The following is a 69293-nucleotide window of genomic DNA, read 5'->3' as shown; positions in this document are numbered from 1 at the left end:
CCCCCCCCCCCCCCCCCCCCCCTCCCCAAACTTCCTTCCTTCTGAGGTCTTTTGAAGTTTTTACGACGGGTTAGGTGTTCACACATCTGAAGGGATGAGTAGGAGCTAGACAGACGGTTAGAGGGGGGGTGAATTTATATTGTACTTAGAGATGGCGGAGAAACGTGTCATGAAGAGGTTATATTACAAGCCGAGTCATCATGGTAGTTTCGGTGGGGTAGAGCGGCTTCATAAAGCAGTTCAAGATGAGACGGGAAAGAAAGTTAGGGTGGAAGATGTGAAAGACTTTTTATCATCTCAAGACGCCTATACTCTGCATAAACCGGCTAGGGTACATTTTCCAAGGAACAGAGTTTTTGTTACAAGACCTCTCAAACAATTTCAGGCAGACCTTTGCGATATGCGAGCGTTAGCGGATGAAAATGATGGGTATAGTTATTTACTCACGGTCATCGATGTGTTTTCCAAATTAGCGTACGTGCGAGCTTTGAGAAAGAAGACCGCGGCGGAGGTGGTGTCTGCCTTTGAATCCGTCTTTCGCGAGAGCCAGACGCCTGAAAAACTACAGACTGATGCAGGAAGAGAATTTTTCAACAAAAGTTTCAAGATTCTGATGAGGGAACACAACATCATACATTTTGCCACAGCCAGTGATCTAAAAGCCTGCATGGTTGAAAGATTTAACCGAACGTTAAAGACCAGAATGTGGAGATATTTCACTGCTAAGAACACGAGACGGTACGTGGAGGTCCTACCAGACTTAGTAAAAAGCTATAATAACACTCACCACAGCAGTGTAAAAATGCGTCCGGCTGATGTGACTAAGGAAAATCACAATCTGTACGGTACGCCTACACCACGAGACAAGAGAAAAAAAATAATAAAGACAGGATTTAAGGTGGGCGATGTTGTCAGAATATCCAAGTTGTGAGGGGCCTTCGATAAAAAAATTACGAACAGAGATTCATGAACAAAGTATTTACGGTGTCCGAAAGCAAATACCGTAATCAAAAGTGTTTCTATTTGTGACCTGAAGATAACCAAATCTGCTCCTAACTTGAAATTTTAAGTTACTGCTCTCAAAACTTTGAAACATGTAGCGTCCTTTGTGATAAGCATCGTGAAATTCTCTCAAAAGAAGGGAAGGTTTTTAACAAGTGTATAAAATACAAAAAGTATAAATGAATAGTAAAATCATTCAAAGACAGAGTCTCATTCTAAAATATTCAAAATAAAGCCACACAAACTTAATCAGGAAGCGTAGACACAGCCTTCAATAAAATCAGAATATCAGGTTAACAATTTTCATAAACTCAAATTCAATTTTCTGTATAAGAGACAATAATGATGATGTTGTCGATGTACGCCAAACAAAACCGAGTCAGCAGGTAATGTCAGCTTTGAAAGCTGCTGTCTCACAGCTGCAGCGTAGACGGTTGGACTGCCCAAACAAACAACGTTGATCTTGTAAAGCGATATTGTTGGTCACAGAAGGTGAAACTAAACAAATCCAATGTATTCCTGTGTACAGCAGAACACAAATAAACAACTGTGTACCATTTCGCTCTGGCTGGTATTGATACTAAGATAGCATTAACATCTGGTACAACCGGAGTTAAAGGACTGACGCTGACATTTATTTCCCCCTCGGATCCTGTGCAAATCTGTACTTCTTTGTTCCTGGTTTCAAAACGGGATTTCTTGGTGTGGTGTTTGGAGACAGACATGACACTCCTCGTTTCAGCATTGATTGAACCACTGGCCTGATCCCTCGTTCTTTTTCCATTGATAAGAGATACTGTTTAACACAAACAGGATATTTCACATAGTTAATCGTTGCTTGATAAGGTTCCACATCCAGCAATCCTACATGATTTGCAAATACAGATTTTCTTCTCCTTTCTAACAAATCCACAGAAACATTACCAAAGGGTTGCAACAACACATCCAACTGAACTTCTGCTTTCGTTGCATTTTGCAGGATTTTAATGAAAAAAAAAAAAGCAAAGTGTCCTCATCATACGACCAAACAATAAATTTTTAGTTGCTATCTTCATCATCTGGTTGTCTATCAAGAAACTGGTAACAAATGTCAAGCATTTTAGTCTCTGTCCCAGGGATCGTTTGTAACTGCACTTTGAAGTTTTTACGATGGGTTAGGTGTTGAGGAGATGAGTAGGAGCAAGACAGACGGATAGAGGGGGTGAATCTATATTGTACTTAGAGATGGCAGAAAAGCGTGCCATGAAGAAAGTTAGGGTGGAAGATGTGAAAGATTTTTTATCATCTCAAGACACCTATACTCTGCATAAACCGGCTAGGGTACATTTTCCAAGGAACAGAGTTTTTGTTACAAGACCTCTAAAACAGTTTCAGGCAGACCTTTGCGATAGGAAGACGGGCTCACCTTTCCTCCTCTCCTCTCTTTCATCCTCTGGTTGTCTATGAAGAAACTGGTATCAAATGTCAAGCATTTTAGTCACTGACCCAGTGATCATTTGTAACTGCACCGATGAATGGTTCAATGTTTCCGTGCACATCTTTTAATAACAACATCAGTCCCTCTGGAGAGACACAAACAATATTTGTGGACTTTCTACTAATTCATCCTTCTTCGCTACTCTGTCCGAGAATGGTTTATCTACTGGTCTGCTTGACGGAATGCTAATGTTCTGATTCCCTCTATTGTGAACAGTCAAGTCACCACATCAACATTTAGCAAAACAGAGGCTGCTTTCTGCCAAACAGTGAAATATTGTCCTACCGTCTGATGTATGTTTGGAATGTTTTACTGTTACTCACTCTGGAGCACAAATTCTATAGAATCTTAATTTTGACAGCATATCTTTTCCTAATATTGAAAACATTTCTAAATCACAAACACATGTTGAAATTTCCAGCCATCTCTCTCGACCGGTAACAGTTTTGACAGCGGTTCTCTTGGTGGGACACCAGAAATGCTGACAGTTTGAACAGTGTCATTACTTCATGGACAGTATATCTCCTGTTGATGAATACAAGAGAGAAATGCACCTACATTTATGAGAAACGTTATTGGTTTCCCTTTAATGTTTAAACAAATCTTTGGTATTTTCTACCGGTGTATCTGAAACTTGTGTCTGAATAACCATCATTATTATTATTTGATCACTGTCAGCATCCCAGTTCTGTCGGCCTCTTCATTGTGTAGAAGTTTTTCTCCACAGAAAGGAAACTGCTCTCTGTTCTGGTGTAATGTTTGTCTTTGGTACTTGTTGAGTTTTGGCCTTGATTCAACACTTGTGGCACTCCGGAGGGTCTAGCTACTTTAGCTTCATCTCTTTTTTTTTTTCCTTTGCTCACAGTCTCTGGTAATGGCATGCATCATTGAGGTTTCTTCCCCCTTGCCAGTTTTTGATCATTAGTATTATTATAATAACGTTGGCCCCTAAATCGTTGTTGATTTGGTCTCATCCTGTCTCGTCCTCATCCTCTGAAGCCTGGTTGTGTTGATACAAACGGTCTATACTCTCCCAGAGTTGTGTACAGCATGAATGTTAGATTTTTTTTTTGCAAACAATCCAGTTGCATATATTCTCGAGTCCTTTTTTAGTAATTCCACAGGACTCAATGAAAACACGTCTGGGGCTGCTAATTCTTTAAAGTATCAGCATCCTGTGTTCCCAGTCCATTAATGATCATTGACACAAAGAAGGGTTCAGCTTTATGCGACACTTTTAATTTTGCCATTTCTTTCCAGCATTTAAGAAATCTTTCTGCATATTCAGACACCTGTTCATCAGTCCGTTTCTTACAGTGAAGTACCCGTGTTATCACATCTGCTAAAGTAAGAAGCTTTTCCTTAACTTTGTCATGTATCGTTCACCATAAAGTCCACTCATTTGAGAACAGGAATTCCAGAGTAGTTTTTCAGCATGATCTATTTGCACAGGGGGGTTACTGACTCCATCGTAAGAATAAAGATTGCTTCACTAAGGAGCAGGAAATGGCTGTAGTACAGGCCTGCAAGAACGCCCCGGAATACAACTGGCCCCCAAAAACAGCAACACGGGTCGATACTCAGATGCTTTAAAGAACATTCTGTGAGAAGACACGGAACGAGGGAATCTAATCTAACTTATCTCTTCCATCCGTTTGTCAACTTCTCTGATTGACCTGACCATACTAAATACACATTGGGAAAAAACTCTGTGGGAAACCACAAAAGCGTCAATTGACGCAAACAAATGGCTTCAGCACCTCTGCATGGTGAGGCTGTAAGGCCTTATTTGTACTCACTTCCAGAATCAGCACCTGTAGCGAGCTTCAAACACTCACAGCCAGACCGAGCGTCTCTACATGCCTGATGTGCTTCTCACCTCCAGAGAATCATCGTCAGCATCCAAGTTCCTTCAGCTTCCTTAAATCAGACACAAAATACGTGTCTCTCTGCTTTTCTTCACCTGGACAGGATGCCAGACTGTCAAATGACTTCCTCAGATCAGAACACACACACACACACACACACACACACACACACACACACACACACACACACACACACACACACCCACACACACACACACACACACACACACACACACACACACACACACACACACACACACACACACACGCACGCACGCACGCACCCTCCCCCATGCTGACTCAGTGGAGGTGGGGGAAAGGAGGAAAAAATAAAAACGCTGAAGTCCTGTGGGCCCTCCTCTCGCCCTCCCTATAGAAGGGGCTCTATTTATACGAGTCGTTAAATACATAAAGCCCATGTTGGATCACTCCAATTAACAAATACAGATTTTGGAAGAAAAAAAAATGGCTCAGGAAAGAATTCACATACCGATCATCCGGGACACACCGATCACGGTGTACGAAGAGACGCCGATCATCCCGAATGCGCCCAAGAAGCATGTGATGCATCTGCTTCGGACCCAGCTCCGTCCATTGGAATCGTTGAAGGAAGAATGGCCGCTGAAACCTTACGGGCGGCGTGGTGCATGGGGCTACATGTTCAAATATACGACGGGGGAGCTTTGCCTCTGTCAGCGAGGTGAGGGTGAAAAGCAGGGAGCTGTACCTTCTATAGTGATGCTGAACTCCAACGACTGGGGTGTACTGTATCACATGATTGTTCGACATTTTCGGGCAAACCCTGATGAAGGTGGCGCGAGGCCCGTCGATCCAACGCTGACAGCAGGTCGACCTCTGAAGCGTGAGTCCGTGGAGGGTGATGCACAATCAGGGTCTCCTTCTTGGAAAAAAAAAGTGCTTTACAGCATTGCGTGGCCATCCAGAGCGGGTGTTTCAGGCACTATGTGCTTTCGCGCCTGCATTTGTTGCTACGAAGGGAAAAAAGGCTCGGAGGAGTTTTTTTTGGAGACCTTTAATACCAGCTGCGGAGTATTCCATACATTGCTAAATGTCCCGCTGGTCGCATGGAAGGAAAGGTTTGGAGGACCGGACGATAAAATCGGCTCACTTTTTCGCAGCTGCTGCTACTGGAAAGATCTTCTAGCGGTTAAAAAACCCTGCTTCCTTCCGCCTCCATTCAATCCTCCAGCTTTTAGTTCGCCACGTCCACGATCCTACCAGTTTTTCTGCTTAACCCCGCCCCCCGGACCTTCCTGCCACCCGTACACATTATAAAGACTGCGATCGATCATTCCACATCAAGAAGATATGGAGAACATCAGGAGTATCCGTAGAACCAGCTCTCGCGTCCTCATCGATCCGCTGTGGAGCAGAACTCCGTTGGTGGAGTACCCGATCAACGTGTTCGCGGATGAATCGTCGAATTTGATCTCACCCGTTTCCCCGGACCCTGACTCTCAGCCGGGTCCCTCTCGATCGCTGTACACCATTCCCGAGACCTGCGACCCGGATCCAGGGTCCCTGGGAGATGATGAGGATCGAGGCAGGGAGGTGAGCGGTGACGGCGGAGACCTTCAAGTGGATGAATCCCAAATCCCAGACTCTGAGGATTATGTGGAGCCGGAACCAGCATCTTCGCCTCCTGACACTCCAGAGGTTGAGGAATCAGAGGATGAGCTGGACGGGTGGATGCCCTCGGCCATCATCAAAACCGTCAAAACAGCGGTCATCCATCTGCTGGACATTGTGACTCACAAGTACCGGGAAGAGCTTTGCTACGGATGTCAGATCAGACATCCGAATGAGAAACAGCATCCTTATTTACAGCAGGTGGACGAATATTTCTATCAAACTCACTTTTGCCGTCTGATGGAAAAACTGTGTACTGACCATTTCATTCCTGCTATTCAATGTTTGTTATTCATGCGCAACATTAAAATCGACGATATGCGAGTCAAAACTGTGGCAGAGACGTTGCTGAGAGAGATGAGATCCAAAGAAAAGTTTGTGGAGACTTTTGCAGATGTGTACGACGATCTGATCGGGCTGGATGTTGTGAAAATTGGTGAGCTTGGAATTGTGAAAGAATGCTGGAATGAGAACTGAGGCAGGCCTGGAGCTGTCCTGATGTGTTCATTGTTTTTTTTGTCCATCTAATGTTATTTTTAGTTTTGCATGTCATCATTTCTTTGTAGCTGGGCATACTATTCTTAATTTGAAAGAAACTTTAAGTTGTGTGTTCTTGTACCTTTTCAGTTTCATGTCCGTCATGAGACAGGTTAGTTTTACCCTACTGATGATGTGTTGTTGCAATAGTAATCCTTCTTCCCTACTGCTTGGTAGAAAAATTGCTTTATGTGTGTGTTTTTTTAAATAAAACAACAACAACAACAAAAAAAAAAATCTGGTTTTCTCAGTGTTTCTGTAAAAACATGACTGACAAACGGTGGTTGAAAAAAGCATTCTACCCCCCTTCATCGACCTGCCCTCATCTGCCGAACCGTTTACGACCCAACCCTAAAGGCCTCAGTATACTCCCCCGTCGCCGCCACGGCGTTCCTACGCCGACAACCCTACGCCGCTACTGAACATGTCTTGCTCCTGCGTCAAGGGAACGCCCTCCTCTGCCAAGCCGCTAGTGTAGAGGATGGGAAAAAGCCTTAAATAAAAAGTTAATAGAAAAACTGACACCCCCCCACATTTAAAACAAGAAACCCAAAAAACAAAACACAATAATAAGTTGTTAGGTTGATGGTTTCTAGTATTATATCATGTTCCAAATGTCATTGTCATTACCCTTTTGTGACAGTAGGTGTCACTCAACTACCATGGATCAGTAAGGAAAACCGCTTCTGAAGCCACCATCCAGGAAGTGGCAGAATTAAAATGGCGCTTTCAGCGGTCACACACGTATAACCGTGTCCTGTTTTACTGCTCCACAGGTACGTTGAACATGATGTTTTATCATTTAACCTTAAGCTCACAAGTTTGTTGTAGTCTTGTGTTGCTGTTGATGTTGCGGGTGTGCAGAATAATTGTTGAATTGCAGAGTTTGAGCATGATTCGTGTCTCGTGTTTTTCCCATATTAGCTGTTAGCTTCAAGTGACCACGATGTGGAAACATGTGGGAATCTTTGAATGTTTAATGAGTGCTGTGAACTAAACTGTATACAAATTAACTGTAAAAGAACTTTGGGGAATGCATAAGCACCTGTTTCATTTGTTTTGAGTTGGATGTAAAATGTAAAGTACTGTTATTTTTGTGTTACTGTAGTGTATGAAGGCAGCCGCCTCATGATATTACGCTGATGAGATGTTCCTATTTCTGTTTGATTTCTGGTAAGAAGATGAGTTTTGATGTTAACCTGTTAATTGCAAATGGAGTGTCTATGTTATGTTGAATGTGTTGATGTGCTTTGATGGATTTGAATTTGAATTTGTTGAAATGTGTTTTTATAAAAGAAGTGCAGAATTAAAATGGCGCTTTCAGCGGTCACACACGTATAACCGTGTCCTGTTTTACTGCTCCACAGTTCTTCAATGATTGTGAGGCAAAAACGCTACCGGCCCAGGCACCCCTAGGCTGGAGGCCGGTAACATTTGGGGGCTCGTCCGGGATCCAGCGCTGGCAGCCTGAAGACGTCAGAACTGCATTGGTGACATCCTGTTGTCAGAACTTCAGGGAAGACTGCTCCCTATAGCGTCATCCAGAGAGCAAAAGCTTCAGGGAACCAAGCCAACATGACTCCTTCACAGCGTCAGCTGCTGACATGGAACCTGCAGAAGAAATTACCAGGCCTAAATTTCAGGCAATTACAGACTGTGGCACGTGAAATCAATGCATATGAAGAAGGACAGATAGCTGACACATCCAACATAACTGAAGCTGAACTGTTTGATGCGATTGTGGATTTTGTGAGAAGTCAGAAGCTGAAGGACCAAGAAGATGAAGGCATGTCTTGTTTGCTGGCTCTCCTGGACATTGTTGAGGACTTTCTGAAAACTGCTGACCCTGTTCACACCGTGTCAGAAGATGGAGATGCCAATACCCATGCTGATCTACCCTTCCCAACACCTACGGAGACGCAAATGGACAGCAGCGACAGTGAGGCGCAGCCAACTCCAGAAGCCATCATCACGGCAGGATCTTCTACTTCAGCCAAAGACTCTGTGAAAGGTGTTAGACTCAGCACATCCTCATGCATGTCTGATCATCAGGTGGTAAGGCTTACGGATGTTGCTGGTCTGTTACCTCGTAGAGAGTTCAAGATTTATGGAGGTCAACTGTCTGATTGTGGGTCTGAAATCTCTTACAAAAGTGTCTGTAGACAGATGGATGAGGGTCTCAAAGAAGGTTTCAGTGAGTCGGAAGTGATAAGAACAGTGATAAAGGTAACAAAACCAGGTTACTTCAGAGAAATGCTAACAAACAAAGATGATCTCACTGTAGATGAGTTGAAAAGGTTCCTCAGGTCCCACATCAGAGAAAAGAGTAGCACAGAACTCTTTCATGACTTGAGTAACACTAAACAGCAGGATAAGGAGACCCCACAACAATTCATGTATAGGATCATGGGTCTCAAAGAACGTGTTCTGGCAGCCTCACAACAAAGTGATGCTGAGTTCAGTTATGATAAAAAGCTGGTCCAAGGTACATTCCTCCATACCCTTTACCAAGGTTTAACTGAAAAAAACAGTTACATCAGGAGTGAACTTAAACCTTACCTCAGAGACTTGGATGTGACTGATGACTACTTGTTGGACAAAATTACAAAGTCAGCCAATGAGGAGGCAGACAGACTCAAACGCCTCGGTTCTGCGACTAAAACCAAATCATTAACTGTTAGCTCAGCTCAGGAAGCCGACAGTCGACCAGTTGACCAAGTGAAACTGACTGATGTTAGCCGTAATATCCAGGCTAATCAGACTGCTATCATGGAACTGACAACACAGGTGTCTGCATTGACAAAGCATTTGACCAAACTGACGACAAAAGTAGACAGTGAAACCCCCAGAGATACTTCACAGCCCCACACCGGCTCCCAAACAGGGAGGATTGATACTAAAGGCCGATGTCCTGAGTGTGTTCAACAGGGAAAAATGTCATGCTCCCACTGCTTCCGCTGTGGCCAAGAGGGACATCGAGCGGTGGGCTGTCTGAAGAGACCACGGGCGGGAAACGGAGCGCAGTCGCTGGAGAGGGGCAGCCAGTGACTGAAGTCAGCACAACGCCCCCTGTGACAGCTGGATCTCTTCAAACAGGGAAGTGTGCGGCAACAAACACTCAGGAGAAAGCAGGAAAAAAACATGTTGCCCAACTCATTGGCAAAAGGTGCATGGTTTCCTGCACCATCAATGGGGTTCCAGTGCAGATGCTTTTTGACTCAGGGGCCCAGGTATCAATAGTGGGAAGGGATTTTGTTGAAAACAAGCTACCAAAGATTGCGATCCAACCTCTGACGAGTTTGCTCACTGACAGCCCCTTGGAAGTTACTGCTGCTAACGGTACTGATGTCCCATTTGATGGCTGGATAGATGTAACGGTCGAAGTAGTCAGCATGAACCATGGAGCTGTAGCGGTGCAGGTTCCCATGCTAGTTGGAAAAAGTTGCATCAATTGTCCATTGCTAGGATCAAATGTTATTGCTGAGATCATCAAGGGGAATGAGCAGACCAATGTTATGGATATCGGTTCACTGCTGAAGGAAGCTTTAAATGTGAGTGAAGATACAGCCAAAGCTATTGTGTCCACCCTCAATACAGCTGTTCCAGAGGAAGAATCTCCCATGTATGATGTTAAAGTTGGAAAGAAAGGGGTGACTATCCTGGCAGGCAAGATAGATGAGGTTCGGTGCAGAGTGAGAGCCTGGCCAAAGGGAGTGACAGTGTTGTATGAGCCAGCTATATGCAATCACTGCCCAGAAGGATTAGAGTTGTTCCCGGCTCTCGTCGACATTCCTCATGGGTCATCCAAAGTTGTTAAGATTCCTATCCAGAATGTGACCGAACATGACATTTTTCTCTCAGGAAGAACAGTACTCGGCACTCTTCAGGAGGTTGCAGACATGAAACCTGTCATCAGCCCGCGGGAAAATGAAACACCAGTCACACCGCCCTCAGAGACCGAAATCTGCTCTGCTCAGTTAGGCCCTGGAAGACAAGATCAACAGGTAAACCACAAACCAAACATCTCAGTCAGTGAAAAATGGCACCCACCTGTTGACTTGTCGCACTTAGAGGAAAGCGAGCAGGAAGCAGTAAGACAGATGTTGTACGAGGAATCGGACATCTTTGCCAAGGGAGATGATGACATTGGCTGCATCGAAAGTTTGAAACTCAAAATCAGTCTCAAGGACAAAACACCTGTGCAAAAGTGTTACAACGCCATCCCTAAACCATTGTACAGGGAAGTAAAGGAATATGTACAGAACTTGCTCATTCAAGGATGGATCAAGAAATCAAAATCACCATACTCATCTCCTGTCGTCTGCGTCCGAAAAAAAGATGGAAGCTTACGCTTGTGCGTGGATTTCAGAGAACTCAATCGGAAAACCATCCCTGACCGACACCCATTGCCACGCATCCAACACCTGCTGGATAACCTGGGAGGCTATGCTTGGTTTTCCATACTCGACCAAGGATGTGCTTACCATCAGGGCTTTGTGGATGAGGGATCACAACATGTCACTGCATTCAACACCCCTTGGGGCCTGTATGAGTGGGTGCGACTCCCTTTCGGCTTAACAAACGCCCCTGCAGCATTCCAAAGATGTATGGAGGAGGTGTTGGAAGGGCTGAGAGATGAGTGTTGTTCCCCATACCTGGATGATGTGCTGTGTTATTCCACAACCTTTGATGGTCACCTACAAGTGCTACGGGAGGTGTTCAGTCGAATGAGAAAACATGGGATCAAATTGCGACCAAAGAAATGCGAACTTTTCAAACAAGAAGTCAGGTACATAGGTCGTGTTGTTTCAAAGGAAGGAGTCCAGATAGACCCCAAAGACTTGGAGGCAGTAGTACAACTGAGAGAGAGAGAGCCCAAAACAGTTGGAGAAGTAAGAGCTTTATTAGGGTTCTTAAGTTACTACCGCTCCTATATTCAAGACTTTGCAAGACTAGCCAGACCGCTTTTTGAACTGGTGCAGTGTCAGAAAACTATGAAGACCAAGACAACAAAAGGCAAACCCCAAAACACCAATAGTGGTCAGTTGGCAGGGAAAACTCCCATACAGTGGACTACAGAGCACAGTGCCATTGTTTCCAGATTTGTGGACATGCTAACCAGTGCGCCTATCTTAGGTTACCCTGACTGTAACTCTCCATTTATCCTGCACACAGATGCCTCCAATGAGGGTCTCGGCGCTGTACTCTACCAACAGCAAGAGGGCAAACTGCGTGTTATAGGATATGGCTCCAGGGCACTGAGTGCAGCAGAAAAAAATTATCACTTACACTCTGGAAAGTTGGAGTTTCTTGCTCTGAAGTGGGCGATTTGCGATAAATTCAGAGACTATCTTTACTATGCCCCAACATTCACAGTGTACACCGATAATAATCCACTGACTTACGTGCTGAGCACAGCAAAACTCAATGCAGTGGGTCATCGGTGGGTGGGGGAATTGTCGGATTTTTGTTTTGACATCAAGTACAGGCCAGGGCGTGTGAATGCTGATGCTGATACCCTTTCACGTTATCCTCTCCAGTTACATGATCGTATTTTCGAGTACACAGAAACTGTGCCTACAGATGTGGTGGCAGCTGTCTGGCAAGGGAACAAGGTGGTGGAGGAGGATGATGTGCCATGGGTTGCTGCGCTGGTCCTCACTGCAACATCCGATGATTCAACAACGAATACCAGGCAAGTTTTCACTCCCCATGACATCCAAAGTGCACAACAAAATGACCCAGTGATCAGCGAGGTCATAAAACTGAAAAAAAGAGAATGGACACCAAATGACAAAGACAAAAGACAAATGTCACGTGAGACAAAGAGACTAGTCCACGAATGGAACAAACTAAAACTGGACAAAGGAATTCTGTACAGGCATGCTAGTCAGAGAAAACAGCTGGTTCTCCCTGCAGAACTAAAGCCAATGGTGCTCAAAAGTTTACATGATGAAATGGGACATGTGGGAGCAGATAAAGTGATCTGTCTGGCAAGGGAGAGGTTCTTTTGGCCTTTCATGCAGAAAGAAATAGAGGATTATGTCATCCGAAAATGTGCTTGCATCAAACAGAAGAGACCTGCTATTCCTGACAAAGCACCCATGGGTTCCATAACATCCAGTGCCCCGTTTGAGTTAGTCTCAGTTGACTATCTCCACCTTGAGCCAAGCAAGGGAGGTCATGAATATATTCTCGTTCTGATTGACCATTTTACCCGCTTCGCCCAAGCGTATCCCACAAGAAACAAGTCTGGAAAGACAGCGGCGGAGAAAATATTTCAGGATTTCATCCCCAGATTTGGATATCCTGAAAAATTACACCACGACCAGGGGCGGGAATTTGAAAACACACTGTTTCAGAGGCTCCAGCAATTAGCGGGCATATCTCACTCCCGAACCACCCCGTACCACCCACAGGGGAATCCTGTGGAGAGACTGAACAGAACCTTGTTGCAGATGCTTCGAACCTTGGGAGAAGAAAAAAAATCTGATTGGAAAGAACAGCTACCTCACATGGTTCATGCATACAATTGCACCATTCATCAAGCTACGGGATACTCACCATTTTTTCTCCTATATGGAAGAGCCCCACGCTTACCAGTCGACCTACTATTTGACCTGAAACCAGAGCAAGATGTCCCAGACAGGCAGATGTTTGCACAAAAATGGGCAACCAGGATGCGAGAGGCTTACAAAATTGCTTCAGAGAACAGCAAGAAATCATCGGCGAAAGGAAAAAAACAATATGACAGAGGTGTAAAAGGTGCTACACTCCAACCAGGTGACAGAGTGCTTGTGCGCAACCTCTCTGAAAGAGGCGGGCCAGGCAAACTACGAGCTTACTGGGAGGAGAGAGTCCACCGTGTCATAGAGAGAATCAGTGAAGGACCAGTGTATAAAGTACAAGCTGAGTTTGGAAACAAGACCATCCGTGTACTTCATCGAAACCTTTTGATGCCTGTGAATGCTTTACCCTTGGAAGAGACAACGAACACATCGAAACAACAGAAAAAAACTAAACATGTGACTAACCGCAGTGACGTGTCATGGCAGAACCCTGAGTCAGAGGAGGAGGAAGAGGAGTTATGCAGCCTCCGTCGCATTCCAGTCTACAGAATGACTCCAATCAAACCTCCTGCTACTCATTCAGAACCACTGCAACCACTGAATCCCTCTGCTTGTGAGTTTCAACCAGTGAGAAATGTGTGCACTGAGAAAGCACCAGCTACTGAACAACAGTCTGCTCACTCATCGAAACAACAACAGATACCACCTGAAGAAAACAGCATGGATGGTGCAGAGGTTGACCTGGCAGTAAATGATGTTGTTCACCTGGAACCTGGTGAAATGGAGATGGGTACCGAATCAGAGTCACTGGAAGAACAAAATTTGAGAAGGTCTTCCCGGGTGCCACGTCCCAAGGAAATGTTCACCTACAACAGTTTTGGACAACCCTCATACCAACCTTGGAGGCCTGGGGTTAACTCTGTGTTCCAGTGTGTACCTTACTTCATGTCCAGTCCAGCGATGCCAAGTCTAGCCATTCCAAACGCGCACTACATTCCAGGGCCAGTGATGTGGACTTGCTAGACTGAGAACAAGAACTCTTTATGCAGTCGTTTTTTTTATATACAACTTCCTGACTGTGACTTGACATGTTATATTTCTAGATGTCAGGAGACATCTTTAAAAGTGAGGGAGAGTGTAGAGGATGGGAAAAAGCCTTAAATAAAAAGTTAATAGAAAAACTGACACCCCCCCACATTTAAAACAAGAAACCCAAAAAACAAAACACAATAATAAGTTGTTAGGTTGATGGTTTCTAGTATTATATCATGTTCCAAATGTCATTGTCATTACCCTTTTGTGACAGTAGGTGTCACTCAACTACCATGGATCAGTAAGGAAAACCGCTTCTGAAGCCACCATCCAGGAAGTGGCAGAATTAAAATGGCGCTTTCAGCGGTCACACACGTATAACCGTGTCCTGTTTTACTGCTCCACAGGTACGTTGAACATGATGTTTTATCATTTAACCTTAAGCTCACAAGTTTGTTGTAGTCTTGTGTTGCTGTTGATGTTGCGGGTGTGCAGAATAATTGTTGAATTGCAGAGTTTGAGCATGATTCGTGTCTCGTGTTTTTCCCATATTAGCTGTTAGCTTCAAGTGACCACGATGTGGAAACATGTGGGAATCTTTGAATGTTTAATGAGTGCTGTGAACTAAACTGTATACAAATTAACTGTAAAAGAACTTTGGGGAATGCATAAGCACCTGTTTCATTTGTTTTGAGTTGGATGTAAAATGTAAAGTACTGTTATTTTTGTGTTACTGTAGTGTATGAAGGCAGCCGCCTCATGATATTACGCTGATGAGATGTTCCTATTTCTGTTTGATTTCTGGTAAGAAGATGAGTTTTGATGTTAACCTGTTAATTGCAAATGGAGTGTCTATGTTATGTTGAATGTGTTGATGTGCTTTGATGGATTTGAATTTGAATTTGTTGAAATGTGTTTTTATAAAAGAAGTGCAGAATTAAAATGGCGCTCTCAGCGGTCACACACGTATAACCGTGTCCTGTTTTACTGCTCCACAGTTCTTCAATGATTGTGAGGCAAAAACGCTACCGGCCCAGGCACCCCTAGGCTGGAGGCCGGTAACACTAGCAATCACAATAACAATGCGGCTTCCGTAGCTCCGGCTTTACCTAGACATAGATCTATAGACATAGATTTCTAGACGTACGTATCTAGACACGCGTGCATTTACCGAACATATATCTGCATATATGACAAATCTGGCGACACCGAGCTGTCGTGGAGGAGAGGCATGAGCGGACTGTGTTGAAATATTGGTGAAATTAATGAGCTTTTGGACGATTAAAGCCGTTTGAAGAGCGGCTATATACATATAGCCCCGTCTGCTAACAGTGCTAACACTGCTAACAGTATAGGGATGTGCGCCGCTCAAATTTGGATCTGAATTTCTCCCGAAGCACTGTTCGGATCAGAAAAGCATTCCGGGTGAGTTCTACTTTATTCTATAAACAACGCGAAAGCGGACCAATCACAGCCCTCGACGTTCACGTCACCACGCGTCGAAACGACGCGAAGTCCCAATTTTCGGGAGGCGCACGTCAAGCCCCGACGTAGCCCGTCGTAGGGCTACGACGTCTACGTCGTAGGAACGACGTAGCGGCGACGGGGAGTATACTGAGGCCTTAAGGGTGTGTGTGTGTGTTCTGATCTGAGGAAGTCATTTGACAGTCTGGCATCCTGTCTAGGTGAAGAAAAGCAGAGAGACGCATATTTTGTGTCAGATTTGAGGAAGTTGAAGGAACTTGGACGCTGACGATGATTCCTGGAGGTGAGAAGCACATCAGGCCTGTAGAGACGCTCGGTCTGGCTGTGAGTGTTTGAAGCTCGCTACAGGTGCTGATTCTGGAAGTGAGTACAAATAAGGCCTTATAGCCTCACCATGCAGAGGTGCTGAAGCCATTTGTTTGCGTCAATTGACGCTTTTGTGGTTTTCCACAGAGTTTTTTCCCAATGTGTATTTAGTATGGTCAGGTCAATCAGAGAAGTTGACAAACGGATGCGGATGACCTGATGCGAGGTGAGACTGGCCGAGAGTAGGGCCGGGTCTACGCAGGGGCAAGAGGGGGCCTGGCCCCCTCGAATAAATGTTGTGCCCCCTCTAACTAAATCCCCCAAAATATATTATATTTAATATATTTTTATTATCTCATGCCTCTCTCCTCCGCTCCACTTCTTAATGTCTTAATGTCTTGCTTTCCCCCTCAAATATAAAATATATCAAGCTGTTTCTCGTGTCATGTTTCTCTCCTCCGCTCCATATCACCTTTTCGCTCAGCTCAGTGCATCGGCCTGCTGCTGGCTACCTGTGAGGGATAGCTGTCTGCTGTCCCTCGGTGTAGGCAGTTTCCTGGAGCCTCATCTGCTGGGGGGGCGCTGCTAGCGGGGCACAAGCAGCGGTTGTTTGAATACGAAGCAAAGGAGCTCTGTTAAACTCGTTCATAATGTTTTGTGTGGTGACGTACTTAATTGCTAATGACATAATGAAAACAAGTGTTAATATTTTGCTTGAAAATCTTTATTTCTTCAGTCAACAATAACAACAATCACAAACATATAACCCAATTCTTCTAGTAGTGAATCTGTAGCCTATTCTCCTGGATCCTGGTGTGTGGGCCCACTGGCCTGTCAGTGTCACAGCACAGGGAGAGAGCACTGTCCGCTTCCTGCCACAGACTGAGCACACATGATGTGTGCCTGCAGACCCCTAAAGAAAGCCCCGGCCCCGCCCAACTTCTGCAATCTGGCTGCCAACTTACAATCACCTCTTCACTTTTCCACTTCTGAAAAACTTTCAGCAGCTTGTTTTAAGACTTCTGTCAACCTCGTGTATCTCATTCTCCTCAAGTGACATGCGATAGAACACTAGTGTAGAGATTGCTTGCATTCTATTCTGCTGGTCATTCAGAGGTGACATACAGACAATGCATCCATTTTTCTGAACTTTTAAAAAACTTGCTCCTGCCCCTACCAGTGGAGATCATGGTAGCAATGCTGTAGCTAGCATCTGAGCAGCTAGCGCTGCACTTACCCCTACCAGTCATTTAGCCAGCAGCACATCAGCTAACATTAGCTCCTGCTGCTTGCATCACTCCAACAGTACTAGCTAGCATAACACCAGCGAGCACTACTTCTATCCTCCTTTCCAAGGTGTTGTTACAGTCAACCCCAAACTTCCATTTTACCCAGTGATTTAACCACCATTGCACCATCCCAGCTATTATTAAGTAGCTATCCAAAACGTGTATTTGCCAAAAAACTGCGGTCATTCAATCCTGCCTGTTACTGCATTGTCCATGACTTGAATACTCTGCTGAATGGGATGCATGGTTCTGCTTTCCCTGTCGCAAATGCAGCGCTGTGAATGAGAGGGATGTTGTCGCTTTGACTGGCTTCAACAACTGGGAAGTTATGTCATGTGTCGCCCCACAACCGTATGCATGCTGCTACTTACACCCTGATGTTCTGACAGTTATCTATATACTCTACTCATATGTGTGCATTTGTATATTTAGTCTCTATTCACTCTCATCCACGTAATATGTGCACTTGTTCTCTATTGAGTCACAACACCTTTATATGTGATGCGTCCATTTAAGTCATTGTCTTCTGCCAGGTTCATAACAGAACTCTGGCTCCTTTTTCTGGACACATACATGGATATATAATCATTTTTTTTGTTTTTTTTTTTGTATATATAGAGTCAAGATTCAAGAGTTTTATTGTCACATTACACAGTAAAAAACACAGGCTTAATGCCATGCAGTGACATTCTTTGGTTGCATGCTTCCTGGCAGCATAAAAGAGAAGTAACAATAACTCCGAGGCACGAAAGCCTTTTGGCGACGCATATTTCCGTTTCGTAACCCCAGGCAACACAGCTACTACTGTGAGAAGTGAAAGCTACAGTGGGGGGTTAGACCTCTGGTAGCTCTGTGTGTTCGACCCCCTACCCTGTTCTATATATGCTGAGCACCTGGCTAGAAGGCAGCAGGTACATTTTTAAGGTCTTTGGTATGACCAGGCCGGGACGCTAACCCACGACCTCCTGGTTGTGAGGCAGATGCTCTAGTGGTTTTTATATTTTAATAACAATAACTTAAGATATAAAAAAGGAAGAGCAAAAAGAAAAAATAGTGCAAGAATTTAAAAAAAAATATATAATCTGCATGTAATCCAAATAAAAAGGTTGTGTGCAGTTGTATACAAAACAATAAAATCTATACACAATACAATGCAAAAATGAAAAAAAAAAAACCTTTCAGGTTTAGCAGCATAATGTATAAAGTGTTCTAAAGTTTTAACACTTGTTCAGGAGACGAATAGCTTGAGGAAAAAAGCTTTGCGAATCGGGTGGTTCAAGTTCTCATACTCCTGAAGCGCCTTCCTGAGGGAAAGAGCTCAAAAAGTGAGTGCTGTGGGTGTGTGTGCAAATTTGCACCGGAAGTATAAAACGGAAGTAATCACGACCTGGCAGGTGTTGCTGCCCGACAGGAAACACGGCTTTGACCGCTGTCGCGGCTGCTGCCTCGTCATCGCTGTGTGATTTGTGTCCTGCTGTGGAGTTTGTGAAAACAAGGAAATAAATGGACATATTCCAAAGACACAAATGATCGCCTCAGCCACATTATTCACTCCATTCAAGAGCCAGCGTGTCAGCCGAAAACTCCGGGTAGAAGCTGTAGGGGCTTCAAGCGTAGGCTTAGCCCGTACAACATGTGCAGGACCAAGTTCCATGTGCTTGCACACAGCCTAATTCAGAGAAATCCCCCCCCCCACCCCCCCGCAGTGACGAGCAGAGGGAGGGAGAAGGGGAGGGGCAGAGTACTATAACAAGCCAGCAGGAATTGGCTGTTTTCATTTTAAGACCGACAGAGAGACGGTGCTGGACAAACTCTGCAAGGAGCAGAAAATAAAAGAATCGACCCAACACCAGTATTAACTTTTGTAACGATACTGTCGATATTTGAATGGATCCACCCATCCCTAATTTGTGGTGATGGTGATCGTGGTGTGTAAATACAGGTGTCGCCGACGGAAGTACCCAGCCTGCTCTGAGTCAACACAGCTCCGTGTCCTGCGGCATTTGTCAGGTAAAACTCAAACACACTGCTCAACTGTTCTAAACTCTTTTATTGAGGCTGTCTGTCGGCTTTTACGCACAGGATCTTTTAGTTTGCTCGTTCTTTTAAAATATATATGTCAAGGCCGGTTGTAAGCATGGAGGCGGTCAGAAATGTGAAGGGGCATCATATGTAGGGATGGGAATTGTTAAGAATTTAGCGATTTCGATTCCATTGTCGATACTGCTTAGCGATACGATTCCTTATCAATTCTCTTATCGATTCTCATTGAGTGAGAAATGAAACAACACAAATGGGGTGTTTGCATTAACTCTTTAATATCCTCATCCTGAACAGAAGAAAAAAATATCCATGTCATGAAAACTTTGCAAGCTGCAAGTAGCCCCAGTTTCATCTTTTCGTGTGAAATCCAGCCAAACTCTGGAGCTTCTTCCTGATGCCAGGCTGGAAAGCTCAAAACTAAATTACACTGGATGCCTGTGCATGTCTGGTCCAGCTCCACAGCTTTGTCACTCAAACAGTCTCGGTGTGTCTGCTGTTAGCAGATGGAGGTTGCCAGATCTGCCCTAAATATAATATTAAAACTGTCCAACAATAGAAAGCAATCCAAACCTCCATCTCTGTACAAAATGCATGTTAAAACGTAAAAAACGGATTTTCATTTATAAAAGCACGTCACAAACACATAACCATCGAAACCGAAAAATAAAATAAAATATCTTTCATCCAGATGTTATCAACCAACAACATGACATATATCTTAACTGGATGGCCTAATCCTCAAATACATTTTAATTTAAAGTCAGACTTCACACTCTATTATCAATATTTACAAAACTGAGAGGCAGTCTTATTAATAATTAAAAAATACTTCTCGGTCTAATTTATAAAACACAACAGATATAGAACAGAACATTTTATATTTTCTTTTTTTACTTTTTTGTGGGGGTTTTTTTCGGGGGTGGGGGGGGGGGGGGGCGTTAGCAACTGAAGAGTTCAAAAGTCTTTTCTCTGTGCTGCTCTGTCATTTCTCTCCACTCCTCAACACCAGTCTCCTATTTCCCTTTGCAAAAACTCTCACACATTCATGCATGTCCAAGTTGTTTGTTATGGACTTCTCATGGGCCAAGATCACCAGATTCCTCTTTCTCTTGTGTAACATAGTGCGACGATGGCAGCATCAATGCTGCTACTGTTGGCACAGGCAGCAGCAGCACGATACTTTTTAAACGTTCTGAAAAACAGATGCATTACACACTTTGTCTTTTTGTTAGCTGCAGGAAGCTCGACAGGAAGTGGGTTGGCTTTGGAAAAAAAAGTCTGTGGTTAAATGAAACAAAAGCAGTGCAGAAGTGCCCGGGACGGGGCTTAAAGGTGTAATACAGGGTTTTCACAAAGTCAAACGTCTTTCTCACTTTTGAACAACGCATATGCACCAGACCATCCGCCCGGCTCCCCTGCTTCGCCCAGGAAACGCGGAAGTGTACGAGCGCGATCTCCTCTTCTCCGGCGTGCACGGCTCTGTTTACAGTTTCTGCGATCCGCCTCGCTCATACATAAAGCTTGTTTTCCGAAACAGTTTCAGTTTTATTATGTCAGACTCGCCATCGGTAAGTACGAGCTCAGAAGCTCACCGGCTACATAAACACTCTGAATGCGCAAAAGGGAATTACACCTTTAACGTAGGGATCTGTCAAACACCGGCCATTTCTCTTCAGTCTGTCGTGTGCAGTGGACGTGGACTCATTTCTGTGCTTGGTGTGACAAAGAAAACAGCTGCTTCCTACAAGTTACCGCTCTGTGGCTGAAACTTGACACCACTCTGTCCGGCAGGGGCAAGAGGGGGCAGTGCCCCCTCAAATCAAAATTGTAGAAGTTGAGGAAGCATATTTTTAATATACTCACAAAATTAGTACATAACAAGTTGATAAAACTATCTGCAGTAGTGGAAAAATCCACCGAAAATGGGACACAGACACGACATAGTATCAGCGCACACACGCACACACACACACACACACACACACACACACACACACACACACACCTCACCTCCCTGCAGCCCTCAGCAAACATCCCATCACTGACATAATCCGGACAGTGTGAAGAGGAAGAGGAACTCGGTGATAAGCCTCCAAACCGGGCCTCACCCAGAGCTGGGCTTCCTAAACAAAGGAGCTTTGCTTTTAATGTTAGCAAGAAATTCCATACTGGTGAAGTGGGTTGGAGATGATCCCGCTTCTATTTCTTTGTGGAAATCTCTGATCTCAGAGGTTTTGACTCTGGACAAACTTGGACATTATATTCATGGAAGGACTCATCTTTTTCTGCAGAAATGGAGGAAGCCATTGAGACTCTTGGGACTTCATTACAACTTGGACTTAAATTTGTAATATGATGGTCAACGGTCATATTTTTGAATAGGGAGCATAAGGTACAGGCTTGATTTAGTGTTTTTTTAGCTTGTGTTTTTAGTGTGTTTTTTCTTTATCACACAATAGGCTACAACACTCTGCGACCAATGCCACAGATTCCCTCCTTATATGGACCAGTTTCACAGCAATGTTTCTGTAATGTTGATGTCTGTTTAATCTTTACTGTTTTGTTTGTTCATTTGTCTTGTTTTGTAAAACCAAAAAAATGTAATAAACATAAATCCCCCCTCAAAAAAAAACAATTCTTTTTGCTTCAGACCACAGAGCAAAGGCATTACAGGACTCAATACGACTGGTGATAAAAGCTGCATCAGCATCTCCGTGTTGGCCACAGAGAGAACAGGGCGGACTCTGGCTTTGTTCTTTGAATGATAAAAACCTATTGTTGTGATGTTCTTCGTATGTGGAGTAAAAGTCTAGGCAGGATCAAAGGTTACACCCTGGTTTTCTACTTGAGGGGAAGAATTCAGGGACACTTCCTACAGTCTGGGTAAAATCTTCTCTCAGGACCCATAACTAAAACTTCAGTTTTGTACTGATTAAGCTGCCATCCAGGATTTAAAATCTAAAATACCCTTAAAAGGTGCATCCATTGGCCTTGTATCATCATTTGTGAGGTAAAGATGGGAGCCACGCTGTATTACTCCCAACAGCACTGCCAGCCTGACATCTCCTGATGTTTCTGATACGTGTTTTTGTAGGATTTTAATGATTTGTGCAGACCCTTTATGTGAACATTGACTTGCTGACAACCCCAGCAGATTCCCACAAAAACATTTTGCTCATTTTTAATGACGACTTCCAAAAGAGTTTGGCTTTTTTTGTGTATATTTCCAGTTTTTGGATTGAAAACCCAAAAATTTAATTCCTCTTCACATCGTGATAGAAGAGAGTAAGTGTGGCCATCTGAACTTCATCTCCTGCTGAACTTTTCTACACACACGTACACACACACACGTGCACACACACACACACAGGTTTGTATTTCTATCCTTGTGAGGACACTCATTGACATAATGCATTTACTAGCCCCTTACCCTAACCCTAACCCACACCACAACAAAACCTAACCCTAAAGAAATATTTTTGCACTTTTACTTTTTTCAGTAACAACAACATGGTCAAGAAAACACTGTTTCTCTTACTTAGGACCGGAAAAAGGTCCCCACAAGGCACATCGTTCCACGTTTTGCTATCCTTGTGGGGACATTTGGCCCCAACAAGGATAGAAATACACGCGCGCACACACGTACACACACAAACACACACACGCACGCACGCACACACACACACGCACACACACACACACACACACACACACACACACACACACACACACACACACACACACACACACACACACACACACACAGCTCCAAAGTCACTTTTGCCAGTTTGTTCCCCCCATCTTTTCAAACAAACTGATGCCTTATTCTGCATTTCCATTGACGGTTACAGAAAAGAGGAACCGGATCTGTCTTGCCACACCCACACACACACACACACACACACACACACACACACACACACACACACACACACACACACACGCACACACACACAGATGTCCAGACAGTTGTCAATATACTCTATGGATGTGTGCACATTTGTATGAGCCATATTGACCGTAAGATAACACCATTATTTTTAATAACTTAACTGCAGTAAGTGTGACGAGAGGAACTATTGTTTGATGGATTGCTTGGTTGAAAGAGGAAAAGTGTGATGTTTTACTGGAAGTAAGGAGCAGAGTTCAACAGGTTGCTCATATTTCATGTCAGTCTTGGATAATCTGTTTTGCAGTTGCAGTGATCCAGTGACTGACAAGACAATCTGTGTTGACTGTTGTCTGACTGCACAGTTTTTTGTGGAGTCGGTTTTACTGCCTTTATTCACTGCAGCTGTGAGCTCATGATGCAGTTTGAACAGCAACTGAGATGGGGGCTGGTCTGTAGCCCTGTCTTGCTTCATTGGCGTGGGCGTGGGTTCTGGCGTGGTTACGGGAATCTCTGTTACTCAACTCTAACTGAACACAAACAGGCTGGCTCCAGCCATCGATCTAATGTTAGAATGCCTCCCCCCTCAGGAACAATGGTGCAACTTCAACATTTTACTCACTATTGTTGAACTCAAGAGTCATTATTATTTACTACTATTACAGGGTTGGGAAGGTTACGTTACATTTTTCACAAGTAACTTGTAATTGTACCGAATTATATTTTTAATCAGTACCTTTATTTCCTTCAATAATAAAGTAATGTACCAGATTACTTTTAGTTACCTTTAGATTACTTCACCAGCAAACATAAAAATAAAGACATATACAATGTGTCAACCTCACAGCGTATTGACGACTGTACACACAGTGAACACTCTTAGTGTTATGAATACGTGCTGAACACTGTGTGTTCAGCCTAAATTAACACCAACAAGATGACCTTAAACCTCTAAACCTACTGAGAATCTGACATTTTCTGACTCAAGATCAGCTCCATCAGTTCAGACTGTGTTCCTCTAGTTCTACAGTCCAGCAGCACCAGGAGCCGCCATTGACAGTGTTAACACACTTTTATTTCATAAACTCAATCTGCTGTGTAGCTGTACTGCTGCAGTGAGGAGCAGGGTTTGTATTCAGGTCGGCCATGCAAAGTATTTTTTCAAGAGTTCAGAGTTGATTCATTCCTCAGAGACAGAAGGAAACATGCAGTCTCCAATAAATCCTCCATCCAGGCTGAAGATATTACTGCCTCCATCAGATTCTTCTGAGTTCATCCTGGTGAGGCTGTGGTTCTCAGCAGCAGGTTACTGACAGGTTAGCAGGCTCATAAGACTTTAACTTCACTGTGAGTTCAGGTGTGTTTCATACCTGTAGATGTGTCTTCAGGTTTGATGAGTCCCTGGATGTTGAGAGCATTTTCACAGCTGGGACGCAGAATTTGCATTGTACAGAGAAGTTCTGGGCCTCTTATGACTGAAATACTCAATGATGTCTGAGTTTCCAGCCAAAGAGTGAGTTTCTCTCTCTGGAGCAGCCATGACTCCAGCAGCAGGTGGTAAAATCAATGGCAACACATCTATTGTTTATAGATCTATGGTGGTGTTGTGGTTTGAGCCATAAGTACTGCAAAGTGTCACAATATCTGTATATGGCGTGTATGTCTGTTGTAATTCTGTTATATACCGTCTGATTTTCAAAAATAATCCTTCTCAGTAATCCCTGTTTTTATCAGAGATACCTGTAATTTCGTTACAGGTATTTTTTATGTACTTTAACAGATTACAGTAACATTTTTTTATTCTAATTACGTAATGTCATTACATGTAATCCTGTAATCCTTTACTCCCCAAATATCTATCTATCTATCTATCTATATATATATATATATATATATATGTGTGTGTGTGTGTGTGTGTGTGTGTGTGTGTGTGTGTGTGTGTGTATGTATATATGTATATACTGTACATATACACACTCTTTGGTGGTAGATATTTTTGCAATAAAAAACACATTAAAAGGGATTTTTTTTTTTTGTCCAATATGCTATGTGGAAAGCGCTGGACATTTTTAGTTTTATCAAATAACATAATCTGAGGTGATGAAAAAGCCTTGCTTTAAGAAAGCTTATTTTTAAATGCGTGTCTCTTGTTCACAGATGACTTCAGGTCTCGACCAGATGTCGATGCAGAGTGACTGTTCTATTATGAATCCACCTGTGCTTGGCATGGAGGATTTTCAGGGGTAACTCCAAAACTTTTGTAATATATTTCAAAGGTCTGGTCATTGATGCTTGCTGTTTGCTTAATGTCCAGGTTCTCTGTTACTTGGATCTAATTTTAGAATTGTAAACGTTAGGTTATTATACTGAATTCACCTTCAGCTGACGTGAAGTTATTGAATTGTCTTGAACATTCTTAGAAGTTGTTTTATTTCCCCAGATGTTTAAATGAACTGCTTTTAAACACTAATAGATCCCATAACAAATAAAAATCTCTGTCAACTGCTCTGAATTTGTACTAGCGACCAGAAGAAAAAAGACATGTGGACCATTCTGTGTTTATTCTATTGAGATTTCTCTTGTTCTTAGTTCACAGACGAGTTCAATTCCTGACCAGGCATCGATGAAGAGTAACAGATCTAAGGGAGATCAGCCCACGTTTGACATCAAAGAGTTTGACAGGTAGTCCTCTGTTTTATTATTTTGTTATTTTAATGAAGGGAAAGTTCAATAAATATTGTTAATGAACTTCTGTGAGACGATCCAGACGGTAAAAATTGGTAGACTTTGTTTTTTTTGTTTTTCACTTTTTATTAGTTTTCTCATTTTTTCATCACAAACACAAGATGTGTAGTTCAAGATTGAAGAACAGACAAGAAAAAATAGAAATAATGCCCCCCCCTTCCCCCCCCACCCCCACCCCCACCCCCCTAGTGTCGATGACACTGTTCAGCTCCTCCAGCGCTATGCTAGCATTAGCATGAGGTCGTATACAGACCTTTCTGGGCTTACGTCACAATCGCGTCACAAATGAAAATGGTGGATCGGGTCGGTGAACACGTCGGACTCAGGGTGATTTTGGCTTTATTTGTGGGTTTTTTTGTTTTTTTTTGGTTTGTTTTTTTAACTTAAAATTGTTGTGGGATGACGTTTGACTACTACAGCAGTTTGTGTACAACACTCAGCAGTGGGACTTCTTTGTTTGGACAGAGCAGTTTTGTCTCCTGGTCCATGTGATGCTCATTTAACAAATGGTACAGAAAAAAAAAAAAAAAGCACATTATGCATGAGCGTCTGACCAGAGCACTGGAATACAAAAGCAATGAGCAAACAGAGAAAATATTCCTAGTCAGTGCCTCTGGGTGTGTCAGCAGCCAGAGGACAGCAGGCACTACATCCAGACTGTCAGCACAAGTGGCTACGCTCGAACTATTTCAAATTAAAAAAAACCCCAAAAGGTGAATGGTACTGTCCCTATGTCCAGAAAACTAAAGAAAGTGAAGTGTGCTGAAATTGTTATATGTGCACCTTACATATTGTAAAAATTACCTAATTCTTTCTACTCAAACTGCTCTTTGAACATGAAATTTTGGACTGTTTGCACTATATCAGAGATTTATATTGCACATTTATTTGATTGATTGACTGATTGATTGAAGGCTTTATTTCAGACATGATGGGAAACAAAACAAACAAAATACCCCAAATCAAAATAGTCAAAACAGCAAAACAATGTTCACGTTTCCAGAAAAGAGAAAGAAGAAGCAAATGCTTATTTAACCCTACCCTTTCTCCTATTCGCAATAATTAATAGTCATAAAAACACCTCATGATCAACAAAGCCCTTTTTTCTCCCTGTACCGTGAAAACCATATTTTTGTACCGTTTTTTGAACATACTCTTGCACATTCTAATTGCATACTGTATATCGTGTTCTCCTTATATACTTTCTCCTTATTTATATTATTTGGAGTGTTTTGGTGTTTATTTTTTGTGTTCAAATATGTGCACACAGCCTTGTCAGTATTTCAACTACATTTCACTGCCATCTGGCATGTGTACGTGACAGATAAAAACTTAAAACTTAAAGTCACTTTTGCTTATTCATGTTCATGTTGCCATATGTTGTCATGTTGCAGACCATCGACCGATTGTCTTGAACATTCTTAGAAGTTGTTTTATTTCAATAAAGAATGTTGATGAACTTCTCTGAGAAGATGGAGCTGGTAAAGATGTTCCATTGGAGAACATTTTTTTTTTGAAAGGTGAGCATAAGATGTTTCCAGCGAAAACAGATGAAGAACTCTGAAGTGAGACAGAGTAGATTTGACTGTACACTGCTCCCAAAGCTGTAATGTGGTCCTGAAAAATAAATGTATTCTTTGTGCCCTGACAGACCTGCAAATGATGAGTCATGTGGAAACGAGTTCAAAACAACAAACGAAGAGACAAATGCAGAAAAAGTTGAAGGTAAGATAAAAAGCTTAATCCCAACTAAAACAGAGCAGCACCTGTTCCACCAGTGTTGTGTATCTCATCGGAACTGCCAGCACAAGTTAACATGTTTCACCATCATGGTGCGACTTAAATGGTAAGGCTAACTTCATTAGCAGTACAGCAGCGAGCTTCCATCAGTGATCTTTGAGGTATGAGGGTAGCAACCATCTGTTGTTGAGTTGTGACGCCCACTGGACCAGTTGCCAATGACAGTTTTTGTTTCAAGAAATGTGGATTTTTACTTTCCAGAGCTGATTTTAGCCAACAGGTCACTTGGCACTGTTACATCAGATAAAACAGTTAAAACTAAACAACATCTTGATAACATTATGCTATAGTGTTTTAAATATTTGTGGAGATTGGACCAAATACAATAATGGAATACAAGTACAATAAGAAAGCAAGTGTTGTGTTTAAATGGACTCACTACAAACCAGTCACAAGATAACAGTTCCAGTTAATGCTATTAATTTTGTTTTGGTCGGGGTGTCAGTCACATGACCTGTGGTTATGAGAAGATTCAATATTGCTGTTGGACAACAATATACATTTGATATTAGCTGCAGATTTTCAACAAAAAAACTGTTGTTTCCCATCTGTCCACTGGGAGTTTCAGTTAGAACAGTCCTAATGCAACCCTGAGCCTTGGAACTGAGCAAAAGTCAGAAGCAGTAATGTCTGTTAGTGCAGTTAATCCAGCAACAAGCCTTGGTTACAGTGAAACTGAAAACAAGCAAGAAAAACGACTTGATCTAAATGTACTAGAGCTACGTTCCACTGAATAATCCTTCTGAAATCCAAAATGATCTTTCACTGCCATGTTTCACTGGCTGCATTATGGATCCACAGAGGATAATTATGTCATGCAGCAGGAGCTACAAGCATAGATATATGGTCATAGATATGTATATGCCAACCAGCATTAGTCCCCATTGTAATAAATGGCTGTATTTCTACTGGATGTATTTTACTTGTGGCTTGATGCACCTCACAGCTGCAACAGAGTGCATCTAGTGGGGATGGCATACCCCCGCTATGGAGCTATGGATCCATTGGAAATCCAGCTGTTAATTACAATGGGGGCTAATTCTTGTTGCCATATGTCTATGCTTGTGGCCCCTGCTGCATGATGTAATATTTTGCTTTGCATCCATTCCGGAGCCGTAATGCAACCAGTGTAAAATGGTCCTCAGTCGTTCCAGACTAGACTGTCAGTCGAGTAAACACACCCCCTGATTAGACAACTTCAACACTCTGTATTAAATTCAGTATTGAGATATTTTCAGATGGACCACCTGATTTCTTTTCTGAACCATGAAATATAACAATAAAATCATCCTGAGCTGTAGAAATGCAGCGATGCATTTATAATGGTGTCCCATTTTGGACTGGAGTCTATGAAGCCGAAGTCTTTCTGGAGCCAGCCCCTGGTGGATGCTGGGATATTGACAGTGTCTGATACTTCGGGGTTGGCTTCAGTTTTGGAGCCAGGTCTTTAAGACCGTCTTTATTTATGCTGTCTATGGTTTGGCACCAGTGAACTCTGAAGATAGGGTAGTTTGCAGGTACCTGTGGTAGCTTTGATGCTGGAATGGAAAGTCACAACATCAATCTTTCCTGATGTCACTTGCACTGTGGGCACATCAGCAACATTTTAAATCAATAATTTTATGACCTGTGTTTGACTGTTTCAGGTGAAAGCAATCTGTCAAAAGTAAAGCAACGTTTTAAAAGAACCATGCAAGAGAACAACATGATGGTCTTTGAAGGTGATGAAGACCAAAAGAGTTCCCTGAATCATATTTACACACAACTCCACATCACCACTGGAGGGAGTGAAGCACCACGTGCAGAACATGAGTCCAAACAGCTTCGAGCTCAGCTAAATGAAACTAAACTCCTCAACGATGAGTTTTCAGTCAACCTCAGCAACATCTTCAAATGTTTCCCTGATCAAGAAAAGTACAGAACTGTTCTGACGAAAGGTGTCGCCGGCATTGGAAAGTCCTTCAGTGTGAAGAAGTTCACTCTGGACTGGGCCACAGAGGAGGCCAACCAGGACGTTGACTTCATGTTCACTTTTGCTTTCCGAGAGCTGAATTTATGTTCTGGTGAGAAAAGCCTCCATGAGCTCCTCACCGAGTTCCACCCCGATCTTCTCCATCTGACTGCACCTGCTGATTACGTCAACACCAAGACGATAGTGATCCTGGACGGCCTGGACGAGAGCAGACTCCCCCTGGTCTTCAAGGACAATCAGGTGGTCACATCTGTCCATCAAAAGACATCTGTGGGAAACCTGATGGTGAATCTCATCAAGGGTCACCTTCTTCCCAATGCAAACATCTGGATAACATCCCGTCCAACAGCAGCCGATATGATCCCTGTGGAGCATGTTGGACTGATGACGGAGATCAGAGGATTCAATGACAGTCAAATCAAAGAGTACTTTCAGAGGCAGTTTGCTCAAGATCTTGATCTGGCAACAAGAATCACATCACATATTCAGTCTTCAGAGAGTCTCCACTTCATGTGTCAAATCCCCATCTTCTGCTGGATTTCCGCCCTGCTTTTTCAGGAGGTTTTTGGAGATGAAGAACCTGCAATTCCCCAAACTCTGACAGAGATGATGGCACATTTTCTGTCTACCCAAACAAGACGTAGAATGAAAAAGCCTGGTGGGATGCCTGTGAAGACTGAAGAAAACTTTCTGACCCGACACAGAGAATTTATTCTGAAACTTGGCAAACTTGCTTTCCAGCAGCTGCTGAAGAACAGCTTGATCTTCTATGAAAAAGACCTTGAAGACTGTGGCATCGATATGAAAGAAGCGTCTGTCTGCTCTGAATTTTTCAATACACTTCTTGTGGACGAAAAAATCATCCACCAGAACAAAGTCTTCCTCTTCGTTCATCTGACCGTACAGGAGTTCTTTGCAGCTCTCTACGTCTTCGACTCTTTCTTAAGTGACAATGTCACAGAGTTGGATGACTTCCTTCAAATGAAAGACAGTGAACACACTTTACTGGATCTTCTGAAGACGACTGTTGACAGAGTGTTGGGAAAGGCGTACGGCCACATGGACTTCTTCATGCGCTTCCTGCTTGGCCTCCTAGCAGAGGCCAATCGAAGAGTCCTTGGAGGTCTGCTGAAGCCACCAGATCCGAGTGAAGACACTGAGAAGAAAATCCTGGCTCACCTGAAATCCATCCAAAGAGAGAACATCTCTCCAGATGGCTGCATCAACCTTTTCCAGACCATGGTGGAGATGAGAGACCACAAAGTCAAAGATGAGATTGAGGAATACCTGAAAGTGCAGGATCATTCAGGGACGGAGCTGACTCCGCTGCACTGCTCTGCACTGGCCTACATGCTGCAGGTGTCAAAGAACGATCTGGAAGTATTCGACCTGAAGAGCTACAAGACCTCCGAGGAGGGCCGGAGGAGGCTGATCCCTGCAGTGAGGAGGAGCCGAAAGGCCTTGTGAGTTTCCTCTTTCTGCCACATGACACTTTTGAGCTCTTTCCTTTATCTTTGATCTTCAGAAAATTAAGATCAATCAGTTCCAACCCTCAGAACTATTTTCCATGTTGGTGGTAGGCATGTGTAGTAGCACCACTCCGCCGGGGTCAGATTGTTTCAGAAAAGTTCTGCCTTGGTAGTTGTTTTCTTGTCAACAACCAGCATCGTCACATTTGCTGAGGAATCTTCTTTCAATTTGATGGCTGTTTTTGAAGAAGTTTTGTAATATATTCTTCTTGGTAATATTCTTTCAATATTGCAAGAATCTGCAATGTAATACTTTCATTTAGTCGTCTTATTATCACCACATCAATCTGGGGTTTATTTGATCAAATTATTGGTTGTATTTTAGCAAGAAAACTGCTGTAGCAAAAATTAATGAAACATTTTGAATGAGTTGATCAGTAAAGTGACCCTCAGGGGAACACTTCTACAAAATATCTTTGCATTTTTTTATTTTTGTTATAATCCATAACATCTGTCATCCGTCTGTAGACTAGCAAACTGTGGAGTGACCACTCAGTGGGTGGAACATCTGGCCTTTGGACTCAGGTTTCCCCACTCTCCTCTGCAAGATCTGGACCTGAGCAACAACGACCTGAGAGACTCAGGAGTGCAGGAGTTGTGTAAAGGCCTGGAGAGTCAATACTGCAGACTGGAAAGGCTCAGGTAAACATTTGTTCATGCAACAACAGCAAACCAACCCAACATTTTGACACAGCGAGCCTCTTGGACAGATCCAGAACACAGTAAATTTTGCCGTGCTTCCTCAGCTTATCGGGCTGCATGGTGACTAAAGAAGGCTGTGGTCACCTGGTGTCGGCTCTGCGCGCCAACCCGACCTATCTGAAAGTTCTGGACCTGAGCTACAACAACCCAGAAGAGTCAGGAATAATTCAGCTTCAAGAAATCAAGAATGATCCGGAGTTCAAGCTGAGGTGAGCTCATAAAACCGAGTACCATCACACTGAAGAAAATACACTCCGGTCATATTGGCCAAACGTTACATCAGACTGTTTTCTATCCACAGGTATGACCATGGATCGATTGAACGGATCAAGCCAGGGCTCAAAAAATGTGAGTAGTGTAATTCAGTTGCTGGTGTTATACCAACTGTCTTTCTCCTCCTCTTGATATTTTGTCAGAACATGACTTACAGTCTGTCTTTTGTCATTCTCATCAATAATAAGGAATCTCCAAACCTCAGACATCACTCGTCCTCCCTTTTGTCTTTGCAAGCAACGTTGTTGATCCATGACATCACACCATAATCGGGTTGCATCAGGGAACTTTGATGAGTTCTGTGTGCAGTATCGTTCCCAATAGTAGTATCAGTATTGATCCTGATACTGCTATCAGTGTGACAATATCCATTCAACTGAAGTCAAATGGATCATCTACTCTGAATCGTGATGAGACATCAGCCCTTCAACTCTCACTGTGTTTTTCAGATGACAATCAAACACGTGATTGTTTTAATATAAGTTGTCAGACTTAGGTTTCAAGATTTCAACCTCAAGGAGACCACTAACTAGAGGTCGACCGATATGGGTTTTTTGGGGGCCGATGCCGATGTTTTCCAAATTTGGGCAGCCGATGCCGATATGCATAGCCGATTTTTCCAATTTGATATTTAGGCTGATTTTTTTAATAAAAATATATATATTTATCACATTTTTGTGAAATGCAGCAATTTCTGGGCAACTAAAAGAAATCTATTACAACAAGTCGTGTCCAGTCCTCTGAACATTTATTCAGCTTTCAAAACAATGAAATATGTTGTCTGAGTAAACACACAATGTAACAAGCAGTAGTAAAAATTCACAAACTTCTTAAAGTGTCAAAAAAAGAAATTTAAACTTTTAATGTAATTTGAACAAAAGCAGTCAGAAACAAGGCTGTAAAAAAAAAAGCCATACATACAAATAAAAACATAACTCCGGTCATGCATTATGTGGAGGAATTTGCGGGTCGCTAATACATGTGTAACCAAGGGAGGGATCCATTTTTATACCATACGTTTAGTAAATTCTTAACCAAGAAGTGAGCATAATAGAGCTGCAGTGGCTATTCCCTTTTCCTCAGCCCCAGCTACTCAGTAGGCAACAACAACTTAAGTCTGTCTGCAAAAAAAACAACGCATATTAACCCACAAATCACAGCCAGCTTAGTGTGTACAGCCCGGGCTCCCCATTTACCTCTTAAGTCCGCATCAGAGCCCGCATCTCTGCCGAGGACTTGGCCCCAGCCGTAAGACCCCGAGCACAGCCACGCGACTTCCCCAGCACTTCTCCCGCTTGTCGCACACCTACACCTAATAACTAATCAGGGCAGGGAAGACGCTGCCTGCATGTGGTGCGTTCACAGACCGGCAAGTGTGTGGGAATTTTCTCAAATACCAAGCCACCCGGTCACACATGCTTCAGAAAAAGCCCCATGATTGATTATTTACTCTTATTTACTCTCGCCATTTCCTCCTATTTACTTTGTTCTGTTGTTAACTACAGTAGTGATGTGTTCTCACCAACACGGTTGAACACGCACAAGTAAAGTCAGCTCAGACCACGCTAATCTCTACTGCTAAAACTTATCACAAAGTAGCATTTGAAGTTAACAATATGCAGGGTTTCTGCCAGACCTTTTCAGTCCGGGCGCCGTGCCCGCGCTAAATTGTGCAGCGACCGGACAACGGAGAAAAAGAAGAAAAAATTAAAGCCGCGAGCGGCGTCAAAAGGCCCTCGCCCACTGCTTACTTGACCCGCCCCTTGTCAATTTTTCATTGATGTTTGTCAAATTTGGCACATTTCCATGGCAACAAGTAAAATTGATTTGATGGGAGATTTTTCACTTTGGCCCATTAGAATAACATGGGGAACTTGAGCCATCGCCACGGCAACATCGTTGATAATACAATATGGTTACCATTTGCTTTTTTGATTGGGATGACATGAAGGAATTATCACCCAAATTCCATTCATTTCTGATAAACTAATAATTTTACTCCCCATACAGATTTTATTTTGATTCTGTAGGGGGCGCTGTAATGCCGATTTTCAAAATTTAAATGTCAATGTGTCCAGTAAAGAAGGATTAATCAGTGTTTAAAATTTGGTTTGGATTGGAGTCATTATGTAGAAATGGCAGCCATTTATCACACTGAAAAAATGGCAAAATTCGACATCAACTTTGCGGCGTTGCCACGCGGAAACCGTGATCTGAAGATTTGTGAATTGGATAACTTTTAATTGTCTACTTGTGTAGATTGTGTCCACCAAATTTCAGCTCATTCGGAGAAGTGCACGATCAAAACGAACATTTTGTACGACGTCCTGGAAAACGCTGACTCAGCATTTTTGAAAATTCAATCCCAGCTCGCTGCTTTCCTGCTGTTTTGACGGCAGGGTCATAATAATATTTTTTGTTTGTCCCGACAACGCGCATGTGTATACCGAATTTTGTGGCTGTACGACAAAGTTTATTGCGGACCCCCTCCCATTGACGCAATGCATTTTGGGTTTTGCAGGTGGCGCTGTAGAGCCAATTTTTAAATCCCAATATTGAAATTCATATTAAAAAAAATTTTTCGCCGGAACTGAATTTTGTGCAAAATCTGGTGAGTTTTCGAGCATGTTCAGGGGGTCAAATTCCAGTTTAAAGAGCAGAAGAAGAAGAAGAAGAAGAAAGAAAAGAAAGAAAGAAAGAAAGAAAGAAAGAATAATATTTTTTGCAAAAACAATATGCAATTTTTTTTTCCGCCGTTATTTCGCCCACATGTTATATATTTTCGGAAAGGTCTCGACAAGCCCGACGCGTCTGTGAGGTGTTTGAGAGTGTGAATGTCTGTGGTCGAGCGCTACGCGCTCGACAAGTCATGTTTGTGTGTGAGAGTGTGTGTGCGTTTTTTGTATTTGTACACGTGAGTATGAGTGCATGTTGGGGTGTGTGTGTCTGGACATGTTGGCCTATGTCTGAGGTCGAGCGCTGCGCGCTCGACTTGTCATTTTTGTACGTTTGAGTGTGTGAAAGGCCTGTGGTCGAGCGCTGCGCGCTCGAAAATTCATGTGTGTGTGTGTGTGTTTTTGTGTTTGTACACACGTATGTGTGAGTGCGTGTCGGTGTGTGTGTGTCTGGACATGTTGAATGATGTCTGTGGTCGAGCGCTGCGCGCTCGACTTGTCATCGTTGTGTGTTTTGAGAGTGTGAAAGGCCTGAGGTCGAGCGCTGCGCGCTCGACTAGTCGTTGTCTGTGTTGCAGAAACAATAGGCCCTTCGCCCTTGGCAGGCCAGGGGCTCGGGCCTAAATAACTCTCCGACGGTCGAACACGGCAGCATTAGCAGCGTTAGCACCGCGGCACGACGCCCTCCCCGGCCAAACTTTTTTTTCTGCAGTAAACACTGATAAGCTGCAGACTGGAGCCACAGAGCCACAAAAACGTTGAAATGTTCAACAAATCCATTCTTCATTGCAGATGCAACAGATGCAGGTTTTTCCCACAACTTGGATTCCACCAGGCTCCGCTCTGACGTAACTAATTGCAGCAGCGTGCCACAGGGGTCCTTTCTTGAGCGGCAGCTTTAGCTGCCCGCACATGTGCCTGATCAAAAATTGCGTCATTTTATACAACGGATCAAAAATCAGCTTTTTAAAAGAAAATACGGCTGATGGCCGATGGAGAAAAATGTCCAAATATCGGCCTAATATATCGGCCGGCCGATAAATCGGTCGACCTCTACCACTAACGGTTTATCTTTCATCTATAACTCCTCAAACCATCCATCCGTCCTTCCCTGTCCCCAAACACTTCCTCCAGTTCTTCCAGGAGGATTTTGAGGTGTTCCCAGGCCAGCCGAGGTACCGTATTGGCCCGAATATAAGACGATGTTTTTTTCCAGAAATTGCATCCTCAAAAGTGGGGTCGTGTTATAATCGCGGACTTACGGTAGATGGTCAATACGCATCCGCGCCGCTAGATGGAGCCAAAGTATCACTGACCAGGGAGAGTGGAGTGATGAAATGAGGTCAAATGATCTGATGAAAAATGGCGGATCATCTGGAATAAAGGGGCTGAACGCTGGACAACCGAGCAAACAACAGAGGCGAAGTTATGATACCAACTTTAAACTGATGGTGATCAACGCAGCAGAGTCATCAAACTACTGCCAAGCCGCCAAGAGATCTGGTGTAGCAGAGTGCCTCGTTCGATATTGGAGAGCACAGAAAAAAACGCCTACAGAATGCTAACACTATGAGAAAAGCTTTCCGTGGTCCCAAGAGAGACGCTTCAGAGAGACTGATAGAAGGGTGAGTGAATACGTCACTGAAAAACGGAAAGACGGAATGCCCACCACCAGAGCCTGATTCAGCTGAAGGCACTGGGAAGTTATTTACATCATTTATGCAGTTTTGACCCCTTGAGGCTTCTTATTTGTTGCTTATTGTTTCTTAATTTGAGAAAGAGAATATATTTTTTACTCAATACAGTAATATTTTTTTTCATTTTATATCTCGTGAAATGTTATCTCAGTGGTGAGTTTTTGGGTTTATAATAATTTTATAATAAAAAGTTGTTTTATGAGTGACCTTATTGTCTTCAGCATTTTTTTTTTTTCACAAAATGATCTTTGAAAAATAGGGGTCGTGTTATAATCGGAGTCGTCTTATATTCGGGCCAATACGGTAAATAGTCTCTCCAGAATGTCCTAGGTCTTCCCCGGGGTCTCTTCCCAGTGGGACATGCCCGGAACACCTCTCCAAGGAGGCGTCCAGAAGGCATTCTAAACAGATGTCCGAGCCACCTCAGCTGGTTCCTCTCAATGTGGAGGAGTAGCGGCTCTACTCCGAGCTCCTCCCTGGTGACTGAGCTCCTCACCCTATCTCTGAGGGAGCGCCCAGCCACCCTACGGAGGAAGCTCATTTCAGCTGCTTGTATCCGGGATCTTGTCCTCTGACCCAAAGCTCATGATCACAGGTGAGGGTGGGAGTGAAAATTGACTGTTAAATTGAGAGCTTCCTTTTTGACTCGGCGACCTCTTTTCTACAACAGACCGAAATAATGACTGCATCAGCTGCCGCACTGATCCACCTGTCCATCTCACGCTCCATCCATCCCCCACTCATGAACAAAACCCCAAGATAATTAAACTCCCCACTTGAGCAAGAGTCTCTCCACCGACCTGGAGAGGGCAAACCACCTTCCAGTCGAGGACCATGGCCTCGGATTTGGAAGTGCTGATCCTCATCCCCATCGCTTCACACCTGGCTTCAAGCCACCCCAGTGCACGCTGTCGGTCTGGGTTCGGTTAAGTGAATAGGACAGCATCTTCTCCAAAAAGCAGAGATGACGTCCTGATGCTACCAAAACAGCTCCATCTCCGGCCGCTGGCTGCGCCGAGAAATTCTGTCCATGAAAATTACGAGCAGAACCGGTGACAAAGGACAGCCCTGCTGGAGTCCAATATGCATTGGGGAAAAAGGTCCCACTTACTGCCAGCAATGCGGACCAGACTCCTACTTCAGACAGAGACCGGACGACCCTTAACAATGCACCCCGAGGGCCACAGTTGAACGCCTTCTCCAAGTCCGCAAAACACATGTGAACTTGTCAGGCGAACTCCCACGAACCCTTGAGCACCCTATGGAGGGTGTAGAGCTGGGCCAGTGTTCTACGACCAAGACGAAAACCGCATTGTTCCTCCTGGATCCGAGGTTCGACTATAGGGCTGTGGGGCTACACCAGCCCTACTAACCCCTTCATGTAAATCTGAGTGTCATCTGCATCGGTGTTTGCCTTTGTGTTGTTAGATCAAGAAACACTGCAGTAGTTTTCTGTCGGTTGTTGACTGGACGGTGTTTTCTGACCTGCAGACGCCTGTGATGTGACTCTGGATCCCAACACGGTGAGCAAGAACCTGCTGCTGTCCGAGGGGAACAGAAGAGTGAGCTGGGCGGTCGAGCAGCAGACGACAGCAGAACGGAGATCTGAAGTCTGCCTGAGCCAGCAGAGGCTGAAGGAGCGCTGCTACCTGGAGGTGGACTTGCTGGAGTCCTGCAGCATTGTGTTGGCATACGGGAGCGTCATAGAGAAAAGAGGTGAACGTGAGCTGGGGAGGGACGACGAGGCGTGGTGGTTCACCGTCGATCATGGATGCTGTTACGTTGAACACGGGAGAAACAGGGTCGAAGTTGAATCTCCCAACTGGCGCTCCAGACGCCTCGGAGTGTATCTGGACTGGGAAGCTGGTGTTCTGTCCTTCTACAGAGTTTCCTCCGACAGTCTCACCTGCCTCCACACCTTCACAGACACATTCACACACGCCCTTCAACCCGCCGTCCGACTTCACCCGCACTCCTCCGTCACCTTCATTTCACCAGAGTGAGCACGGGAGGAACAAGGTGACCTCCTGTCCTGTTCTGTCCAGGAAACACAGTGTCTTCATCTCCAAGATTTTGTTTGTATTCATTTCGGAGCAGCAAGTTGCCACTCCTAATTCCGCTGCTTTTTCACTGTTTTTTTTCCCTTTTTTTTTTTTTTTTGTCTTCACCACATGTCTTCACAACAGACTCCTCCTCATATGACTGAACTAATTCAGTGCTCCCCAGCCTCTTTTGCACCACTGACCAGTCTTAAACATATTTTTTTTTTCAATGGACTATTGGCATGGTGTATACAAACACCTTAATGATGCCTTAAAATACTGCCAGAGTTTAATGTAGCAGAGATGACCTGCACAGTTTACTTTGGTGCTGGGGCTTTATTTTGATTCAACAGAACAATTGTCAAACCAAATGAAGGAGGTAGAAGACAGAAGCAATTAGAGGACAAAACACAAAATGGAGACTGAGGCTGCCAGACTGGGGTCCTCAGCAGGTTAGAAAAAAAACAAAACTTGCAGGTTGCACTCGTGGCTCTACCACACTGATAATGGAGGTAGAATTGTTAGAATCTGCAGTCCAGTGTCATGGTTAACTCAAGACCTCGTTTGACTGCTGAAAAAAATCAGAGAGGAAACTGGCCCTGGTCACATGGGTCCAAACGTCCTGATCAGCCCATGTCAGCTCAGTCACCACGGGGTTACCAGGCCCACAGTGGGTCATCGCTACACAGAACCAGGCGGTGTGTCGAGACGCTGTTTGAGCGCTGCTTGAGCAGATATCCAGCAGATAAAAACACTGAAGACTGCTGACTGTAACGCTGAAGATCAGGAACTGAAATGTGAGGAAGAGACCTTCTGCATGCGTCACAGACACTGTATAATCCTCTTCAGCTGGCTCCACCTATACGAGGATTGATTCTGGATCACTTTATTTAACGTTCATGTATATAGAGCCTTTGATATGATTTTTTTCAATTGGATTGAAAAAAAATCACCTTGTAAATGTGATGTGATGTCAATGTGATGTAAACACGTCACTGATCTCTATTCCGCCACTCCCGCAAGTAGAGATCGTGTTTCACCAAGTCATGTTGCTGTTTGAAAGAATAATGAAAAACTCATCTGGTTACTTCAGCTGAGACTAAGCTAACAGCGGGCTGACGCCGATCATCCAGCTGGCAGAGGTTTGAGATGTCCTCTTTATTTATGAGCACCTTCTTTTCCCCCATATATCTCAAATATAAATGAGTCTGCATTCATTTCAATTAGGACTGGGCGGTATGGCAAAAATTTCATATCACGGTTTTTTTTTTTAATTCATACCGGTATTTGACGTTTTTTTTTTTTCATGCAATAGTGTTGTTATACACATTTTCTTCTAATAAGAAAATAATTACTGCAGTTGATTGGCTTTAAATGGCCCATTTCACTGTCATAAGGACTGTATCATGTTTTTTTTTTTCATGTCCAGATTGCGTGATTGCGATCGTTATCTCAATCTGCTGCTTGCTTTTTTTTCCCTCATCCGCAGTCCCTTTAGCGAACGCATCTTGAATGGACGTCTGACTGCTGCTGCAGATTAAGCTGTGGATGTGGAGGGTGTGGATCTTAGTTAATGACATTCCTGGTACTCTAAAACGTGTTTTCGGCTAAGGTAGTGAAGCTAATTGCTAGTGTTAGCACCGCCGGCTACCACTTCTGCTCGACAGCATTTGCAAAAGATAGTTGTTTGATCCACGTCCGACCTTTTAAAGCCGAAAAACTTCCAAACCACAGACGTGGCTCCTCTTTTTGGTATTAGTTCCTCTGGGTAAACAGCGTGTGCTTCGAGAGCTCTTGCAGGCGTGCAGCAGTGAAATGGGTCCCTGCTGAAACACTTTACCGCCGCGCACGTTCCGGACATTGTTTGGGCTGTTCACCGGTATTGCGGTATATGAAAAATTCATATCATAACGAAAATAAAAATCGGTATTTGGTTCAAACCGGTATACTGCACAGGCCTAATTTCAATAATGTAAATCATGAATAATGGACGATTTTGACTCAAACAAAAAAAATCCCTTCTACTCAACATAAATGCTTATTTAAAGAATCTTTTCAAGCACTTTTCTATTAACTGACAAAGAACTAACAAATTTCCTTATCTGTCATGATTGATGTCAACTCAATCTTGACAAATAAATTCAAAATCAGTCAGTCACTAATATAAAGCACTTTGTTTTGTGAAGTTTTCTTCATGCTTGCTGAAAATATAAATTCAGACGCGTGACGCTCGTCGCTATCTTTATAAAGAGGTCATGAGGCTTTGGTGGATTCATCAGAGCATCCACCAGCATTAAAGATTGCAGATATTATAGGATATGACAAGTTTTGAAATATTACGTACTATTAAAGGTGCATTAAGGAATTTTTTGAACTTTAGAAATAATTATTTTCCACCATAAATATGCTACACATTTATGTGTACAATGTGCCCTGACATATTCCCTAGAAATACCTCTAACAGCGCTAAATTGTCTCTTGAAAGTCACAGTGCCGGTTCGGCACCAGAATTTATTTGGGGAGAATTTGAAAGGAATGACGTAATGCACGCTCCGGCTGGCCTGATTTAGTTAGTTTTCATTTTGTCTGCCATTACTCCGCCAGATGCTTAGTGAGCAACAACTGAGCAGGATCTTCCAGAAAGTAAGAACAGACTGGCTTCCAGCACTGCCACAGCTCCATACAGACTCCACCAGGGAAAAGAAACTTAAATTTTACTCAAGCGCTACTAAAAGAGCGAGGAAGGAGTTCCTCTCTTCCATGCACGTGAGCCACAGACACAAGTTTTTCACCAAGCTGCATTACGCCCGAAGCCTGCAGGGGGCGCTGTTTTGCATAAAACATGCAAACTCCTTAAGGCACCTTTAATGTTCGTACTTCAAAATTTGTTCATTTCATTCTTACTTATGTGAGACTCTGCTTCTCAACAATACTTTGTTGCATCCAGTTACTGGCAGAATTTTCCTCATGATAGTTTATTTGCATTCCGTACTTTTCCAGTTGTTGTTTTTAGTTTATTTGTTTTTGCACATGATATCCTTTTCTTCACATTTTTAAGTATTATATATATTATATTTTATATTATATATATTAGTATATTTAAGTATTATACACACAGATTGTCATGTCCAAGAATGGAATTAATGAGTAATGCAATTTTAAAGCTACTGTAAAGGTATACAGAAAAGTGCAATATAAAGCTAGTGCATTGTTACAGTTATTATTATTCTGTGATTGGTGTTGGGTCAATAAAAGAATCATAATATGCGTGATGATGAACTGTCTTTTGTTCTCACGTCTTCGATCATTTCAAAGAAATGGAGAGAGTGACTGAAAAGAACGTCACTAGTATATAGGAAAACCTTTAACTAAGAAATCAAAGTCATGTCAATAAGTGTAAATAGACCTATATGTGTATACACACACATGCAGCTTCTTAGGACAATCAAAATGTAATTTTGCTTAACAAAAAAAAAACTTGTGGATATGATTCATCCATAAAGAGTGTTTGAATTCAGTATTAAGTTGAAATTAAACAGCCATTTGATGTTATTTCATCCCAACAAACCAACAAACAGGATTACTACTGCAACAACACATCATCAGCAGGGTAAAACTAACCTGTCTCACGACGGTCTAAACCCAGCTCACGTTCCCTATTAGTGGGTGAACAATCCAACGCTTGGTGAATTCTGCTTCACAATGATAGGAAGAGCCGACATCGAAGGATCAAAAAGCGACGTCGCTATGAACTCTTGGCCGCCACAAGTCATTGTATTGTATGTTAAATAACGCAAGCTTTGCATGTAATTATGACTTTAATTATGAAAAGTCTTTGAACATATTACATTCAAGCTGACCTGTTTATTCTTTTAGCATAGTCAAAATTTTAAAATGCAACTGTAGACTCAAGAATAAATTGAAATATATTAAAAACATTAATGTGTGAACAACATTGGTGATGACAAAAATATAAAATTTTTCTCAATTATTAGTACAATTACAAAAACAATTTAATTACAAATACAGTTTAGAAGCAATTAATAATACTGTTATAATAATTGCTCAGAAGTGTGGACAAATACATGAAAGCGGAGATAAAAACAGAACTGGAGAGCAGTTTGACAAATAATTTACAGCTTTTATTGTGAAAGGACGGTGAAGAAGAGTCGTCCCGGACCAGCGTGTGGTTGCGGTGTGGAGCTGCTGCGGTCCAGCAGGGCGGCGCTCCGTCAGTGCTCGGTGTGTTTGTACTGGCTGGTGCCGTGGTGCAGCGGCAGCAGGCTGTTGGACAGAGAGCCGGACGAACACCAGCAGCACAGGCAGGACTGGGGAGACAGACGGGAGGCGTCAACACACACCTCCGGTCCCCGTGTCTTCAGAGAATATTCAAGGTACGTTATGACTACATTTCATTTTCTCAATCATATTCTCACTTGTTTTTCTGTTTTTTTTTTAAATCTAATTGTCGCTATTTCAGCCTCCACGACCATGAAAGGAGATTCAAACCCACGCTCCTGCTACATTTCTGCTCAAACTTCCCGAGATAAGCCTGAAGTGGCCTCTCGGGGCGAACGTGTCGGATTCCCAGCAGCCTCTTATCAGAGGTCACGACCTCTCCAAGTTTAGAACGTTGGAGCTGTATCAGGGTCTCACGCCCCCCCCTCGACCCCCCGACCCCCCGACCCACTCATGTCGGAGAGACACTGTCCGCCGAACACCCGCCCCCTCCTCCTCTCTTCGTCTCTCTGTCTTACCTTGAAGCAGTGCTTGAATTTCTTTGAGACGAAGAAGAGGATGATGGGATTGATGCAGGAGTTGATGGTGGCCATGTTGATGCTGAAGTAGTCCAGGACCAGCAGGAAGCTGCAACGACAGTGAGAAGTGAAGCGTGAAGTCTTCTGGCGCCGGACCGGGTTCAACCGGATTGAGCGAGGGCGGGTCGGTACTTGAGCAGCTGGCAGCGGCCGGCGTCGTGCTCCCGGTAGACGGTTCTCTTCAGCAGGCGGCTCAGGTGAAGAGGGAACCAGCACAGGGCGAAGATCAGCACCAGGCAGAACACGGCCTTGGCCACCTCCCTGCGCTGGACGGCACGACGGCGGAACGGTGAGAACCTTGCGTTTCCTGTCGAAACCCCGGATCCCCGCGAGCGTTTACCTGTTTGAGGTGTTCGCTGAGCGAGATCCTCAGACTGCCCTTCTCGTGCCGCAGCATCTCGCCGGTCATCAGGCCGTAGAAGACCGCCGAGCAGACCAGGGGCACGCAGAAGTAGAATCCGAACAGCCACCAGTCCTTCGCGTCCCGATAGAACTGGAACAGGAACAGACCGGTTCAGAACCTCTTCTGAAGGCCTCCGAGGCCTCCGAGTGGTCACCATCGGGTTTTCAGTCCCATGAAGCCTGTCCCCGCCTCGTCCCTTCTTCCTCATTAAGCAGTAAAGCCGACCTCTACTCTCTATTCAGTGTCCTGATGGAAGCGTATTGACAAAAATATTCCGTTTCAATGTTTAATTTTCTCTGAATTATTAAGATAATTAGATTGGAAATACCAGAAAACATCAATTACACACAGAAACAGCAGGCTGTTTTTTCTGAATTATCCTTCTTTTCATAATTTATTTTGAAAATAAAATTTAAAAGAAAATGTTTTCTCTGAATCCCTTCATTTTTTAAAATATTTTTTGAACTAAATCACAAAAATTGAAGTTTTTCTGTATTAGCCAATTTTTTGATAATTTATGTTAAAAAAATGCAAAAAATGTTTTTCTGAATCCCCCATTTTTAAAAAAAATTTTAATTCACAAAAAATTAAGTTTTCTGAATTACCCAGTTTTTTATAATTTATTTTTAAAAGAAATTACAAAAAAAATCCCTGTTTTTCTGAATTAACACATTTATTGATTAGTAAAAAAAAATTTACAATGGAAAAAAACATCTGTTTTCCTGAATTCACCAAAAGTTTATATTCATGTGGTTAATTCAGAAAAACAGACAATATTTTAAAAAGAAATTTTCACAAGAGTTCATCCAAAAATTTGGATGAACTCGTCACCCTCTACATGACTTCCTGTCAGTCAAACATCTGTGGAGCAGTAGAACCTTCCCCCAAATGTCAGGATCGTTTACAAGACAACATTTCAGGTGAACACACAGTGTTTTTGTTTCAGAAAATGTTTCTATTTATGGCATAAAACACTGAAAACAACGTAGCTGGCATGTTGCCCGTTGTTGTTGTCTTTTGGTTGTTGGACTGGGAGTCAGGACGCTTGTTCCTATTGTCCATCTGCTGAGCAGGTGCAGAGCAGCTGTTTACATTGACTGTGGAGACCAGGGCCAAGACCAGAAGAAAGACCAGCATCAGAGATTCTGTCATCTACCACAATGGAGCGCAAGCGTTTCCAAGAAGTTCCACCTTCGAGTAGTTTCCTCAGCACAGTGTCCTAATTCTTCACATCTTTCCCCTGGATGTGTTCACACACACGGAAACAAGCATCGTGACAAACCGCAGCGTACTGTATGTTCCTCCTCACGTCAGCAGCAAGTTATTAAACGGATAATTTACATTCCAAGCCGCTGCTGAACGGACAGATTGCTGGCGGCCGAGCTGACCTGGGTTCAGACTGTAAAGAGCGGTTGTTTGGTCCAGTCGTGACCCGGAGGCGTAAACAGGAAGAGAAATCATAAACCATCTGAACGACGAAGCCCCCGTCCAGAAACATCAACAAAAAGATGATGGGAATTTACCCAGCGGCTCATTTACCCCGCTCACACACAGCCAGGGTGTGTTTACACGACAACGGCGCTCGATGCCACGGAAAGCACAACTTTTGAAAACACCTGGCTTCTATAGCCATGTAACTGGGCCGAAACGACACTTTATGAAAACACTCGGGGCTCCGTGTTGATGGAGGAAGCTCTGCTCCGCTTTAGCGTGATGGCTAGCTTCCTTGAGAGACTAGCGATTCCTTCACACTTGAAACGTTGCCATGGAAACAGGAACAGTTGACACAGCAACCACATAACGAAGCTCCTCAGTCTCTGTGGCACCTTTAAAAGTTTAACATTTGTATAGTTCAGTCGCGGCTGGTGGCGAGGGGCGCCGGTGGCGGGATCGCTTGTTTTGTCCGCCTGCACTGCGAGTGGCGAGCGGCATTAGTTCTCTTCCGCACTGGCGGGAGCGCTGGTTTCCACACCCTCGCATTCCAGGCGCATTCCAGACAACACAACAGGTAGGCCATGGTTATTTTTAATAAACTGCTTTCTTCAACACTGCCCGCCTGGAATGCGCGGGTGTGGAAACGAGCGCTCCCGCCAATGCGGAAGTGAACCGCCTGCCACTCGCGGTGTAGGCGGACAAAACAAGCGCTCCCGCCGCCGGCGCCCCTCGCCACCAGCTGCGACTGGTATAGTTTGGATTTGTGTGGTTCACGTAGAGACCACACACACACACACACACACACACACACACACACACACACACACACATACACACACTCACAGTCATGAAGGGCGTGTTGGCCTGCAGCATGCACGTCCTCATGGTCACGTTCTTGTACTCGAAGTTGACCATGTTGAAGCCGACGGCTTCCGGCACGGCCAGCAGCATGGACAGCACCCAGATCGCCACAATCTCCACGGCCGTCGCCATGGGAACGCCGTTCCCCTGCACCCGGGACCAGGACGCCACGGCGCGGTACCTGCAACCACGAGGCGGCGCGTTGATGTTCAAGCTCAAGCAGCAAACAGGTGTAACAGGTGGGGTTGTGGCGCTGCGTTACCGGTCCACGCTCAGGGCGCACAGGTTGAGGACGGTGATGCCGACCGACGCCTTCTGCAGGAAGGGGAACAGCTTGCAGAGGAACAGACCCAGCGAGCTGTCGGCGAACGGCCACTGCATCGCCAGGAGCTGCACACACAAAGCAACGAGTTCTCAGTGCAGCAGTGTGTGTGTGTGTGTGTGTTATCACTATCAGCAGTTTATTTTCGACTTGATTATCAGCGCAGTGCTCAGCACTCCTGGAACACCGTGGCTCCACACTGGCGCTCTAGAACGGACGGTCTACCTTGTAGATGTTGATGGGTCGATCGATTGCGATGTAGATCAGGTCCCCCAGGGCCAGGCTGGCGATCAGGGCGTTGGGTCCGTTCCTCATGGATCTGTTCTGGCAGATGATCCGTAGCAGGGTGCCGTTCCCGATGATCCCCACGGCGAAGATCACGCAGGACATCACCGTGTTGATGTACTTGAAGACTGTCTTTATGGACGTGTCCTGCACGCAGGTGGGGGGCGAACTGCCGTGGCCCCCCGCCGACGTGTTGGACAGGGACCGGTGAGACGGAGGTTTCCGCTCATGTTTGTGTTTGAGCTTGCTTGAAGGTCTCAGCTTTTCCGGTCCGGTCCCCGGGGACTCCGGGGGCTCGTCGGCGGTCTCTTGCAGCAGCAGCAGATGCGAGGCGCCGTTTGGGGCGCGGTGACCCGGCTCCAGTCCCAGAGGCGGGTCGCTGCCGTAGAAGTCAGCCGAGTCCGACATCATCAGGTCAGGTGGGGACGGCTCGGAGGTGGAGTTGCTGTAGCAGCCGACTGGATCGACAAACACCAAAAAGCCGACGACCAGCAGCAGGGCGAACAAGTGGGAGGTGGAGGGCGGACCGGGACTCCTTCTAGAACCATCTCTGAGACCAAAGCCTCTCACCAGATCCACTACCCTGACTCCTGAAACCATCCCGAGCTTTCCAGAAGACTTTAACAAAAAACTTAGAACAAAGCTTTGATCCTGGAGGAAATTAACTGTTTCTTGAACCCAAAGTGCTTCTAACCAAAAATGACTTGAATTCAGAAGGTTTTCCAGAACCTGCTGTGATTCTGGATCCAAGTTCTGAACCTTATTCGACCACAGAATGTTATGTAGAACCTGTTCTGACTACAAACTCCAAACTGATTCAATTCAAGAACTTTACCTGGAGCCTTGATTCAATTCCGTCAGTATTGTGGAACATGCTCTGACTACAGAACCCACCGTGGTTCTGGAGCTGACTCGGAACCCTGTTTAGTTCTTTAAACTTTATCTGATTCTAGAGCCTACAGTGGTCAGGGAACTTGGTTTCGATCACAAATTAATTCTTTATTAAAAAAAAAAAAAAGTATAGATTCTTAAGTCCACAGTAGTTCAAGACCTTTTCCAGAACTGTGTTTTCATACAAAGTCTATTCTAGAGCTTTGTTGGATTCTGGATGTCTGTGAGATCCTAGAACCAATCAGGTCGATGCTCTTCCTCCAGAATATTTTCCAGGATCTGGTTGGAGGGAAGCAGTTGAGTCGTTGCTGACAAATCTGTTCTGCAGAGTGAAAAAACAAGCAGGCATCACCTCCGGGAACACATCGGTTCAGATGTTTCCTGAAAACAGAGCTCTAGAACAGGCATAATATCGTGACGCAGCGGTCGGCTTCGAGTTTAGAACCAAACTTATCAAATATGGACGTCCTCAGGAACAAACAAACTCTCTGAGGTTCCACAGATTCATCTCATTTAACGGGTGATAAATTAAAGCAACTTTAACTTATGCTACCTTCACTTTGAGGGAAAGTTGTGTTTGACTGTTTACATTGCAGTTTTTACGAAGGCATCTGGTTCAGAACGGGCCAGAGGCCAAAATAACAAGAGGGGGATAAAGATAGTTGGTACAACAACAGCCTCCTGTCCAGCTGTGTGCCGTATCGGGAAGTAGATAAAGTGAAAAGTGCTGTCGCTGCACTTGTTCTAGTTTTGAATGAGAAAATCAATTTAATCATAACTGCATCTCTTTTTTTGGCATTATTTGGGTTTGTTTAACCTTGCTTATGTATCTACACCATCTTAGTGACCTGAACTGTTCAGTTAAAGGCAGCCTAAGAAATCTGGGTGTTATTTTTGTTAAAGGAATGTCCTTGGAACACCACACCAATCAGCTTGTGAAAAACTGCTTCTTCCAAATTCGGAATATAGCTAAACTTCGCAAAATGGTGTCCTTCAAAGAGTTGGAGTTGACTGTACATGCGTTTGTCTCATCTCGCCTCGACTATTGTAACAGCCTGTTCACCTGTCTCAACAAAAAAGAACTGGCGCGCCTTCAAGTAGTCCAGAATTCTGCTGCACGGCTCCTGACCTGCACTCGTAGGAGAGCCCATATAAGTCCCATTCTCAGGGACCTACACTGGCTCCCCGTTTCATTTAGGATGAATTTTAAAATCTTGGTTTGACGTTTCGGGCTCTGCACGGGCAGGCACCGGATTACATCAGGGGCCTGATCCAGCCCTATGTTTCCATTCGCTGCTTGAGGTCCTCCAACCAAAACTTGTTAATGGTTCCCCGCACATGTTTCAAAACTCGTGGGGATAGATCATTTAAGGCAGTGGCACCGCGTCTTTGGAATGAGCTTCCCTGCTCGCTCAGGTCTCTGGACAATGTTGATTCTTTTAAAAAGCAGCTAAAGACCTTTTTCTTTGAACAAGCCTTTTAGCCTGTATGGTACTGTTTTTTATCTTGTATATCTATTTGTTATCTGGCCTGCATGGTACTGTTTTATCTTGCATATTTGTTATTTTAGTGATTGTATTTTGTATTTTCTATTTTGTACAGATTATTTTTATGTGAAGCACTTTGTGACCCTGGTCTGGGAAAAGTGCTATACAAATAAAGCTTACTTACTTACTTACTTACTTACTTACTCAGTTATCAAATTCAGATATATTCAAAGTATAGATATTTCCTAAAGAAGAGGAAAAATGTCATCAGAATTTGAATTTATCTGCATATATTCACCTATTTACACATATGTAAGTCACATGTGTATACAGAGTAAATACGTACATCTGTATGTACATACACATATTTGAAACCTATTGTAAGTACTCTATAAAAACTATTATATATTTTATGAAAATACATTTACACAAAATAATCTGTATCCAGGTGTACACAAACCTATACTCATCACATCTAATTCAACATGCCTGAAAATGATAGAATGAAGTCCAGGTTATTAAACCGTACCACTTTTCCTATATTCAATAATCAAATTAGATAATTATCCATTTTTTTGAAACACCTTTACAAACAAAAATTGATTTCATTTTAACTGAAAACATCATGCAATACATTAGGCAATACATTCCCAAATATAAAATTTCATGTTTATATTTTCCACTGTATAAAATATGTTGAAAGTGGCAATTATTTTTATTTTTTTGCAATGTAATTTTATATTCATCTCTCATCCACATTCTTTCACACAGTGCATCCAAAACACACACATAAATATACAGTCGTACAGCGATGATACAGTTATTCATATTCCCCTCCTCTCAGTCATAGAATTTGAGTTCCTGCCTAGATCTCTCAGAGTAGCAGTAGCAGCTGGAGGTCTGTCCTCCTCTCACCTGTCTGGTTCTTCTTCTGTGGTGTCTCAGATTCCTGGGGAGGGTTCGGGTTCGGCTCCAGCCAGAGAGGACGTGCGCTCTCCGCTCCTCTCTCTGCTGGAGTCTGACTGATGGAGCAGAGTTTTACTCCCTGCCTCCTCCCTCCGTGACTCCGTCAGATAGCTGGGAATGGTTTCTGCCACTCAACACCCCCCCACCCCTCCACCCTCCACCCCCATGGCCCCCCTCAGCTACAGTGGAACATCTCATAAACACGGCCGAGTCGAGACTCACTCTGAACTTTTACGGACTCCGGGAGCCGGTTGGTTTTCTGGTGCCGGGCTGTAAACGGAGTGACTGCGGCGTGATGCCAGACTCCAGACAGAGTTTACGGTTTTCAACAAAGAGCCGGTTTACCAGCAAACATCTGGAGCTCCGGCAGCAGGAAACAGCTGTTGATCCAAAGGAAGCCCAAGACAAACTCTGTAAAGCCACGTGCTTCAGCGAGTCAAGTCAAAACACATCGCTTTGGTGTTTTCACAACAAGATTCTGAAAATCAGTTTTGGTTTGAAATGTTGTCGAGTGAACAGGAAGTAGGTCTTTTTCATGAACAGCTGATGTAACTGTCTGGAACCCTGAGGTGTTTTCTGGGGCTCAGTTCAGCCTGAGCAGTGACGAGAAGTGCCTGTTATCTTTATCACCGCGCATGTGTGTGTGTGTGTACGTGTGTGTGTTCGTGCGTGCGTGTGTGTTTATTTGTTACAGAGATGAACGGACAAAGGCCCTGGGCCCTACGTGACTTCAACCATGCACGGATATCACAGATTTCACTCTGTCACAAATGTATTTCATCCTTTCATACATGTATTTCACTCTGTCACTCATGTTTTTCACTGTGTTTTGTGTTTGAAAGCTCTGCTGGTGTTTCATGTCCTTTTTGAGGCTAATTACCTCCTAAACAGCAGAAAGACTTTGTCTTGTATTTGTGAAAGCTGAAACAGAAGGCGTGATAAGGAGTGTAACCAAGCAGATTTATTGCTCTGATCAAATTACTTTTATTGCTCTACTTTCTGACTTCGCTGGAGAGATCACACGCGTCGACCACCAACAGCAGCCGCTGGTTTCATTAGTTTCCACTGGTGGAGGCATCGTCAAACCCACCAGGTTTAATTCTCACTTCGCTCTTCAAAAGCCTCCACGTTCACGAACAAATTACACTGGAAACTAATTGGAAAGAGAAGAAACGAGCTCAGACCCTCTCCGAGGAGGAAACAAGTCCTCAGCTGCTGCCGATTTCCACTGTGAAGCTTTATTAGAAAGCCTTTGAAGGGATGGGGTACATCCATCCATCCATCTACCACAACCACAGTTTCCATCCCATCTACAAGTCAAAGAAAACCTTCATGAAGAACATGTGTCAGTCTCTATCATTTTGGTGATTTTTTTTCAATATTATTATTATTTGCATCTTTGCAGTTGTCTAGTTGTTTTGTGTATTTTGTATGTTTCTGTTGTGAGAGTGTATTGTTAGTTATTTCATGCCTTTGCAGCTCTTTTGTGGATTTTTAAAGATTTTAAAATTACTTTTTGGACTTTTTACGTGGCTTTGTTGTGAGTGTGTTTCTTTTTTGTGCATTACTTGCTGTTATGTCTTTTTGTTGTTGTTTTGTCGTCTCTTATTTCAGTAATTTATTTCTTTTGTCCACTGTTCTTGGGGGTTATACAGTCATTTCGTGTCTTTATTTGAATTTCCAGGGTCATTTTCTGACTTTCTGAATGGAACCAGGCCGCTGGGACAGAACCTGCCACTCCGGTGTGGAACGCGGCCTGAGGTGACGGCGTTGCCATGGTGACGACGCAACGTACGTCCCGCCTGCCAGAAAAAAAGTTATTTTTTTCCTCATTTCTCCGAAAGTTTTTCATCGTTTAGAGCAACTTGACCGTCGCCAGAAAGACACAGGTTAGTAAACACAGCTTTAACGTGCATTCTTTAATCATGTTCGGTCTTTGGTGGCGTTAAATCAGAGCCGAGTGGCTTTCTCACCGTTTAGCAGGAAAAAAGCATAAACAATCCCACTGGTGCTGTTCAGCTTATGACAGAGTCTCATAAAGTTTTAACCCTGAATCACTTCCCCAAAGAAACACAACCTAGAAATGAATGGCTAATCCGTGTTTTGAAGCAGGTGTGTCCAAACATAAGGCCTGTGGTCCATAACCGGCCTGCCAGAGACTCCAAATCGGAACAACAGCCACTGAGCAAATGGAGAAAAAGTTCAAAGAAATTACTGACTTACATATTATTTGGAGAAGTATAAGTACACAGATGTACATGTATAGATAAATATGAGTGTGTTGACTAAATATACAGTTATATGCTGACTGCAGAAGTATAAACACATCGTACAATGACTGCAGTGAAAAGATGTCAATGTTTTTTTCAGAAATTCAAATAATTACCAGAAAAATTGATTACAATGTCAATGTGAAACCAATTTTAATGATGCAAATTATAATGAAATATCCCCCCAAAACTGTTGCATTATGGGTATTTTTACAAATTACCCCTGACAACATGGGTTCGAAGGTAACGTCTCAGCTCGGATCTCACTGATGGGTTGTGATCTCTGCTCTTAAGAAATTTGCTTTAAAGATTGTATATTTTATGTGAAATGTTCTCTATTTGCTTGATGGTTTGTCCAGATTTGAGCCTCTTGCTGACTGGTTTTGGTCCGCAGGCCTCATGTTGGACATCATTTCTTTAAATTGTGTGTGTGTGTGTGTGTGTGTGTGTGTGTGTGTGTGTGTGTGTGTGTGTGTGTGGTCACAGGATGAAGACGGGCAGGGCATCTCGGCAAGTCGGGTCCCCGTCGGATGAACCCGCTCCCGTCATGTCCAGGAGAGAAATCGCACAGTGAGTTTGGTTTCCATGGTAACCGCGCTGACTCCTTACGGCAACAAGATGTGTTCAAGTTCCCGTAATCGGTTCACATGAAAATTCTGTGTATTTTTCCCTTTATTTACACATCAGATTAGAGGAAAAACAGTCAAAATTGCCAGAAAAAGCCTCAAAAAGTACAAAAACACATTTCTTCTGGTCGTGAAAGTTGCAGATCTGTGGACTAGTAGCTAAAGTTGACTAATGGTTGCTGTTTACTGCAACTGTATCAAGACAAAACACAATCTCGGGTTGTGGTTTGGTTGTACATTTACATGACAACGGCCCTCAAAGCCACTGAAAAACACAACTTTTCTTTAAAAAAAAAACCCTTGTTGTCAGTGTTCCTGCCGTTTGGACACTGTTTTGAAGATGCTGCGGGGCGACCGCGGCTCCTCCTCTCCCTCTGGCAGGTTGACCTGCAGTCCCAAACAGCTGGTGTGTGTGGAGATGCTGCAGGAGGGAAACCACAGGTCTGTCCACGAACCAGCGACCGACGAGCCTTTCCACTGAGCAGTGAGCCCAGCTGTTGTGTGTGTGTGTGTGTGTGTGTGTGTGTGTGTGTGTGTGTGTGTGTGTGTGTGTGTGTGTGTGTGTGTGTGTGTGTGTCAGGTCCTTCACGGAGCTCTACAGTCTGCTGCGTTCTGATCGGGACCGGAGAGCAGCAGCAGAACCCGGGTCAGCTCTCTGCTCCCAGACGCCTCTGGAGGAACAAGCAGACAAACTGCAGCTCATCAGGAAACACCTGACCCGGGCCGAGGAGGAGGACCGGGTCCACCTGACCCGGGACCGGGTCCACCTGGATCAGGACCGGGTCCACCTGACCCGGGCTGAGGAGGAAGATCGGACCGGTGCTGGGTTCAAACTGACATGTTCTGTGACTCCTGAGAACGTTGAGAGCTTAATGTGACTCCGTGTGTGTGTGTGTGTGTGTGTGTGTGTGTGTGTGTGTGTGTGTGTGTGTGTGTGTGTGTGTGTGTGTGTGTGTGTGTGTGTGTGTGTGCGCGCGTGTGCGTGCAGGGGCGAGCGAGCAGCGTCTGCTCCTGGCTCGCCTCCTCTGGGCTCCAGAGGACGCCTGGCTCAGACTTCACTTCCTCCACGGTGCCGAGCAGGACGAAGGCTCCAGAAGCTCCGCTGAGAGAAAACTGAGCCTGAGTGAGGAGTACCTGAAGCAAGGTACACACACACACACACACACACACACACACACACACACCGGAGTCACACACACGCTCTTCCCCCTCCTCCCTCAGGTGAGCTGCACCGTGCGAGGCAGCAGGTGGAGCTGTTGCTCCAGCAGCTGGGAGACAGCTATCTGGACTCGAACCGTGGTCCCCTGCAGCTCCGGCTGCGCCGCGTGACGTGGACGACCTTCAGCCGGCTGGCCGCCGCCCTGCTGGACTCCGGGGACTGCGGCGCCGCCCTGGCGCTGCTCCGGCGGGCGCACGGCGCCGTCATGGAGAGTCGGTGGACATCAGCACTTCATCCTCTGTGACGATGAGGATGAAGATCCAAACACTTCTTCATCTCTGTTTCAGTCGGAGACAAGAGACTGGAGGCGGAGGCCGCGCTCCAGCTGGGACGGACCAATCAGAGCGCAGGGAACCACCACGCAGCCCGACAGGTTCCGGGCTGACCCCGTCACGTCTCCTGAGAGAGAGAGAGGAAGACTTGGTGATGAGAGTGTGTGTGTCCAGTTCTTCAACAGCTGCATGCAGATCTGTGGAACTCTGGGAGATACAGACGGACTGCTGGAGGCTTGCATGGCGACCGCTGAGTGCCTGGAGAGGTGGATACACACACATACACACACACACTCACCGTTCGTTTTCATATTTTTGTCTTTGCGTGTGTGTGTGTGCGTGTGTGTGTGTGTTGACATCAGTGAGGGGAGCTATGATGAGGCCGTCCAGTGCTTGGAGGAAGTCGTCGAAATCACCCGGAGCAACGGACTGCAGGAGCAACTGGCTGAGACCTATATGCACCTGGGAAACAACTACTACAGCAGGGTAACACACACACGCACGCACACACACACACACACAGCACCTCACCAGCTGTGAAGCTCGCCACACGTCTCTGCTGTCCCTCCGTCCTCCGTCCTCGTCCCCAGCAGACTCTGATGTGTGCCTCTCAGTGATTGGCCGCCTCTCTCGCCTGCAGGCTCGGTGTCGGACGGCCTGTGACTACTTCCTGCAGAGCTGCCAGGCGGCCAGAGACGCCGGAAACCGGTCTCTGCTGGAGGACGCTCAGGTAGGCTGCTGCACTCAGCAACCGAGAAAACTAGGTTTTTTATTTTTCAAAAAGTTGCATTCTCCCGTTACCATGGCAACGGAGTTGTCGTTTACCGTTCTTGTTACCAAGACTTTCTGTTCTCTCTCTCCCTCTCTGCCAGGTGATGGTGGGCGTCTGTCGCGCTCGCAGCTCGTTTGAGTCATACATGGCCGACGTGGCGTCGTCCTCGCCGTCGGCCTTACGGAGACTCTGGCGGTACGAGGCCGCCGGGGCCGAGCGGGACCCCGACTCTGGCGCTGAAGAGGGCTGACTGGTGCTCGCGGAACCTCCCTTCGTTAGCTTTGTTCTGTTGTAATAAATCCAGTTCAGACATTGACACGTCTCTCCTGAATCGTCTTCCTTTCATCATATTGTTCACATCTTTCCTTTTTGTATTCTTTATTCATGTTCCAGGTTAGGGTTTAAGGTATTTTTTAAGTACTATCGTCAGTACTCAGTAAAGGTCGTTCTCATTCCTAGTGTCTTTGTAATATTGTGTAATCGTTATTTTAGTCATGTCCTGGGCCGCATTTGAACCTCTCATGGACCGGTTTTTTGTGTCTGAGCCTTATGTTTACACCGCTGGTCTACGTGGTTCTTTACGGTAGTTTCCATAAATCTGCTGCTGCGTCTTTTTTACGGTGTTTACGGCCCGTCAGCGGGTCACGTGACCGGAAGATTTGCTCTGCTTGTGTGTGAGTGTTGTTTTTTTTTTTTTTTTTTTTTTTTTCCCCCCCCCTTGCTGTCAGGAGTTGAAATATTCGCGGAGGAAAGCGGCGGAGTTGAGAAAACTTCAGTCCGCCTGCTGCGACAGCGGGGCCGGCGTGGAGTCCCGCAGGAGTCCCGGTGGCGTCCCGGAGGACCGGGGGGCTGAGCCATGGGCATCCTGGCGGTGATACGGAAGGAGTGGTTCATCATCGGCATCGTGCTGGTCATCCTATCCGCCAAAGTGCAGCCCAGCTTCGGAGTCAGAGGAGGTGAGCGGCTCGGAGCTCCGTACTGACCCGAACGGCTCCGGACCAGACTTCCGCTCAGTTTCACGCATTTTTCATCCACACCGGGTTTCTGGCTTCACCTGATCGCTCAGATTAAAACGTCACATTTGTTTTAAATGCTTCTAAAGTCACTTAATAAATCGGCATCATTCTGTTTCTCCTTCCTGCTTTTTAATTCGAACAACACACCAACTTTAACACGCACTTCCACTGTGTCGTTCGCACGTCTCATTACAAACATGAACGGAGAAGTGATCCAAAATGTGGCACTTTCTCCTCACGTGGGAGTTTTTCTGTAGACACGAGATGTGCCGAAATAACGAGTGACACTGGGTGATTGGGATTATACTGCAGTTAGTCTGATAATGATGCGCGTCGAGTTCTAAATGTCAAAAAAATGCAAAACTTCCGTTTTTTTAAACGGAGTCTCGTTTTTTTTAAACTGTGAGGTACATACCTCCAGCTTACAGGGGCTCCTTTGTGTGTGTGTGTGTGTGTGTGTGTGTGTGTGTGTGTGTGTGTCCATCCATACCTGGCACAGTAATGACACGTTGCATTCAGCAGAAGTGTCAACACACACACACAGAGCTCTCATATTTACTCACTGATTCTGGTACTTCACTCTTGTTTTCCGGCAGGTTGTTGGATCAGAGGTGGGGCGAAAAGTGTGACAACTGCTGGAGGGGGGGTTTTAAACTCTTCCAGAGAGACACAGTATCATATGAGAGGGAAAACATTCAGAGACGCAGAATTACAGGAAACGTTATAAAGTGTCAACCTGTAAGAGGCATGAAGTGTGTGTTTTCCCGTCTATCTAGTTATGAGTTATGTGCACATAATAGCATAGAATACCTGTACACACCTGTCTTTGTGTGCTTGCTTGAGTGTGTGTGTGTTGGTGCAGAGATTGAAATGCATCATGACTGCACGAACCGGTAAAACTTCCTCCCAGAGACGCAAAATGACAACAAAAAGATGCAAATGACTCCTATACTACGAAACTGTGGTGAAGAACCAGAACGATGAATGGAACGACCTCAAGCAGGGTTCCTGCCGTCACCTCGGTTACCATGGTAACCAGCGTTGTAACACCCTGGTCTGTCTCTCCCAGGCCCGTTGAAGCCGGAGGTCACCGTGGCGTACGTCGCCGTCGCCCTCATCTTCTTCAACAGCGGGCTGTCGCTGAAATCCGAGGTGACGCCCTCAACCGGAGCGTGCAGTGATGTGGCGGCGCGTTCAGGTGCAGCTGGGAGACCTCACAGTGTGTGTGTGTGTGTGTTTTCAGGAGCTGACCAGTGCTCTGTTTCACGTCCGCCTCCACCTGTTCGTTCAGTCCTTCACGCTCGTCTTCTTCCCGCTCGCCGTCTGGCTGCTGCTCAGAGTGCTGGCGTTCACCGCCATCGACCAATGGCTGCTCAGAGGGTACGACCACCACCGTGGAGGATAGATCAGTCTGGTGTTGATCTGCTCGCCGTGCGCTGGTCCGTGTTCGGTCTGTTTCTGGTCCGGTGTTGGTCTCGATGTCACTGTGTATTCAGCGAGGGTTTGGAAATCAGATCCTGCGTTCTCACCTCGCTCTCCTCACACATGGAGGAGGCAGGAAGTGAGTCAGTTGGGTTTCATCTCGCCAGCCTTCATCCTGGTCTCGTGGTTGCCTAGGTTACAAACGGTGAGCTGCATGCCCCCCCCGGTCTCCTCCGCTGTGATCCTCACCAAGGCCGTTGGAGGCAACGAGGTAATGAACTCCTGCTTCTTCACCCTCAGAGCGACACATGGCGCTGCCGCGGTCCTCTAATCTATGTGTGTGTGTGTGTGTGTGTGTGTGTGTGTGTGTGTGTGTGTGCGCGCGTGTGCGTGCAGGGGCGAGCGAGCAGCGTCTGCTCCTGGCTCGCCTCCTCTGGGCTCCAGAGGACGCCTGGCTCAGACTTCACTTCCTCCACGGTGCCGAGCAGGACGAAGGCTCCAGAAGCTCCGCTGAGAGAAAACTGAGCCTGAGTGAGGAGTACCTGAAGCAAGGTACACACACACACACACACACACACACACACACACACACCGGAGTCACACACACGCTCTTCCCCCTCCTCCCTCAGGTGAGCTGCACCGTGCGAGGCAGCAGGTGGAGCTGTTGCTCCAGCAGCTGGGAGACAGCTATCTGGACTCGAACCGTGGTCCCCTGCAGCTCCGGCTGCGCCGCGTGACGTGGACGACCTTCAGCCGGCTGGCCGCCGCCCTGCTGGACTCCGGGGACTGCGGCGCCGCCCTGGCGCTGCTCCGGCGGGCGCACGGCGCCGTCATGGAGAGTCGGTGGACATCAGCACTTCATCCTCTGTGACGATGAGGATGAAGATCCAAACACTTCTTCATCTCTGTTTCAGTCGGAGACAAGAGACTGGAGGCGGAGGCCGCGCTCCAGCTGGGACGGACCAATCAGAGCGCAGGGAACCACCACGCAGCCCGACAGGTTCCGGGCTGACCCCGTCACGTCTCCTGAGAGAGAGAGAGGAAGACTTGGTGATGAGAGTGTGTGTGTCCAGTTCTTCAACAGCTGCATGCAGATCTGTGGAACTCTGGGAGATACAGACGGACTGCTGGAGGCTTGCATGGCGACCGCTGAGTGCCTGGAGAGGTGGATACACACACATACACACACACACTCACCGTTCGTTTTCATATTTTTGTCTTTGCGTGTGTGTGTGTGCGTGTGTGTGTGTGTTGACATCAGTGAGGGGAGCTATGATGAGGCCGTCCAGTGCTTGGAGGAAGTCGTCGAAATCACCCGGAGCAACGGACTGCAGGAGCAACTGGCTGAGACCTATATGCACCTGGGAAACAACTACTACAGCAGGGTAACACACACACGCACGCACACACACACACACACAGCACCTCACCAGCTGTGAAGCTCGCCACACGTCTCTGCTGTCCCTCCGTCCTCCGTCCTCGTCCCCAGCAGACTCTGATGTGTGCCTCTCAGTGATTGGCCGCCTCTCTCGCCTGCAGGCTCGGTGTCGGACGGCCTGTGACTACTTCCTGCAGAGCTGCCAGGCGGCCAGAGACGCCGGAAACCGGTCTCTGCTGGAGGACGCTCAGGTAGGCTGCTGCACTCAGCAACCGAGAAAACTAGGTTTTTTATTTTTCAAAAAGTTGCATTCTCCCGTTACCATGGCAACGGAGTTGTCGTTTACCGTTCTTGTTACCAAGACTTTCTGTTCTCTCTCTCCCTCTCTGCCAGGTGATGGTGGGCGTCTGTCGCGCTCGCAGCTCGTTTGAGTCATACATGGCCGACGTGGCGTCGTCCTCGCCGTCGGCCTTACGGAGACTCTGGCGGTACGAGGCCGCCGGGGCCGAGCGGGACCCCGACTCTGGCGCTGAAGAGGGCTGACTGGTGCTCGCGGAACCTCCCTTCGTTAGCTTTGTTCTGTTGTAATAAATCCAGTTCAGACATTGACACGTCTCTCCTGAATCGTCTTCCTTTCATCATATTGTTCACATCTTTCCTTTTTGTATTCTTTATTCATGTTCCAGGTTAGGGTTTAAGGTATTTTTTAAGTACTATCGTCAGTACTCAGTAAAGGTCGTTCTCATTCCTAGTGTCTTTGTAATATTGTGTAATCGTTATTTTAGTCATGTCCTGGGCCGCATTTGAACCTCTCATGGACCGGTTTTTTGTGTCTGAGCCTTATGTTTACACCGCTGGTCTACGTGGTTCTTTACGGTAGTTTCCATAAATCTGCTGCTGCGTCTTTTTTACGGTGTTTACGGCCCGTCAGCGGGTCACGTGACCGGAAGATTTGCTCTGCTTGTGTGTGAGTGTTGTTTTTTTTTTTTTTTTTTTTTTTTTTCCCCCCCCCTTGCTGTCAGGAGTTGAAATATTCGCGGAGGAAAGCGGCGGAGTTGAGAAAACTTCAGTCCGCCTGCTGCGACAGCGGGGCCGGCGTGGAGTCCCGCAGGAGTCCCGGTGGCGTCCCGGAGGACCGGGGGGCTGAGCCATGGGCATCCTGGCGGTGATACGGAAGGAGTGGTTCATCATCGGCATCGTGCTGGTCATCCTATCCGCCAAAGTGCAGCCCAGCTTCGGAGTCAGAGGAGGTGAGCGGCTCGGAGCTCCGTACTGACCCGAACGGCTCCGGACCAGACTTCCGCTCAGTTTCACGCATTTTTCATCCACACCGGGTTTCTGGCTTCACCTGATCGCTCAGATTAAAACGTCACATTTGTTTTAAATGCTTCTAAAGTCACTTAATAAATCGGCATCATTCTGTTTCTCCTTCCTGCTTTTTAATTCGAACAACACACCAACTTTAACACGCACTTCCACTGTGTCGTTCGCACGTCTCATTACAAACATGAACGGAGAAGTGATCCAAAATGTGGCACTTTCTCCTCACGTGGGAGTTTTTCTGTAGACACGAGATGTGCCGAAATAACGAGTGACACTGGGTGATTGGGATTATACTGCAGTTAGTCTGATAATGATGCGCGTCGAGTTCTAAATGTCAAAAAAATGCAAAACTTCCGTTTTTTTAAACGGAGTCTCGTTTTTTTTAAACTGTGAGGTACATACCTCCAGCTTACAGGGGCTCCTTTGTGTGTGTGTGTGTGTGTGTGTGTGTGTGTGTGTGTGTGTGTGTCCATCCATACCTGGCACAGTAATGACACGTTGCATTCAGCAGAAGTGTCAACACACACACACAGAGCTCTCATATTTACTCACTGATTCTGGTACTTCACTCTTGTTTTCCGGCAGGTTGTTGGATCAGAGGTGGGGCGAAAAGTGTGACAACTGCTGGAGGGGGGTTTTAAACTCTTCCAGAGAGACACAGTATCATATGAGAGGGAAAACATTCAGAGACGCAGAATTACAGGAAACGTTATAAAGTGTCAACCTGTAAGAGGCATGAAGTGTGTGTTTTCCCGTCTATCTAGTTATGAGTTATGTGCACATAATAGCATAGAATACCTGTACACACCTGTCTTTGTGTGCTTGCTTGAGTGTGTGTGTGTGTTGGTGCAGAGATTGAAATGCATCATGACTGCACGAACCGGTAAAACTTCCTCCCAGAGACGCAAAATGACAACAAAAAGATGCAAATGACTCCTATACTACGAAACTGTGGTGAAGAACCAGAACGATGAATGGAACGACCTCAAGCAGGGTTCCTGCCGTCACCTCGGTTACCATGGTAACCAGCGTTGTAACACCCTGGTCTGTCTCTCCCAGGCCCGTTGAAGCCGGAGGTCACCGTGGCGTACGTCGCCGTCGCCCTCATCTTCTTCAACAGCGGGCTGTCGCTGAAATCCGAGGTGACGCCCTCAACCGGAGCGTGCAGTGATGTGGCGGCGCGTTCAGGTGCAGCTGGGAGACCTCACAGTGTGTGTGTGTGTGTGTTTTCAGGAGCTGACCAGTGCTCTGTTTCACGTCCGCCTCCACCTGTTCGTTCAGTCCTTCACGCTCGTCTTCTTCCCGCTCGCCGTCTGGCTGCTGCTCAGAGTGCTGGCGTTCACCGCCATCGACCAATGGCTGCTCAGAGGGTACGACCACCACCGTGGAGGATAGATCAGTCTGGTGTTGATCTGCTCGCCGTGCGCTGGTCCGTGTTCGGTCTGTTTCTGGTCCGGTGTTGGTCTCGATGTCACTGTGTATTCAGCGAGGGTTTGGAAATCAGATCCTGCGTTCTCACCTCGCTCTCCTCACACATGGAGGAGGCAGGAAGTGAGTCAGTTGGGTTTCATCTCGCCAGCCTTCATCCTGGTCTCGTGGTTGCCTAGGTTACAAACGGTGAGCTGCATGCCCCCCCCGGTCTCCTCCGCTGTGATCCTCACCAAGGCCGTTGGAGGCAACGAGGTAATGAACTCCTGCTTCTTCACCCTCAGAGCGACACATGGCGCTGCCGCGGTCCTCTAATCTATGTGTGTGTGTGTGTGTGTGTGTGTGTGTGTGTGTGTAGGCAGCTGCAATCTTCAACTCAGCATTTGGAAGCTTCTTGGTGAGACTTGATGATTTTTTTTGAGTTTTTTTTTTGTCATTTGAAGGTTTTGAGGCGTCCAACCTCTAATTGTGTGTGTGTGTGTGTTTCTTTGTGTGTGTGTGTGTGTGTGTGTGTTTTGTCTTCCTGCAGGGGATCATAGTGACTCCAGGACTGCTGCTCCTGTTTGTAAGTTTGAACACCCTCCCATCCAGAAACCAGACTGAAGATGGTTTAAAATGTCTTCTTCAGAGGCGTTTTTGTTTCCGTTCATTAATCTGAATTGACCTTCTGCTCGCTGACGTCGGTTTTTCTGGCTCCGCCCGCCTCTCTGCAGCTCGGCTCCTCCTCCTCCGTCCCCTTCTCCTCCATCTTCTCGCAGCTCTTCATGACGGTGGTGGTCCCGCTGGTCCTGGGCCAGGCGTGCCGGAGCTTCCTGCGGGAGTTCCTGGACCGGCGAAAGCCTCCGTTCGGCACCGTCAGCAGCGCCGTCCTGCTCATGATCATCTACACCACCTTCTGTGACACCTTCAGCAACCCCAGCATCCAGCTGGACCCCACCAGCCTGCTGCTGGTGGTCCTGATCAGTGAGTAGAACCAGCGAGCCCAGATCACTCCAGCGTTCAGGGCTGCTGCTACTGAAGGGAAAACGAAGAACCCAGAACTGGCTAAAAACACTCAGACTTTACAGTAAAGAATATCAAGAAACCAGGCCAAAGCCAGCCAGGAACCAGACCAGAACCAGACAGAAACTAGACCACAACCAGCCAGGAACCCGACTAAAATTAGCCCTGAAACTAGACCACGATCAGACCTAGACCAGCCCATAACCGGCTGGAGATAGGACTAGTACCAGGCTATATCCAGGCCAAACACCGGCCCGAAGTGACACTAAAATCAAGCCGAAACCAGCATAAAAACCAGGCGGAAACCAGGATGAAAACCAGCCCACAAGGCCCAATAATCCAATAATAATTCCCCAAAAAGGATTCCAAAAGTATCTACACCAGACTAATCCCAGGTCCAAACAGTCCAGAGAACCAGTCCAAACATGGGCCAACATACGGACAGGAGACAGGCCCAAAACCATAGAGAAACCAGTCCATTAAAACAAAGTGGCGGCTAACCAGCTAACTTCAGTTTAGGAGCAGCACAAGCTAAATGTTAAATATCAACCAGTTTCCAAAACTTCACTCCACTGAAACGGACCCTTGAGTTTCCAGTGACGTTATTTCTGCCGGCTCCGGTCGCTACACAGTCCTGGTCTAGCCGGACTTGACCTCTGCATTTGACACTGTAGATCACTGACTGGTCGGCTGGAATCTGGGACCGGGTTTTCAGGGTCTGTCCTCCAGTGGCTCTCCTCGGATGTGATAAAAGGAAGAACTTTTAATGCGGCGGTCAACAGTGTGACGTCTGATGTGTAAAACCTGTCTTATGGGGTTGCTCAAGGTTCTGTTTTAGGTCCTCTTCTCTTCTTGTTGCCTCTTGTTCAGAACTGTTTTGCCACCTGAGAAATATCTCTCAGACCAGAAGAATGTTGTCCAAGTCAGACCTTGAGCTGATCATTCCTGCTTTAGTCTATTGTAATTCTCGTTTTGCTTGTTTCTGTTCTCCACGAACTCCAAACCGTACAAAACTCAGCAGCTAGACGACTGACAGGTTCACCCAGAACATCCCACCTTACCCCCGTTCTGTCCGGGCTTCGCTGGCTTCCTGCTCAGTCTCGGACTGACTTTAAGATTTTAGTTCTGACTTTCCCAGCGCTGCATGGTGAGGCCCCCCCGGTGACTCCTCACAGAGAACCCTTCAGTCTTCAGACCACAAACTGCTGCTTTTAGCCGAATGTCTCACGAGAAAAATCTATGATGTCTAACATATTTGTCTTTTTTACCTTGTGCAGCACTTTGTGATTTTATCTCTGAAAAGCACTTCAATAATAACCTTTACTTACTTAAGTAATCTGAGTCCACAGACAGACGACAACGAGGACAACAAGCAGACCGAACATCCAGAAACCAGAGTCAGACCAGGAAGTGAACATGAGAACGCAAATGTATTTTTCAGTGGAGGACAGAGCTGACACAGTTAAAGAATCATCACTGAATTTAGTTTAAGGAAGAAATTATTTTCCTAATCAGGACTCAGTCACGGCTGAACTCCAACAGCTTATAGTTGAACAAACTTAAATTCTCTGGATGTTTCACCAACGCTGAAGTAAAATTAAAATATGTCTTTTTCTGCTTGTTTTCTGCAGTTTTTGCGATCCAGATCAGCTTCATGCTGCTCACCTTCACCTTTTCTACCAGGTGAGACCAACCAGAACCCACCAGGTCAAACCGGACCAAATCCAGGTCAAAGGTCATCCAGACACCAGTGTAGACCAGGTCAAAGACAAAAGAACTTAGTAGGCAGCAGAAGTTAAACAACAAGGTGAACCCCGTCCATAAGAAGAGTAGACAGAAAGCTGGAATGTTTCTGAACCGTCAGTCAGTTTTAGTTTGACGGCAGTTTGACGGTCGATCCTCGGCAGACTGGAAGGCCTGTTTTAGATCCTCATCTTCAGACCAGGACTCTGTCTCTGCAGGTCGGGCTCAGGATTCACCCCCGCCGACACCGTGGCCATCGTCTTCTGCTCCACCCACAAGTCCCTGACGCTCGGTAGGTTCGGGAAACGTTTCAAGATTCCGCCTGATCAGAGTTCACTTCCTGATCCGTGTTTGTTTGTTTGACCACGAGTGGGCACTGATGTTTGTTTTTTGGAAAGCTCAAACATGCGGAGAAAAACTATTTACACAGTGTGTGTGTTTGTGTGTGTGTGTGTGTGTGTGTTGCAGGAATCCCCATGCTGAAGATCGTGTTCGCAGGCTACCAGCACCTCTCCCTCATCTCCGTCCCTCTGCTCATCTACCACCCGGCTCAGATCCTGCTGGGATCCATCCTCGTCCCGACCATCAAGACCTGGATGAACAGCCGCCAGAAGGTGCGCGCGCACACGCGCACGCATGCGGGCACGCTGAAACACACACACACTAACCCCCTGACTTGTGTCCTCTCCTTCAGTCTAGTCTGTTGTTGAGATAGAAACAGTCCCTCAGCTGAGTGAGTAAACGGCCGACTCCTCCCCGTCGCTCCGCTTCAACATAATGAAAACTTGTAATTTATTTCCCACAAAATAATCATTTAATTCATGTTGATTTTCTCTCAAATCAAGTTTTTTATTTGGCTTTTTTTTTTTTTGCCCAAATCAATTTATTGAAACATCTTACAGGATAATCTTTTAAATTAAAAAAAAAATACGGATTTTTTTTTTCTATTTTTATGTTAGAAATTTCTTCGTTTCAATTTTGTTAATTTCTTTTTTTAATTTGTTGATTTAAATATTGGAATTAGGAGGAATCAGTCTAATAAATCTGGGAGAATCTTCTAAACTTCATATATGAAATAGATGAAAAAATATATATATATGTGAAGTTAGTCAAGCTTGTTTCATTATAATGAGGATTTTCTTTTAGATTTACTGATTTCAATAGATTACATTGTAATTAAAGTGATGAAAATTAAACATTCAATTTAATTTTTTTCCTTATTTAATTGAGTTTTTAGTTTATTTTTTTCCTTTTAACTGGCCACGTGAGAAAATTTACACTTTTAATATCATAAATCAGTTTGAAAAAAAGGAAAAAAAAAATTAGACTTTCATTGTTTTTCTTCATTTCAATGAAATTGGGTCAAATCTTGTAATTATGATGAATTTACAAATCCACCCTGGCGTGAATGTGGAGTGGAATGCCGTCCTTGCTCGTGTTGCGTCCTCGGTGGTGGGAATCAGACCGTCCTCGTTACTGAAGTCGGTTTGTGTCGAAACGATCGCAGCATGCGTGATTGAATCGTCTCTGGAGTGTGAACCGTCCCCGACTCTCCCTGCTTCTTCCCGTCTGGTCTCAGGAGGTGAAGCTGACGGCGCTGGAGCCCGTTTGACCAGCCAGAGGAGGACCACGGCGGGGGAGGGGGGCGTGGCCACAATACGTGCCTTGTTACAACCAATCAACGAAGACCTCAACGCGGCGGACGCTCGCCTCGACGTGTTTCTACAGAGTTTTCCATCATATAGTGTTTTATATTTAAAAAGAAGCTTTATTTTTCTACGAATACCTGAATGGACCAGGAGGGGGGCGGGGTCTGTGCCTGAAGGGGCGGAGTTACCGGGACCATCGATGCTTCTTTTTTTTTATTCTTTTCTTCTAGCTGTTACTGCTGGAAGCTTTGTTACAGATTGAACTGAAGCTGGGTTTGGGGATCCAGCAAAGCGAAGGGCTCTTCCAGACGTTCTGAAGTCCCACCCGAGCCGTGAGGTCGGGACTCGAACCCACAGGTCAAATCATCTTCCTTCTGTTTACTTCTCGATCAAACAATCACCAGAGGTCAAGGCTCTCGTAAGCCAACGGGAAAGGCTAAAGTTGTTACGTTTATTCTAACAATCAGGTCACAATATCAAGCTGTATGCAGATGATCCTGTTTCTTCTATATCTGAGTGTTTCTGTTACCATGACACCAAAGTTCTGTTTCCTTTAAAGAGTTTGAGGTCTGACTGGGTTCGATTTTTGTTTTCTTTGTTCCTGAGCTGTGAAACAAAATCCAACAAAAACTTTTCCAACGGGTGGAAAACATTTTGTCTTCATCTGATTTCATTTATACTAACCATCATTTTAGCGATGCACCGATACCACTTTCCTAAAGGACGAATACTAACCGTTAGCTACTCCCCGATACCTAGGACTTATTGAATGCTTTAAGTTCCATGAGAAAATGTTACATGAAGAATCTGCATTGAAGCTCTTTAGCACGGCTCAACGTTACGAGCAGTTAAGCTAACGAGCTACACCGTTGCTAACTGCTGATTCAGTTGCTGCTGTTGTATCAACTGTCTTTCTCCTCTTGACGTTTTAGCACAGAGTTTACCGTCTGTCTTTCTTTTGTCGTTTTCATCAATATGATTCTCCTAAATATAAGCTTTGAGTTTAGAGCTAAATAGCGAGCATTGGCATGCTGATTTAATTGAGTTGCATTGTCCAGACACCACTCGTCTCCCTGCTGCTGACGGATGACACCACGAGATTCTCGTCAGGCCCAACAGGGAAGCTTTTTACTCCGTGAAGTATTGGACCCGATACCATGACACTGGTATCGGTATCGGTGCATCACTAATACTCACACATTCCGTTCAATTAGAAATAGTCACTTTATTTTTCAATACAATGAGAACTTGTAATTTATTTCCTAAAAAAATAGTTATTTAATTATAATAATGATTTAATCTGAATTATTTTTTGCTGTTTATTAGCCAAATTTTGAGTAAAAATACTCCATGAAAATCTGTGTTCATCGAGCTTATAGATGGTGAAAGTGAGGTAAATGAGTGAGATGCTCCAAGCTTTCTGACCTTTTCCTCCTCCTTTACCTGAGATTCTTCACTACTCCACAAACATTGGTCATCTGCTGTGTTTTTTGTCTTCGCAGCTAGCATCCGGTTCAGAAGTAGTCAGTAAACTTGTGCCATGTTTATCACAAAATCCGATCTGAGTCACTTAATAAAACATGTGTAACCACACCGTCAAAAAGAAATCGTATTTAGGCAGCAAATCCATCGGACTCGCAGTGTAAAAGAGTGTTTTATTTGTTTTTAATCATTAATTTTAGCAGGAAAACAATTAAAACACTAACAGGTTTATGGTTTTAAAGGAGTTGAGTTGCTGTTTGGAGTGTGACTGGAGGAATGTGTGTGTTTGTGTGTGTGTCTCTGACTCTTCTTCTGTAATTAAAGGTATTTGATGACAGTCCTGCAACACTCTGGTTTCTGTGCTACACTGCCACCTTTTGGCCAGTGTTGGTACTACAGGGATGCCTCTCTATTTTCACCAGTCAGATGGCTCTGCTGTCACAACTCCTGGAATCTCATGTTACAAACTGAAGCTGTTAAATTCCTGCCAGCAAACCTTCCAGAACTATTTAAACACACAGTGGAGCTAAAACTGAAACGGCCTTGAAATACCACAATGGTATGCACTTTATTATGGATCTGACTTAAATGGTAATGATACATTTCATTTTCAAAGCACCCTTCAAAACTCTCAAGGTCGCTGTACGGACGTCAGGTGGGAGTAAGGACCAGAGATGAAGAGTGGACCCACGGAAAACTCAGTTCCTTGTGCTGAAAGGTTCAGACAGACAGAGGATGGCTGGCTGGCTGGATGGCTTCGAAAGTGTGCAGGGTTCTGGAGACAATGGGAAAGGAGGGGGTTCTGGAGACAATGCGGGCGAAAGAGTTCTGGACTATTTGGAGATTATGGAGAGATTTTTTTTTAAATGGTTTTAGTTTACATGCACATTTATGAGTTCAGTTGAGAAGTCCAAACTTTTGCGTGCTGAGGGTTTGTTTACATGACTGTCACCCATAGCACGACCTTTTGGAAACATCCCATCTCTGTGGGAAGAGGGTAAAACGCAACTTTTCGTGTAATCTCCTTCTCTGTGGAAAAAGAAAATGATTTGACTCCGTCCCCATGGAAACAGGGAAAACGCAACTTTTTGGAAATACTCCTTTTTCTGTGGAAACAGACAACTTTTTGGAAATGTCCCATCTCCAGGGACATGGAAAACAGATTCTGAAAACACATTCACTCCGTCCCCATGGAAATGGGGTAAAACACAACTTTTGTAAATGCTCCAATGCCGTCTCCATAGAAAGGAGAGGAAATGCTACTTTTTGGAAGTGACTCCCATGGTGGAAATTTTTGTTTCTGTTGGTGTATCAACAGGCGAAAATGACACTTTCTGACATGGAATCATGAAACTTTTTTGAAATGAAAACACCAAAGTGATGCGTTTTCACCTGAAATGTTGTGGCGTAAACAAGGCCTAAATGTAGTTTCAGTCTTCAGTAGCACAATAGTAGCACTGCACAGTCTGTAAAACATCCTCACACGCCGGCCCAGAAATGAAGTGTGGCACATCGAGTTGACTCTTTAGTAACATTTTTTTTTATGAAAATGGCGGTTTGAATTTAGCCATGTTTGTTTTGAACAAAGCAGAGAAGTAGATCTACAGTATAACATAGCAGTATAGTTTAACAATAGAACTCAT

The 69293-nt window shown here is 44.9% G+C and overlaps 5 protein-coding genes across 9 annotated transcripts; 4 read left to right on the top strand and 1 right to left on the bottom strand.

Annotated features, from left to right (window-relative positions):
• The first annotated feature begins 19011 nt into the window (after positions 1 to 19011).
• LOC115381023 (NLR family CARD domain-containing protein 3-like) lies at positions 19012 to 41087 on the top strand. Its single transcript, XM_030082371.1, has 9 exons — positions 19012 to 19225; positions 25305 to 25390; positions 25737 to 25829; positions 27544 to 27617; positions 29339 to 31127; positions 31662 to 31835; positions 31940 to 32104; positions 32197 to 32243; positions 38032 to 41087. The coding sequence occupies exons 2-9, from the start codon at positions 25305 to 25307 to the stop codon at positions 38541 to 38543; spliced, it is 2940 nt and encodes a 979-aa protein (XP_029938231.1). The 5' UTR covers positions 19012 to 19225; the 3' UTR covers positions 38544 to 41087.
• A 1450-nt stretch (positions 41088 to 42537) lies between these two features.
• On the bottom strand, positions 42538 to 50085 carry LOC115381347 (endothelin receptor type B-like). Its single transcript, XM_030082649.1, has 8 exons — positions 49998 to 50085; positions 46645 to 47917; positions 46360 to 46487; positions 46080 to 46278; positions 43740 to 43892; positions 43532 to 43665; positions 43340 to 43448; positions 42538 to 42910 (listed from the first exon to the last, which is right to left on the bottom strand). Exons 2-8 carry the CDS (start codon positions 47302 to 47304, stop codon positions 42815 to 42817), a joined length of 1479 nt encoding a protein of 492 aa, XP_029938509.1. The 5' UTR covers positions 47305 to 47917; positions 49998 to 50085; the 3' UTR covers positions 42538 to 42814.
• A 2742-nt stretch (positions 50086 to 52827) lies between these two features.
• LOC115381724 (uncharacterized) lies at positions 52828 to 55523 on the top strand. Of its 2 annotated transcripts, XM_030083298.1 has the most exons (8): positions 52828 to 52888; positions 53326 to 53385; positions 53525 to 54088; positions 54166 to 54375; positions 54451 to 54536; positions 54610 to 54921; positions 55076 to 55165; positions 55308 to 55523. In XM_030083298.1, the coding sequence occupies exons 4-8, from the start codon at positions 54369 to 54371 to the stop codon at positions 55455 to 55457; spliced, it is 645 nt and encodes a 214-aa protein (XP_029939158.1). In that variant the 5' UTR covers positions 52828 to 52888; positions 53326 to 53385; positions 53525 to 54088; positions 54166 to 54368; the 3' UTR covers positions 55458 to 55523. The 2 variants fall into 2 exon arrangements, with proteins under 2 accessions (XP_029939158.1, XP_029939167.1); XM_030083307.1 differs by lacking the exons at positions 52828 to 52888; positions 53326 to 53385 and having other exon boundaries at positions 53546 to 54088; positions 54610 to 54701; positions 54798 to 54921.
• A 415-nt stretch (positions 55524 to 55938) lies between these two features.
• On the top strand, positions 55939 to 59632 carry LOC115381428 (uncharacterized). 3 transcript variants are annotated; one of them, XM_030082805.1, is made up of 10 exons: positions 57299 to 57375; positions 57467 to 57603; positions 57841 to 57916; positions 58042 to 58197; positions 58275 to 58484; positions 58560 to 58645; positions 58719 to 58810; positions 58907 to 59030; positions 59185 to 59274; positions 59417 to 59632. In XM_030082805.1, the coding sequence occupies exons 2-10, from the start codon at positions 57589 to 57591 to the stop codon at positions 59564 to 59566; spliced, it is 999 nt and encodes a 332-aa protein (XP_029938665.1). In that variant the 5' UTR covers positions 57299 to 57375; positions 57467 to 57588; the 3' UTR covers positions 59567 to 59632. The 3 variants fall into 3 exon arrangements, 2 of the variants coding, with proteins under 2 accessions (XP_029938665.1, XP_029938656.1); XM_030082796.1 differs by having other exon boundaries at positions 58719 to 59030; XR_003930423.1 differs by lacking the exons at positions 59185 to 59274; positions 59417 to 59632 and adding an exon at positions 55939 to 56163 and having other exon boundaries at positions 57293 to 57375; positions 58275 to 58810; positions 58907 to 58963.
• A 416-nt stretch (positions 59633 to 60048) lies between these two features.
• Positions 60049 to 67987, top strand: LOC115381487 (sodium/bile acid cotransporter 7-like). Of its 2 annotated transcripts, XM_030082930.1 has the most exons (12): positions 60049 to 60273; positions 61406 to 61488; positions 61580 to 61716; positions 61954 to 62029; positions 62133 to 62171; positions 62304 to 62339; positions 62488 to 62737; positions 64408 to 64459; positions 64738 to 64811; positions 64988 to 65133; positions 65214 to 65252; positions 66099 to 67987. In XM_030082930.1, the coding sequence occupies exons 1-11, from the start codon at positions 60174 to 60176 to the stop codon at positions 65232 to 65234; spliced, it is 1014 nt and encodes a 337-aa protein (XP_029938790.1). In that variant the 5' UTR covers positions 60049 to 60173; the 3' UTR covers positions 65235 to 65252; positions 66099 to 67987. The 2 variants fall into 2 exon arrangements, with proteins under 2 accessions (XP_029938790.1, XP_029938781.1); XM_030082921.1 differs by lacking the exon at positions 65214 to 65252.
• The last annotated feature ends 1306 nt before the right edge of the window (positions 67988 to 69293 follow it).

The sequence above is a fragment of the Salarias fasciatus genome, chromosome 3 (genome assembly GCF_902148845.1).
Source record: "Salarias fasciatus chromosome 3, fSalaFa1.1, whole genome shotgun sequence".
Taxonomy (NCBI): Eukaryota; Metazoa; Chordata; class Actinopteri; order Blenniiformes; family Blenniidae; genus Salarias; species Salarias fasciatus.
This window is presented reverse-complemented; position numbering and strand designations above follow the sequence as displayed.

What these genes read in the sequence shown, in the direction of transcription:
- LOC115381023 (XM_030082371.1), top strand. Translation starts at nt 25,305, where the DNA reads ATGACTTCAGGTCTCGACCAGATGTCGATGCAGAGTGACTGTTCTATT. An exon ending in GACATCAAAGAGTTTGACAG is followed by an intron (nt 25,830 to 27,543) that starts GTAGTCCTCTGT and finishes GTGCCCTGACAG; the next exon opens with ACCTGCAAATGATGAGTCAT. An exon ending in TGCAGACTGGAAAGGCTCAG is followed by an intron (nt 31,836 to 31,939) that starts GTAAACATTTGT and finishes GTGCTTCCTCAG; the next exon opens with CTTATCGGGCTGCATGGTGA.
- LOC115381347 (XM_030082649.1), bottom strand. Translation starts at nt 47,304, where the DNA reads ATGGTTTCAGGAGTCAGGGTAGTGGATCTGGTGAGAGGCTTTGGTCTC. An exon ending in TGCGCCCTGAGCGTGGACCG is followed by an intron (nt 46,279 to 46,359) that starts GTAACGCAGCGC and finishes TCGTGGTTGCAG; the next exon opens with GTACCGCGCCGTGGCGTCCT. An exon ending in TCAGCGAACACCTCAAACAG is followed by an intron (nt 43,666 to 43,739) that starts GTAAACGCTCGC and finishes CGTGCCGTCCAG; the next exon opens with CGCAGGGAGGTGGCCAAGGC.
- LOC115381724 (XM_030083298.1), top strand. An exon ending in ACCACCACGCAGCCCGACAG is followed by an intron (nt 54,537 to 54,609) that starts GTTCCGGGCTGA and finishes GTGTGTGTCCAG; the next exon opens with TTCTTCAACAGCTGCATGCA. An exon ending in CTCTGCTGGAGGACGCTCAG is followed by an intron (nt 55,166 to 55,307) that starts GTAGGCTGCTGC and finishes CCTCTCTGCCAG; the next exon opens with GTGATGGTGGGCGTCTGTCG.
- LOC115381428 (XM_030082796.1), top strand. An exon ending in ACCACCACGCAGCCCGACAG is followed by an intron (nt 58,646 to 58,718) that starts GTTCCGGGCTGA and finishes GTGTGTGTCCAG; the next exon opens with TTCTTCAACAGCTGCATGCA. An exon ending in GAAACAACTACTACAGCAGG is followed by an intron (nt 59,031 to 59,184) that starts GTAACACACACA and finishes TCTCGCCTGCAG; the next exon opens with GCTCGGTGTCGGACGGCCTG.
- LOC115381487 (XM_030082921.1), top strand. Translation starts at nt 60,174, where the DNA reads ATGGGCATCCTGGCGGTGATACGGAAGGAGTGGTTCATCATCGGCATC. An exon ending in GGCTGTCGCTGAAATCCGAG is followed by an intron (nt 61,489 to 61,579) that starts GTGACGCCCTCA and finishes GTGTGTTTTCAG; the next exon opens with GAGCTGACCAGTGCTCTGTT. An exon ending in GGATGAACAGCCGCCAGAAG is followed by an intron (nt 65,134 to 66,098) that starts GTGCGCGCGCAC and finishes GTCTGGTCTCAG; the next exon opens with GAGGTGAAGCTGACGGCGCT.